We start from the raw sequence: 54,216 nt of genomic DNA, 5'->3' as shown, positions 1-54,216 counted from the left end.
AACTCGTAGGTCGTTCTATGGTACCAAGCCGATGAATCCTTTTTTTTTTTCTTTTCTGGCAGTCAGGGCTTGTGACATAGATGTGAATTCAATTAAATTATGAAGGCCCACTTCACCTAGAAGCAGCAGTAGTGGTAAAATTGATTACACATTTCTAGAAATTAGCGCAAAGCGCTAAGTTTCGAGCCAAAGCTTGACTTCAATTGTGAAATAGCAACATGCACCTCAAGTGACCCAATGTGGTTGATTAGTGGCTATGGTGTTGGGCTGCTAATTACGGGGTCGCGGGATCGAATCCCGGTCACGGCGGCCGCATTTCTATGGGGACGAAATGCGAAAACAACCGTGTGCTTAGATTTAGGAGCACGTTAAAGAACACCAGGTGGGCAAAATTATTTCGGAGCCGCCCCCTGAGGCATGCCTCATAATCAAATCGTGGTTTTCGCACGTAGAACACCATGATTCAAAAGTTTCACCTAAAGTGAATAAGGTAATAATTAGTGGAAATTTGTAACCTTAATTGTTATTAGCACGAAACCTTTCATGTCCACCGCTTCCATGAAGCTTCGTCTGCAAAAACTACCATTAGATCTCGAAGGCGACTTATAAGGAATTATAAGGAATTATAAGGAATTATATAAGGAAATTATATAAGGAAATATAAGGAATTATAAGGAATAAGGAATTTCCAGCGACTTATAAGGCATTCCTTGACATAGAACAATCGATTCTTTGACATTAGGTGCACCATAACGCAAAGAAACCAGGATAAGAAAACACAGGAATACACAACATAGGATGGGTGCCACGTATAAGTTGAAAGTATGGCGTCATTCTTTGTTTTCTTTGTAATGGTTCTACATGCATTTTACATGCAGTTCTACATAAATGAAACCACACGGTGCTTGATGGGAGGCGAATTTGATTTATTGGCCCCTAAATATCAATCAGCTTTATTTCTGCTACCAGCTGTGAGAGGTTCCTTGACTTCCACGGTTCAGCCTGCCCCCCCCCCCCCCCCTTTTTTTTTTTTTTTTTTTCCTTTCGCCTCACCACAAAGTGCACCTTTCTTTCCGGTTCATTGTCGAGTTTGCTGGGCAGCCGAAAGTTTCGGAGAAGTCAGGCATATTCGACATCGGAAGGTTGACTCTGGAAGAAAACAAGGTACATTTGTAATTACGTCGTTCCACTGCTTTCGAAACCGCGCTGCGTTGAAAATGTTTGCAAGATATTGCTTGTATGGACCGCCTTGAATATCGCACAAGAAAGTGTTACGTGTGTGAAAGAGCATAACCAGGAGTAGCGGACTTAATTGTCGAACTTCGTCACTCCACGGTCATGCAGTGTTAGATACGGACCCTTTTCCTGGCGTCACTCAAGTTCCCTGACCACATCCCATCGCCGTCGCATTCCAATCCTGGTGCGCAGGAGCGCCTCGGCCGTGATATCGGTCTCGTCAAACCGGCTGAGTATCCCCACCTCGCGCGCCGCCCGTCGAGCTTGTGGCTCCTACCCCCCCCCCCCCCCCCCCCCTCCTCCGCCCCTTGCTTGACTCTTCCCGAGAGTGCAACGGGAGGCTGGCACGGTTCCAGATAGTTGACCCTGGTCCCGAGCAAAGCTGTTGTGCAGCTCTGGAAGGTTGTTCAAGACAACCCGTCCTCTCCAACTGAGCGCTTCCAGGCAAGGAGGCTATGCCGGAGGCAAGTCAACCATAGGAGAACAGAGCCCTTGGAGAGTCCCCATTGGCCGGACATGACGCCACTGGCACGGGCTCTACAATTTTAGGCAAATGACGACACGTGAGCGGACTCGACGATTGGCTGAAAATGACGTGACCCCGAGAGACCGAAGGGGTTAAAAGCCAGAGAAAGATCGAGGAGAGAGACGTTCTTCTTGCCGCGGACCGCAGCGATCGATTTGCTGCCGGGCATCGATGACTTTAGTACTGTTCTTTACTTTGTGTTAATAGTGTAAATAATGTAAATAAACCTTCAGTTCTCAAAGTCCTCCTCAATGTCCCCCAACTCCCGCAACCAGCTGCAAGATACAATAGCAGCGTTTGGCCAGCTTTATTATTTGAAATTTTCTCGATAACGCAAAAATGACGTGAACACCATTTACAGTCAATATCTGATAGCCGCGTGAATAATAATAATAATACACTGCACTCCGCAGTAGAGCCAGGGAACTCGCGCTCATTTTTAGAGTTTCATAAGCTCTGGTAGCGCGCTGTGCGGAGCTGTTTCAAGTTCGCAACCACCAGGGGCGCTGGTTGAAAGGTGGAAACGTCCACCTTCCGGAAGTGCTGTGATTTAAAGCGGACGGAATTATTACGTGGTCAGCGGTCGACATAAGCAATTAAGAGTCGTTTGAAGTATTGGTGAAAGCAAAGCAGGGAAGAGATTGATAAAATTGGAGTTGTGGATTGGAGTCCTTGCAGGCATGGATAACTGTACCATATCACGATAGAGGTTTTAATGAAGACAGGAAGCATCAAGAAGAGTTAGCCAATGTTATAAACTGCAATGGGAATTCATGCCAAAATTTCTGCTTCTGGGGTTCTACGATTTGTCCGCAGATTTTATATCTTGTCAGTCACTCACTTCCTACTTAGAGGGCATGAATGGCACAGTCTCACTTTAGATGAAGTCTCGTGTTTTGATGAAAGAAATACGGGCAAGTCGGAGGTGCCCCACGTTAACGTCGGCCCCCGTAACAGTGCTTGGGTTTTGTTCCTTATGTGTCACTTTATCAAGAGTCGTTACAACTCTCGCCCTAAGCCTTCCTGAGGGACAAAATAAACTTGGAGCGTAGTATAGACCCTCGTTAACAACTTCCTTTGCCCGCAGATGACATATGCGCGCAGTTTAATACGCACAGTAGTATAAAAATAGCATTGAAGTAATTGGGGGTTTGTTCTGTTTTGTTGGTGCGAGCTGTAGCTGCTATCATGAGGAAATTGCGGACTGAGAAATGAGAAATGGGAACTCGTTCATCCAAATTCAATACTTTTACTCGTTGATTCTTATACTATTTCGTTCAATACTTACCTGTATTGACTCGGGCTGTGTGGATCGTATTGAATCAGCAACTTGAGGTACTCTGGACGGCTGACGCTGCACCATGCCTGTGGGAAAAAGGGGCATCACTATCAGTGTCATGCTCCTAAGCAAGAGGGGGCGATTATAGTTACTTCGCTAAGTGATCATTTACTTGTCAACATATTGTTGGTGGAGGTATGTACCATTGCGTTTGCGACGAAGAACAACTTCTTTCCTGAGAACTCTTCCAGGCCTTTCAAACGAGTGCCGTCGCTTTGACATTCCTCTTCCAGAAACTTCTTATACGCCTGCAAAAGGCAGGAAATTCTTTCATTGAAAGATGAACAGCGTAGGGTGGCGAAGGATACTTTGGAGCCGCCGCTGGCTTGCTGTTTAGGAAAATTACTACATGCCAAGAAATAAATTTAAAATCTGTGCTTAAACAGCGATATGATTGTGGGGAGCACTGTAGTGATGGGCTCCTGTTTAATTTTGACCACCTAGGATTCTCAACGCACGATACATTAGCGTTCTTGGCCGGTCCCTGCGGTGTGTGGCGCCAATGCTTGGATTGAAACCATGACCCTGAGTTCACCAGCGTGACGCTAAGCCATTGGGCTATTGCGCCGGGTATGCGCCAACCAGGGTTCCTGTTGCGTGAAAAGTTCATAAACCGGTCGTAATTTATTAGATACCGTGAGGCAATGTGTTCGATCCGGTGCTACATAAATCATATAACGACGGACAGGAGGAATAGTGCTAACCGGGTCCTGGCTTCGTGAAAGTGTTTCTCTTACAGCTTTCTTGTCAAGAGAACCTTCAACAATGTACTTTTGCTCATGTGGATAAACTATTCGATTTGATCAATGAAAATGCAGTCATGATATTCCAATTTTCATGTAGTTTCATTACAAACCTCGATTTGTAAATCCATGAGGCAGCTCGCGTGCACGTCATCGGAGACACGAACTCTAACGAAGACTGATACGGTTAGCAGCTGAGCATTTACAAAACTCAATTCCTTCTGCTAGGGCTACAGTAGATGGGAATCGTCGTCAGGTAGAGTAGCAGGAATGCTATTGCTTTATCAAATACAAATGACTGGTTTAAATGCCTACCGATGAAACCCTTATCAGTCGCGAAGTGCGGCTGCACTTAGGGCCATTCCAAACGTCAGTATGCAAGGTGTGAGACCGGGCTAGTGGGTAATCCATATTGATACGACCAGCGCAAAAAAAAATACACAAAATACCAAAATAGGCGACAAGGACAAGCGCTGTATGCAGTATTCAATATGCAATACTATGATCGAATTATGTTCATCGAATTCTCAGTAATGACCCAGGATTTGTTTATATATGGAATCGTCAGGCGTATAGGTACGGCTCACCTCGAATACCAAACGGAGGCCACCGTTGTCGGCAATGTTCTCGCCCAAAGTGTTTTTGGCATTGAGCTGCATTGAAGAAAGGCAGCAATCAGTTCGTAGTTCGGCTGCATTGAGGAGACGTTGCACGAGAGAGAACACGCGAAAAAGCTGTCTGTAGGGACAAAAAAATAATAATAAACGTGCGGGAAATACGCACGCGAATTCAACGACATCCCGCGTATACAAAACGTGGGGAGTGTTGCGCCCCTGTTTTTGGGTGTGTTCTGTGATCTATTCGGTACCACTCTTATGTTTTCTTTTGCTGCTGAGCAAGAAAAATAACGAATTAATACGCTGATGAAAGGCCTCTATGCACGGTCTTTGCTGCTCACTCAAGCTTTATAACTCATGAGAAAACCAGCATGCCATTTCTGCAATAAAATAAAATTGAGGTTGAGCAAGCGCAACACGAAATGATTGTTCGGACAATGCGAACCGCTTTTTAGTACCACTCCATGGACAAAGCACATTTCCCACCCATACCCAATGCATCCATACCCAATATACCAAATATGATCATATATTGTAATATTAGATACGTGGTATATGCGGTCGCAGACTTCTACCATAAGGGACGAAATTCAGCCTGTTTGTGTTAAGCAGGCAAGAAACAGCGCCGTTAACGGGGTATGCTCCATCGATTAAGGTGTGCCGTCTTAATTTAGGATAGAGAACCTGCGCGCACCATGTTTGTCTTGTGCGTACGTTGTTATTTTAAGTGTACCTTAAGATCATGCGCTCCCGAAATAAAATTGGTAACCTTTTTCTCAGATCGACAAAAAAATGACAACGCCACGAATAACCCAGATGTATCCAAGATATTCTTTTTCACTTACGTTGGGTTCATTGCCACCGAAAGTGATATGTGTCGTGGCTCTGAAGCGTGTTTAACAATCAAGTACAAAGTAGGAGCGTCTCACCGTCATGTTTGCTTTTTTGTCAGTGATATTTCCGTACTGGTACTCGAAACATTTCGCTCTGCTCTTGAACTCGGCGCTAGTACGATTTGACCACCACTCTTTCAAAGCGCCGTCCGCATCGAATTGACTTCCTGTCAAAGCACAGCCGGAAAAAAAAGACGAACGTCACAGAATTTATTGCCAAACATGTGTTATTTCTATTCTGGTAATTGTTGTCAAAGTTCTATTGTCACGCAACTTGCGCTCTCCATATTACGTCACTCGAAAGTTTCGAACGTCTTAGGCATTTCATGGAAAGCTTGGCCAGCAATTCCTGATGGATTAGTGCCAGTATGTTTCCGGCTGGTTCTAACATTTATGTGGTCACCTTGAGAGCGTTAGGGAATTATCGTGACGTGGTCAGGCGGAAAGCGCTGTCGTTCGATTCGATGACCGATGACCAGGCTTGTTGTGTCGCCATCACCAAGTAGGAACTTGGTTTAGAGGGAGAAATATCGCCGAATACAGTGTTTTGAGTTTATAATTCATAATCTCTTGCCTGAATGCGCACCGTCACATTTACAGCAGTATCTAAGAAGCATAATGTGGTATACTTTCAAGATAACCCTATGCATACTTTCATTTACAAAAGACGTGTCCTCTCTTGACTTTGAACTGGTCTTGCCCGTCTGCTGAGTCATTGGTACTGGTGGTTGCGTACGCTGTATTACCCTTGAACTACAGTATTTAGGGAATATCACAAGAAGCTTCTTATATGATTAATAAAAATCGGGCCCCTCAGTTCCCTTTCGTCTCAGTATAACTCAGACACTACTTTCATCGCTAAATTAAACCGAATATATTGTCACGAGCAATGGCAAAGACAAAGACGTTGTAGTGGGGCTGGGTGATCAGAGGCTCTCTTGTCGGACTGAAACCTGCTGGAACCTGTGCGCTCTGTGCAGTCTTGACTAGACAAGCGCTAGCTGTTTACTGTTAATTAAATACTCCCCGTAACGTCTTTTTGGTGGAGGTGCGGGGTATCGATCCTCGTACCTCTCGTCCAATATAAACCAAATCTGGGTTGGTTTCCGGTCTTGTAGTGCTTTGCGCACTGGCAAGTATCTGTTATTCGCACTGTTCTAGAGTAGACTTTATACTATGCACGAATGCAAATGCGACGCTCAAGCTGCGTGAGGATAATTTAAAAATGCTTTGGTCGCAGTAATTTTGGCAAACGTACATTGCGGGAAAGCTAGCTTGATACATACACGACTAGCTGTGTCGGTTCGTCCTTTCGTTATGACTTCATCGTGTCATCGCCTTTATGTTATTGTGGTCAGGCCACATTATCATCCTCGACTTCACCAGGTTTACCAGGTTTTACTTCAACCCTGTGTCGAAGTAAAACAAAAAAAAAAATTATTCCGAGTGATGGTGGGGGTGAGTCAGCTGATGTGAAATGCCCTAGTAGCTCAGTGGCTATGGCGTTCTGCTGCTAAGCACAAGGTCGCGGGTTCAATTCGCCACCGTGACGGCTGCATTTCGACGCGGGCGAAATTCAAAAACGCTCGTCGAATTTATATTGGGTTTCATGTTAAGAAATCCCAGGTGGACTAAATTAATCACAAGCCTTCTAAAACGGTATCTGTCATAGGCCTAGAGTTGCTTTGTGAGGTTCAAAATGAATGAATGAATGAATGACTGAATGAATGAATGAATGAATCAGTCAATGAATCAATCAATCAATCATGTCTCTGTGGTAGTGGGCAGTTCAGGTCAGAACGGTGCCATCTCGCCAACTTCGTACAATTCTAATGAACCACAGCACCATTGCGCAGCTGTACAGTTTGGAAATTTCGGCGGGGTATTGTGATCGACGCAACAGTGCATGAACTTCGAGGCCTGCAGCAGGCAACAATGTTGCGAATGAAGATGATGTGGTGTTTATTGCGATGTGGTGCTTATCGCACTGAAGTTGTTCTTGAGATGAATGAGGTTTGTATTGTGAGAACCTTCTGCTGTTCTTGTGTGAAACTGCAGGTCTTGAGGAATTTTTCAATGCTTTTGATTCTCTGTAAAATGTTCGTTCACAAAATTTCATTCATTCATGCTAATTGCGCAGAGCAACATATTCCACCAAGTTTTATTCTATACAAGTGCCTTAGTTTAAGTAGGCACTGCGTTTATTTGATCCCTTTACAAGAGTTCTTAGTGCACCCGAAGCCACCTAAGAATCAAGGTTGTCTTTTGATGTGCTCACCTGTATCGTCGAATCCGTGCGTCATTTCATGCCCAACAACCATGCCGATAGCTCCGAAGTTAAGGGAACTGCCGGTATGAATGAATGAGTTATACAAGAAATACTACTACTAATAAATTTTATATTTTAGTCGCTATAATAAATTGTCTGAACAAAAAAGAACAGGAATGGTGCCAGACATGCTGACGCACTTTCTTCAGGCGGTATGCGTTATTAAAACAGCAAAACGTACGCCATACTCATCCCCTACATTTTGCGAAATATGTAACAGTATGCTAGTAAAACGCTGACATAATTATTTGATCAACGGACACACGTTTTCAGGTTGTCACGATTAAATAATATGATGATTTCTGTGTATGCAATCATATAGGGCCTTATGAGCTGCCAAAGAACTACGAGCAAGCTACATCAGCGAATTCTACATGAAAAAGATGCATTGTTTGTCAGACTGCGACGAGATGCTAAGGAATTGCAAGAAAAGCCTGCGTCTTTATTGAGCTATTTACGAACATGTAGAAACAAGGGAGATTAGCATTAAAGATCAGCTATACGCATGACTCATATGAACACCCAAAAACGATTTGATGAGTGTATTGTAGAAAATTACCTACGATTCCGGATAATCATCCCACACATGGCACTTTCCGACTTCTTAATTAACGCTCACGCCAGCCTAATTTGCGAGATTTTGTTTCAGTATTGCCATTTCGTAGACATTTACAGTATCTTAGTGAAAAATCAAAACTCGAATATAATTCCTGAACGCACGGTAATTATTCGACGTTAATTTGGTGAGTTGTGTGAATTTGACACGAAAAACTGAAAAATAAAACCAACACCTAAATGCCTGTTGCTCTTACGCCAGCACATCTGTATGCTTCCTAAGATGTGGAGAGTTCATGGAATAAATGCGAAGTGCGCCTACCTAAACTAATCAAATGGAATAGTTACCTACGGAGTTGAAGAAGAAACTAAAAGGTGCAGTTGACTGACAATATTTTGCCTTTAATGGTTTATCTGATCACTTTGGTAGCAAAAAAAAATCAATTTACTGATAGAAGACAGGTAGCTCTCAAGGCACATTCACTTGTAACGAACATTGAAGCCAGTGCCAGTTTTCAGAAAAGTGCCGCCAAAGTAAGGCAGAATCTTTTGTTGCTCCACTTACTTTTTTTTTAAGTGACACACCTTCACAAGTAGTGCGGAACAAACTCAAATAGAACATCCATGTATTCCGTCATGAACTTAGGAAATTCATACATTCGAAAGGGTGACACTCTAAACATTCCTTCTGAGTGAATGTGATGGGTGCCCGTCACCTAGTTCGTACACGCTCTGGGACAAAGATGGTGCACGATTGAACTGACCAAACTGAAGACTATAAAATGATAGCTCACGCCCAATACATTTCATAAGTCGCTGTTACAGTGTCTGCATAAAACGGGCCGCCAGGCTTACATATAATTTCATTGTCCCATTTTTGACGCGGGAACTCAGGCGAAAACAAGAATGCAATATTTTGAAAGTTCACCAGCTTTTCGTAAATTTCAGTATGTATCCTAATGTCATTTGTTCGGAAGCTTTGTTATTTATTCAGCTATACATTTGGACTTTTCGTGCAAGCAACGTCGACCTTATTGAGTGATCTAGCTTCAGAAATATATTGTGGCGTCTGCAGCAGTTAGTTTTTATAAATTATTCTAGAATTTTGTTTTCTCTTAGGAAACTGGTGCCACTCTAGACGGTGCAGTTAGCTCCGTTGAATAATGCAACCATGCCCGCTTTAGAGAAATGGGAAAGTGAGAAGTAGCGAGGGTTTGGTGTAGAGTATAATTTTATGTAAGAGTTCTTTCGAAAGCTGTCCATTTGGCGCTTGAGACGGCAAGCAATTTCTTAGTTAATTGAGCTTGACTTGAAACAGTGCTCAAAATAGTCACAAACGGGTGCTTCTTTCAAGCTGTACCTACACGTATCCGGAATCACTGGGGCCCTATAAAAGGGGGCAAATTGCTAGAAAAAAAAATTCGGCCTTTGTCGGCAAAAGAATTACTTCGCATATTATAACAAACTGGCTTTTAATCGTGGTCACTGCTACCAAACTGTTTGGGCTTATGTCGAATGGCCCTTAACAGCTTACCGTGGAAGTCCATGTTCATAAAAGACGCCTTGAAGGATTGCCGAAGGGTACACTGTAGAAAGAACGGCGACATATTGGTTTCAAAAAGATAAACATTTCTCCTTAGCCGCCAACGTTTTAAGGTAAAAGAGGGCGATGGGTGGCGTACAATGCACAGGACGTAGAACAAGATGGGACCTCTGCAGAAAACCGGACCCCACACTAATCGCCACGATTCTCCCTCTCTCCAATAGTACGGCTCGCAACATATTATGGCAGCATCGGGCTTATGGGTTTTAGCTAACAAGGTTATGTTAAGGGAGAAACAATCCTTTTGTGGTTTCCCCCTAGACCCGTCATGTTCAGTTCATTTAGCAAAGCCATAGCTACCTCCTTTACTCTGATTAGAGCAACATCAGCTGTTTTAAAATTAATTACTGCATTCCCTACATAAAGTTCCCCTTCAAGGCAAAAAATGTTTCAAGAAAAAAATAATTTGACGTTGAAAACAGGTGTAATGCCGCTACTTGGATATCCACACGCGCGCCTATACTAACTCAAGACTAAAGGAACCCAGACAGAATGCATATCTGTATCCGGTCTGTTTCACCACCCTGTGTGTTCTTGCGCTATGTTTGCATCCAAGCCAACTCCTTTGCAGATATAATGGCAGTATGGTACAGGTATATACTACGATGGGTTGGTTCAAAATTTATCAACAGAATGCAAGTGTTATGTAGGTGCTTAAACTTAATTTGTCAATGAAAGTCGCTCGTTTCGAACTGAAGGCAAATTAGCAGCGAAGGGGAAACCGGCAGGAGAGCTAGTAGCTGCCACATTGAAAAGTCCGAAACTGTTCATGAAGCTCCGGACTGCTGATTTATTTATTTATGTATTTCAGTACCCTCAGGTACCAAGAGTGGGTGGGTGCATTGTGTTACTAAAATCGCAGTAATGTACGCATTTATACAAAAATATTAAACATTGTAGCTTATTCTAATAGGCGGTCAGCAACAAAGTCCCTGAATAATACGGTAAGTAACATTACTTACGCGTAAAATACCAAACTTATGAACAAATAGAAGCGCAGGGGCCGTTCTACTTCGGCAGCTGCTGCGTATGGCGCGACTGGGCGTGGCCACTCGGGCCCGATCTTGAAAGCGATCTGCGATGAGTACAGAGTCTAGGTGCACCACTGGCTGATAGTTCGCGATGAAACGAGAGACAGCACGAAGGTCAATCGCTCACTGCTGCTGCGGCTCTTTCTCACGCCAGCGTTTTGAGAGTGAGTGAGTGAATGAATGAATTGAGGGGTTTTGCGGGCCAAAACTACGATTTACTTGTGAGGCACGACGCAGTGGGGGACTCCGGATTAATTTTTACCACCAGGGGGATCTTAACGTGCCTCCAACGCGCGGGACACGGGCATTTTTGCATTCGCCCCCATCGAAATGCGGCCACCGCGGTCGGTATTTGATCCCGCGACCTCATGCTTAGTAGCGCAATACCACAGACCCTAAGCAACCGCGATGGGTTTGACAGCGAGTGTTCGCCAAGAGGAATAAAGTCACGTGTTGCGTTACTGAGACGGCAGCGTGGAGGCAAGTACAGCTAGCACATCCAGTGGCTTTCGGAGTCAGTGCGCGGAACGCATTTGATCGCTGCCGCAGGTGTATCTTTAGGTGGATATGGCGGGAGCTCTAGACATGTATGGAAGAGTCGACATGGCCGCCGCTCCGGATTCTGTATAGTCGTAGTCACGCCAACTATGTCTAGATGGTGGCGTACGTGGTATCATGCCGATGGGCGCAGGCGCCAAAATAAATACGCGTGGTGTTTTCCCAGCCGATGTTCCGTATGCATAACCACTCACACCACAGCAATAAGCTCGTGGTTGACTGCAGCCGATCAGCATGTATTGCAGAAGAATTAAGAGTTGGTCGAGGTAATAACGATTCATTTTTATACGACAGAGTGCACAAACGACAAATGACAAAAGCCTAGTTAACTAACGCTGAACTCGCAATGCAGTTTATTTCGGAGAAAGGATGGTACATACATAGACCACCTGACTAAAATGAGCATGTGCAGAACGATGATTCATCTTCCACGAAAGCTGAAAACAGCAACGAATACCATACGTAAACAGGTCACGTAACCTTAGGGAAGCGAATTCTTTTTCAGTGAGCGCAACAGAAGGCTCACTAACGCAAATATCTGCGCACTTTCTCATTTGGAAATACTCAGTTATTTCACGTCTTTATTCCAGTGGGAAAGCTGAACTGAAGAGTGAGAAAAATACCTAACCATTGTGAAAGCTGTCATTAAGTGCGAATGATTATCTTTATAAAGCGACAGGAGATGCTCTATTAGGCGAGCATTGAGTCACCGACCCGTTTGACGTATGAAAATTTTGCCTCAAGTTAACGGCAACAGCTTTGAATCTAACGAACTTTGAATTTTTTTTCAAAGCACTAACACACTTTCTTTCTGTCAATATTCTGATAGCCACATCATGTCAAAGTTGTTTCAGCTTGTTAGGAATATGTGCTCCATCCATTTAAACGGACAGGGCCGATTGTGCAGTCCAGCTTGGCAAAGTGTATAGTTTAGAAAGTAGGCGCGGGCAGAGTTGTGAGACGTGAGCGATTGGCTTCCTCTGAATCGCCGCACGAAGGACAGGAAGGGGTTGTGTCTAACAGTTTTCATCGTCGTTGTTCAGCCAGGAACCCTGCGCGAGTTTCGGTGAGCTGTGCGCTCGGCTTTTACGCTCTGTAGTATTGCGGCCGCATTTCGATGGGGACGAAATGCAGAAACGCCCGTGTCCCGTTCGTTGGGGGCACGTTAAAGATCCCCAGGTGGTCCAAATTAATCCGGAGGCCCCCACTACGGCGTGCCTCATAAACAAATCGTGGTTTTGGCACGTAAAACCTCAGAATTCAATTCAATTCAGTAGTATGGCTCAGTGCCAGGTTCTAGTTTGCTTGGTATGGTATGATACAGTTCTTGCGTGAGGTCTTTCGATGCCGTATTTCTGTGGTTGCCCAAGTTATTTAATTGGCTGATACTGCCCAATTATGTTGCTTTTTTTTGGAGCTTAAGGTTGTGGCAGAATCTCATTTCAAATGATGCAAGTTGCTGCATTCAGAATTGATATGGCCATAAGTGGTAGCTGTAGGTATATTCATCGGCTGATATTGCTTTGGTCATAATATTCAGAGATGCCCATGTATTGATTTTTACCTCGTCTTCAGAATTTCAAACAGGGACGAGACTGTCGCCCGTTACGGGCCGTTGGCTGTAAAAAAGCTTCCTGCAAGCCGCCAACGTCCTAGTTCGTTGTGCCAATGGTTCAAGCATGTCATCAAATTGGCTGTGTGTGCGAGCATGCCGCTTAAAGTGCTAGTCTTTTCCGTAGTGTGTGGCCCACCGAATATTGGGTGTACAAGCGTCGGGATAGGAGCCAAATTCGGCTTTTAAGACGATCTGATTTTTGTACTAGCGAGTACGCTTACACAATATATATATATATAATTTTTGTGGTGGGAGAAAGCATCAGAAGTTGGCGCGGCCAGCTCTACTGCAACCGTAGACCTCTATGGCCAACCTAAACCACCAATGAAGGTTACTGCCGCGTTCATAGAGTGGTTAGATTTCTAGGTGTTGAAAATAAAGATAGGCGTACCTTTTTTTCTATAAAGGATTCTGCTTAAGGTTTATAGCCGGTATGACATAGTTTGCGTTTCGTGTTTCTAAGGTAGTTGGCGAGAAAGCGAAAAAATGTAAACGCACCCATTTCGTTGGAACTTGGGCTGTAGAAAGCGTTCACAACTGCAGGACCAACAATCCACCTAAATGAAAAGAGGCAGTACAAGAGATGCACTGAATTTCTAAAAATTCGTCTTTCCGTGCATTAAGTACATTAACGTGGGTATATTTTAGGCGCAGTGGACTGCCGCACACAAAAAAGCAGCGCAACATTTTGTGGCCTAACGCTTGCCATTGTAATACCTGAGTGTACTTATGCAGAAGCCAAATGTGGCAGAACTGCCCGCCAAGTGCGACACATTCAGTCGTTTACTAATTCTCGGTGTTTCAATTGCTCTGATTGGCTCAAGACGTGTCTCACGCACAGGCATTATATTTTCTAGCTATATTTACTGAACCTGCTAAAGAAAGTTCTTGAAATTTGCAGCGATCATCCCTACCCGTCCTATGATGTTGCACTGCTAAGCACGAGGTCGCGGGATTGAATCCCTGCCGCGGCGGCCGCATTTCGATAGAGGCGACATGAAAAAACGCTCGTCTCCCGGGAATGGGGGTCACGTTAAAGATCCCCTGGTGATCAAAATTAATCCGGAGTGCCCCACTACGGCATGCCTTATAAACAAATCGCGTCTTTGACACGTAAAACCCCAGAATTCATTTAGAACGATCGTCTGATTTCCACCGATGAATGAAAGCCTTTTCCAGTGACCTACAATCAGCCTGTCTTGCGTGAATTGACTTCACACTATGCTTTGAGATTTCTTAATCTCATTCCACCCCTCTAGACTTTCTAGAGTCCTCGACTACATTTTACTTTTCATTGAACACATTGTGTTACTCTAATATTCTCCCAGTTGACAGCTCTCCGTATCAGATGACACGTCCAGCTCCGCCTGTTATTTTTACCTCCATTCAATGCACGACCTCGACTTCATGATAACTTATTGGCGCCCTCATTGAAATTGGGCTGTGAGGATGTTACCTTGCCTGCTTCCGTTTATCAGATATGGTATACACGCTTTTCATCCAAGCATTTTGTTTATGCCTACCTTTTATGTCCACCTAGTATAGTTACCTACCCCTGTAATTGATCCGGTCCTATCAATTTATGCCGTGCTTCTTGCCCCACTAATAATCTAAACGTATCTTGCTTATCTCTACTGCTGATAGGACAATACATCCACCCTTCTTTGAATAACAGCGATTATGGAAAGTAGACGTGTCCTACGGGTCTCACTGGGTATTCGCATTCCATTAGGATGTATTGAGTTGTCGCCGGATTTTTGCTGCAGCGAGCACATGCGTCATCTTGGTGCGAAAATTTGCTCCGGTGTGTTTTAGTCCTTAGGCAACCAGATCAAGCCTCTGAGGCAGTGCCTTTGTTATATAGTACAGATTTTTCCTTACTTCTTCCTTGCCATTCTTCTACCGTGTTCATTTTTGTTTCCCTTCCTCACTTTCAATTACCCCGCACTCGGTTGCCAGCTTGTTTGGTCTCGTCCTCCATCCTTTGTCCCCGCTTTTGAGGTATAGATAATTTTGTACTTTAGCCGCCCATTTATTTTTGTCGATGTTCCTGAGCCTTTCTCCAAAAATAATTTTGTTCTCGGCTTCTCTAACTTCAAAAGAGGCCCAGGCCATGTCACCCTGCACGGCCTCATCAGTGGTTTTATCATGCGCCCGCAAAGCCAACCGGCTGACCGATCTTTGGTTAACTTCCAACCCCGACATGATATCTAATTTTAAGCACGAGATTGCACCTGCGAACGTAAGCGCCGGCGCCATTACTCTTTTCCAGATTCCGCGCACCGGACCTCGTATTTGCTGTAGCTCCAAATTGCTGAAATGTTTCATTGGTGCTGCATTCCGCTTCTCTTTCATTTTAACTTTATCTTGCTGGGCGCTTGTGTAGGTCTTTCCTTCATGTATACGCCGAGGTATTTATATTGCTTGACTATGGGTTCGACTTGCTAAAGAATTGACACCACGTAATTACTTGTTTGTTCATTAAAAATCATAATTGCCGATTTCTTTGTGCTAAACTTAAGGCGTAACTAGATATTCGCAAGTGCCTGTAAATCTCTTGCATTGTCCGCTAGTAGTATTACGTCATCCGCACACATAATTTCGGGGACCTTCTGTTGCACCGTCTGTCCATTAGGCATGTAGGATAAATCAAACCCTAATTAACTGTTTTACAGTCCTATTTCCATGCCCTTAACATAAAGTGTCAACAACAATGGAAACAGAAGAAATCCTTGCTACAGTCCTTGATGAATATTCTCCACTTCCTTACATTTTCGGCCCTATAAAACTGTTTCCCATACAACTGCGATGTGTTTCAACTATTGAAACACAGATACTTTTGTAGGTCTCACAGAATAGCCTTACCATAGTGCAGTGTCTTGTTCGGTCGAGAGGGAGCCCAGCGAATAGGACTGCACAACCATACATTTCTCTATGACATATATTAAGAAGCTCAGGATGTAACCGAAAGTTTTCGTAAAATTCCTTAATGTGTACATATACTAGGTGGTTTTCAAAATTCGCGTCAGCCAGTAGTGTAATTTTACTGTAATAAGTAGATTGCACGACAAGGGGGACGTTAATTGCGTGAGAAATTTTAACAATGCTTAACACATTCTCAATCAGATTTTAAATAATTTCTCCAGGGAACACGTTAGAAATTATGAACCGTAGCCGGTGAGTTCACAACATCCGTGCCCTTGGGATGACGTTTTAGACTAGAGTACACAGCCATCGCAAACTGCGCGAGCCAGGAGTTGTGGTTCGAAAAGCCAGGTGCAAAGAAAACCGACACAAGGCGATCAAAAAGGACAGCACAAGCGAAGACTGGCAACTTAAAGGTTGCTCTATGACGAATACAAAGCCAGATGCATTTGTTGGCGATCTTTACTTCCGCCACAGTGCGACCTTTCAGTTGACCGTCGACGTTTGCATTGCTCGTTTCATTTCTATTGTGTCATGTTTTCTACGTCTACCATTTTAAGCATTAAAACTAGTACCGATTTTGATATAGGCACTACCAAAATTCCGGCGAAATGCACTGCCCTATTTGGACTTTAAACTCTAAACGCCTCGTAAAGTAGCACAAGACAAAGTTCCATCGCATAGTTTGGGCATGCAAATCTCCATGATATTGCCTACCGCAGAATTTTTGTTAAGTGAAAATGCCTCGCGAAAACAAAGGCCCCACTTCTAAAATTTCAGTATGTGATCAAAATAGATCAGGTAAAATTATAATTAGCTTTATTTTGCTAAGCACTAGTTCATTTCAATGTCTCGTGCAACTAATGTCCGCCCCTACGAGTAAACCAGCTCAAAGGAGTATGACGTTGTGTACCACAGGCGATCTTTAAAGATTATGTTAGGACTAAAAGATAGTATTCATTATCGCGCACGGTGCATGCTTATTCGACTGATCGCCAAGGGCGGTCCGAGAGGTACACTACCTGACCTGATTGAGATTTAGGTGCGGTAGAACTTTCACAATATTTTCGTTCATCTTTGTAATATTAGTGTTACTTGGTCACTTGGGTGTTACTGATGAGTGGAATCCACCATGCAAATGTGCCCAAAATAAAGAAATGCTACTTGGCATCCTTGCTTTCACGATGGCGGCTGCACTGATACGCCTACTCTACGGGACCCCATATTGTCAAACAAGTCTGACTAGAAGCACTTCCTCAACTACAGCGAAAAAATTTTCACTGCGCCACCTCTTGGCGGAAGAAGACACTTGGCTTCAAAAATGCACCGGCATAATTTCTGTACGACGACGAGATGCTTCGCACGTTAAGGCCGGTGAATTTGTTTAGTCGCCGTAAGCGACTAGGTACTAATGTTTGCTCAAGAGTCGTCACTCAAGAATCGTTGAAGCGCAGTGACCACTTGAGTCGACCGGTAGTGCTTTCATCCACTTTCTTGTATAGAGCTGCAGAGAGTGGTGGGACATTCTAGAAAATGGAGAGGAGTCTTTAGACAAGCGATTTCCCCTTATTCCACTTCTTTCCTAATTTTCTTTTTTCCTAATAGTCAGGCGGAAGTCCTATTCGCTCGATAAACTGACTCATTCATTCATTCATTCATTCATTCATTCATTCATTCATTCATTCATTCATTCATTCATTCATTCATTCATTCATTCATTCATTCACTCATACATTCACTCATTCATTCACTCATTCATTCGGGGCAGTAATTACCATGTCGAGAACGAACACATCAATATGTGTGCATCAAGGAGTCTTCTCGAAATCCGGCTTGATATTGTGACCGAGTTTTCTTAGGTGACATATTACAATGAAATTCCGCATGCGCAGGAATAGGAAAGAAAAAGTATCAGTTGATTTCTTACTCGGAATCTTTGTCGTATGGCATTCGCAGCTTCAACAAACTATCTTTCCCGCTGTTCACAGATACCAGGTACACTGCTTCCAAAAAGGAAGTATTAAGTGGCAGTTGCGGTACCTGCAGTAGTAAAAGATGTAACTCTATTTTCATGAACAGGCAAAGTAGTAGTAATAAGAACTGTTACTCACGCCTTGTGGCAACAATCTGGCTGTAAAAGGCTTGGACGACGTTTTAAGCATCACTTTATCTCTATGACATGAAGCCCCACAATGTTTGCATCTGGCGAATTTTTATGGGAGCCTCACGTTCTGAACACTTTTAGCTTGTCCGCATACGTATTAGCGTTTACACTAATTAATATCAGCACCAGCACTGTGGGACCAATTTTCAGCGTTATGTTCAACCAGGGTGCATGAAGTTGCTATATTGCAGGCTCCGTGAAACTTAGCAGGTTGCCTAAATATGCCAGAAACAAAGTAATTGTGCTTTTACAGTGAGTATGTTCATTTCCATTTGATAAGGAACAGCCGGAAACATAAAGTTGTACAGATACCGTACACTGTAACAATAAATGTGCGAAGCACTTAGCAGGCTTTTCTGCATCGTTCCGTGTTTCGCTAAGCGTTACCGCATGGACCAACGTGATTGTGTACAGTAGACGATTGTGTATCGTCGTACGCCAGACAACAGCCTCAAGACGACAGTGTGGACGAAAGTAGGATGTCGATAGCCTGACGAGTGATTTGCTGTATTTATGTGAGGAAACGTTGCAATCTATGCCTATCCCGAAGGCGCTATAAACAGAAGTGTAGCCGTAATAGATGAAGTTTAGCGCTAGGAGCGAATGCTGATAGCCCGATGGCTTCTAGCAGCACAAGAGGCAAGTCCAATGTATGTTGCTGGAATATATGGTGAAAGCTGGGCCACCTTGGCTTTATACATTGGATAACGCTGGCCCTACAGTCGATCTACATTGTAACTACATGCACTGCTGCTTGTGACGTGATGTAATGCGGTCTAGCAGGTATAACGAAGGTGAAGTAGAATGCGTGTCGGGAAAGCCGGAGTTGTCGACTAGTACTTCCTGTAAAAAAATTCCGCTAGTACTTTGAGGCATCACTGGAAACTAACACCCACCCACACAAAGAACCATGGTCTGCGAAAATGGACTTTAGATATGTGTTGCAACGGTGTATGACAGCTTGTAATGCTTCGCTAAGGCTTCGCGCTAAGCCATTATCCGCTCTATATGGGATCAGCGTTAATCAACGGGTGATATTTGTCGCAGAAGGTCTAGGAGAGCTGAAGCCGTTCATTGTCCTTCCCACTAACGTCGTAGCTACTGCACACAATCACATTTTGAAAGCAATTGTATACTTTATAACCTACATATTCAAGAATACTCCATCATGTAAAATGATCTATGGAAACTATAGTGTCCCTCGAAATAATCATATAGGGTTGCTGGTATGGAGCCTGTAGGGTATATGGCTGTGTTTATTGTGAAAATTTTCCGGTCCAATACGAGTATTTGAGAAAACAACGACCGTCGTATATGTAGAATCAAATAACAAATAACAAAACTAGAATGCGAAGTAGTATATAGAATGGTAATTTGAAAGCGCATAAAAACACGGACGCGAGTAGAAACGAAGACGAAGACAAGCGCTGATGACAGACCAACAAGCCCACATCGCCACTCTCGTTAATATATAAATATTACTTTCGGACCGTTAGATCCAATTTACATCATGTGATACTTATAATGACGTTCAAAATTAAACGTTAATTCTCACCAAGGAGCAATAAACGTTAGACCTCTTCGTCAAATGACTAAAGGATATTGAAGCTAAGTTAACTGTGATCTGCGTTTCTTAAAGAACTGGTACGCTGCGTAACAAGCGCAGCTCTCGAGTAGCATATTCATTCGCAACAGCGATTAATTGGAAAATTATTTCTGCCTGTAAACTGCAATAAGTGTTCTCTCTCGTATTTGTACACCAATGAATATTTGACATTGAATAGTTATTTCTCTAGCCGAGTGAATGGGATAGCAAATGCTGCTTAATTCGTACTCAAAATTTTGAATATTCGCACACCCCTAGTTAGTTTGAATGTTTGTGACATCCCTGCTATAGTTCTCGGAGTTACCTACTCGTCAGCCTGAGAACTTGCTTAAAGCACTATCGCTATGACAAGGTAATGAACATTCAACTCTTTCGGACCACCTGATGCAAGTGAAACTTGATTGACTTTCGTTTTTGAAGTTCAGAATTGCGCACTTACAAATCGGTAAAGTTCTTCAAGATACGTCATGTTGTTTAGCCAGTCGGGATATCCAATTTTCGCTCCCATTTTTGTGAGCTGAAAAAAAAAAGATTGAAGGCAAAAAGAGTGTTTAGCTAAACAGGAAAAGCCCCATGGGCACTGAAACCCCAAAACCCCGTAGCCAAATACTGTACCCGAAAAGACAGACGCTTACAGTAAGAATTCTGCACTACATGACAAAAGCATGATAGGGGGAGCCAAATTGTTATATTGCCAACTGGGTCAAACAGAACAAATGACGCAAATTTATCATTTCAAGACATACATAAAAAATATACTTAGTGTATGCTCTCGTAAGGACAACAAGAGGTCTCCTTTAGATGTTGAACTAGCTCTAGCCCATATGGATACTATTAGTGTTTTACTTCAACAAAGACAAGAAAATATTTCGTTACAGTAAACTGCTGACGATAACCGACACTGTGAAGACTTCTGAAAGGCGTAATTTAAACACACACGCAGACTCAGAGAGAGAGAGAGACAGAGAGAGAGAGACAGAGAGAGAGAGAGACAGAGAGAGAGAGACAGAGAGAGAGAGAGACAGAGAGAGAGAGAGACAGAGAGAGAGAGAGACAGAGAGAGAGAGACAGAGAGAGAGAGACAGAGAGAGAGAGACAGAGAGAGAGAGAGACAGAGAGAGAGACAGAGAGAGAGAGACAGAGAGAGAGAGACAGAGAGAGAGACATAGAGAGAGAGAGACATAGAGAGAGAGAGACATAGAGAGAGAGAGGAGCAGAGAGAGATGAACATAGACGCAGGGAAACTGAGAAACTCAGACGCAGAGAAACTGAGAGAAGACTTCTGAAAGGCGTAATTTAAACACACACGCAGACACAGAGAGAGAGACAGACAGACAGAGAGACAGAGAACTCAGACGCAGAGAAATATAGGCACAGAGAAATATTGGCACAACCTGCCGCGGTGGTTCAGTCAGCTAGAGGCGTTGCGCTGCTGAGCACGAGATTGTGGGCTCAAATCCGTGCCGCGGCGGCCGCATTTCTACGGAGGCGAAATGCAAGAACGCCCGTGTGCTTGCGTTGCAGTGCACGTTAAAGATCCCCAGGTGGTCAAAATTAATCCGGAGCCCTCCACTACGGCGTGCCTCATAATCAGAATTGGTTTTGCCACGTAAAACCCCACAAAAAAGAAATATAGGCACGGAGAAATATAGGGACGGGGAAACGTATAGGCACCGACAAAGAAAACAGGAAACTCGCTGGAAACCTGATATATACGAAATACAATGCACTTTGAGTTTATCAGCTCATTGCCAGTCCCACGTTTGTCGTGATGATTTCCGAACTGCTCCTCTCCTCCGTCCAAAGAGCGCATATCTGACAATCGCCTGAAAGCTGGCACTCCTAGGTTTACCTTTACGCGCAATGAGCACCACCTTTAAGATACATGAGAAACGCACATGTAGTATTGTTGGGTGTCATGACTGAATACGCATATTGCATTGAGAAACCGTACTCAAAGAGATGTGAAATACGTATTCATAAAACAATCTGTCAAATTTAACAAAATGCACTCTTAGTTATAAATAGAATAAACATCGAAATTAGGTGGTGAGCTGGATCCGGGTTCTGCCGACGCCGTTTAATTATACAGGGTGTTTCAGCGAACACTTTCAAAATTTATTTAAGGTTGCCTGTGGCAGATAGCCCAATTCTAGTTAATTAGCTGTTCTACTCGAAGAGGCGGACATTACTTGCACGAAAAATGAAAATGCATAATCGACCAATCAACAAAAATTCACTTATAAGTTTTTAACTAATTACCTGATGGTCCATATTGAAATTAGCAAATTGTAGCCGTGGAGTACGCAAGGCGGATCAACTTGGAATTCTCAGGATGACACCAGTTTCGAGATCATAATTCCCGAACTTTGCGGAGAAATGCATTGGCGTTCCAGTTAATTTTGGGCTTCAATGCATAAAGCGACGTTTTGTTAGGAAACTAACTGGAACGCCAATGCATTTCTCCGCAAAGTTCGGGAATTAATATCTCCAAACTGGTGGCATCCCGAGAATTCATTCCAAGTGGATCCGCCTTGCGAACTCCACGGCTACAATTTGTAAATTGCAATAAACCCTGAGGTAATTAGTTAAAAACTTAATTAGTAATTTTTTGTTACTTATTCGATTATGCATTTCAATTTCTTGTGCAAGTAATGTCCGCCTCTTCGAGTAGACCAGCTCATGAACTAGAATTGTGCTATCTGCCACAGGCAACCTTTAGGAATTTTTGAAAATATTCGCTCAAACACCCTGTATTATACCATATTTATATCTTAATTAAAACTTAATTCGACAATACGGGGAGGTCAGCAAAAAAGCACATTTCAATTTTATTTAAAACGAATAACTTCTTAGGTTTCGCGTGCCAAAACCGCGCTCTGACTATAAAGCACGCCGTAGTTCGGGACTCCGGGTTAATTTTTACCACCTGGAGTTCTTTAACGTGCACCCAACGAAAGGTGCATGGGCGTTTTTCTCTTTCGCCTCCATCAAAATGTGGCCGTCATGACCGGGATTCCATCCCGTGACCTCGTGCTTAGCAGCGCTATGCCAAAGTCACTAAGCAACCATGGCGGGTTTCATTTTATTTAAAGAGAAAAAAGACGGCACTGCACCTTTTCCTCTGCAGCGTTTCTTGTAGTATTATCCATCCACTCAATAGTTTGCAGCGTTTTATTAAACACCGACATGAGCCTTTTGGCAAGGTCTTCGACCTGAAAGAAAAAGTTTCCTGCATAAATGATGTTATGCTATGCCGCAATTGCAATGGGGGGGTTCTTGATGCCATTTCTAACTAATTGAAGATAAGAGGACTACCACGCTACCACTGTCGAACGTGACAGAGAACGCAGTTTCTCCAAATGCCTGTTGAGGTTTCTTTCTTCTACAATGTGTCAAATTGGAAGATGACATGTTGTAGCTTACTGCTTGAAAAGAAAAAAGAAGATGCACCTCTTATGGCATATTCGGGTGGTCGTGTTAGAGCGCTCTGGTAGCTCTACAAAGGTCAAGTAAAACAATTACTAAGCGTTACCGTTTACATAAGGGTTCCTCTGATAGCGAAGCAGGATCATCACTTCCATACCCGGTTATTATCGTGATACAGCTTTAAAGTTATTTTTCGCCACTTTTGTAGCACGGCCCGAGCGCTCTGAAACGACCACTCGAATATGCCGTTAGAGAATAAATCTGAAAATTTCTAGGTAATGAGTGCAAGGATACTTTTATACTAACAAAATAATTTTTACTTTTAAATATGAGCAATATTCGAACTAAAAACTAACTAAAATTGTGCCTGTATCATTGCGGCGAAGAACTCACATTTCTTGTGGTTAAAAAGAGTTAAATACTTTGAGATATATTGCCGGTGGTCCCAAATTTGCAACAGGAAAGCAGCGCGGATCGACAGTGGCGTTTGAATAAGTGATTAAGCGGCAAAATTTGTTTTAAATCAAAACTTCAAATCCTTTGCTATAACTTTCCTTGATGACTACCATGAAACAATTTTTTCTCGAGCTTCAGCATGCACAAGCTTGAATGTGCTTACCCTATTGAACAGAAATATCCGTATTAGCTCACGATTTCCGGATAGTCGCAGAAACCGACCGAAGTATAGTAGTTTAGATGTACCCGCAACATATTACAGTAACATGACTAGGATAAAACGGTTTTCAGGTACCGACAGTACATTGTGATAGGCCGCCAAAGGGTTGAAATGTAACAGGCGAACAGGATGGTGGTAGAGAGAGGCGACAAACGTTTGGCGCATTGTCCTGTATCACCACGCTGTAGAAACCACTTGTAACAATTTGTATCGCCGTGGGGTATAAGAGTGAAAACTCTTTGTATGCACAGCAGTGGAAACTTCCGTGTGGATTTTAATCGGGTGAGTTTTGTTTGCACTAACCATATTGGCGGATGTGGGCGCCCGCTCGAAAGTGTAGTTGAACTTGTCATTATGATTTATTTAAAACACGAAAATGCAAAGGGCTGGAATAATTGCGCTGGACGTTACCTCTCTCTTAGCTTCTTCGCTAAACTTGTGCTGCACGTACAGCTTGCCGATAATCTCTGGCATCGCAGCCTTCACGGAACCGATGCACAGTTCCCACCTTGGCTTTCGAACGCTAACTCCCGACTGGACTTTCACTAGCTCGAAGGTAGCATTCCTAAAAGATTCTGACGCTGCGGCCGCCCACCTGAGCATAACTTTCAGCCCAGCATAGTTGTACAACATGTCCCTGCAAAAAAGAAAAAAAGTGGAGCGTTATGTATTTTGTCAATACGTATGAAACATTTCAGTGGCTCTTATTCATTGACGGGAAGTGTCGAAAACACTGCACATATCTAGCGTAGGAAAATACTTTAGCTGCAATAATTGTGAATTCCGATCATCTCAGCAACAAGGTCTCGTTAACTACGGAAGTTCGTACGGGTGGTGACTTCGCGTCAGTATTAGATTCACTTAGAAATCTAGTCAACCACTCTCTTACACAACGTCACCGGCCCTTTTCAATATATCGTCGGATCACCACCATCATCATTCTGTATTTATGTCCACTGCTGAACAAAGGACTCTCCCTGCGATCTCCAATTACCCCTGTCTTGTGCTAGCTGATTCCAACTTGCACCTGCAAATTTTTTAGCTTAATCTCGCGGGATAATATGCCAGTAATGTTCATGATTATAACATTACTTTATTATTGCAATGATAAACACACGGGCACCCAAGTCGTGTTAACGCCACCACCACCACCAGGTTTGATATGCTATGCCTGCCGAGCCCGCTCTGCCCGTGCGGCCGAGCGCATACGCTGCCGGCGCCCCATGTGTTGATCAGGAGATTTGTTGGAGTGTGTTAGAACGAAGTGCGAGCAGTCGAGGACGAGCGGAGAAGGTGAGCGACTTGATGTATGCTCCCCTTCCGCAGGCCTAGTGTTGGAGATCACGTGGTCTGCAGTGTTTGGGAGGTGCGGCACAGTTTAAACGGGGAAGCGAGCGGCCGCGTTGAATGATGCCGTATTTTTGAAGCAATAACTTTAAGATACTGAGTGCAGTTTCCACCATCATAAGAGACTTTCTTCATGAATTGTCAACAAATCAAGGCATCGGAGGCAGCGTATGCTTTTCCGGAGTTCCTAATTCAGTCATAATGTTGTGTATTATGGCCGCTGTTTACAATATTTTATGTGAACAGTAATTATGTGCGAATATTTTTGGTGTGTGACCACTTCTATTGTTGTTCGCAAATTTTGTGTACGCGAATGTCCCTGTGCTTTTGTCACGATCGTTCTTTTTATGCGCATTATGAGCAGAACTATCGGGTCAGCGAAGAGGACTGGCAGGCGCCACACACCGGTACCAAGCACTCCCTAAATACTTCAAAAAACCCTTGGGAGCGCCTAAGGCAATTCTTATGATGTGTAAATGCGAGAGCAATACTTGTCGCTGAGTTTAGTGTTGCGGCAAGATGTTGCTGAGTTTAGTGCTGCTGCGTTACGTCTCCGAGAGTAATGTTTCTTTTTATGAGTTCGCAACAACGCAAGACGACAAAATGGCCATATTGCGTTCTCTCAGCTCAATTTTATTTGCGGAGTTTTGATTAGTGTTTCGCGCAAATTGCGTTGAGCGTTCTTTCTCGACACCACTTTTCAGCACGATGACAGTACTTTTCCGAGCGATGACAGTATTTTTCCGAGCGGCACCATGGTGTTGACAGTACATTTCTTGATCGGGTTGGTAGGCGAACGCCACCTCATACTCTGGGGGGTATGTCGTGGTCGTCATCCGACGGGTACCTGAAACACGTTGCACCTTATTCGTCATCGACGTCCATGAGCGGCGGCGACGGTGTCTGCGGATTCAAGTTGATCGATAGCAGCATCACCTTGTAAACGGAGTATTACGTCGATGCGTACTTCGTGCACTGTGCAGGGCATGTTCTCGAACGCCAAGTCGATTCCGGTGCCTCGCGATGTCGTGAACGTCGGCAAAAAACTGGTGCCTCCGGCCACGCTTTGCTGCTTCGCCTGATGGTGTAGATGCAAGCGATTCAACTTCGGACGATGAAGATTCCATATCGCCGACAGTGGCTCCACTCCTATCATGCGCCATCTAGTGAATCGGCCGCCAGGCAGATCCCAATCACGTGCGCAGCCTCGAGGATATTGATCACGCTCACCTGATGCAGCGGTGGCGCAATGCAACGGTGGCGCACTGCTACGGTTCCGCAATCGTTAGTGCGCTCGGATGCGGAACGGTAGCAGTGGTGGAGGGGCAGAGAATGAAACCCTCAACGTGGGCATTTCATTTTTTTTGTTAGAAGAAGATGAGGTAATTTGTGTGCTGTTTTTCTGCCACGGTTTTCTGACGACGGCGGGGTCGCACAATGAGCCATGTAATGCTCTCGCTTTAAAAATGCATTTGAAGGCCTCTTTTGTGCCACCCTCGGCAAGTGATAGCCTTAAGTTGTATGCTCCAAGATACAGATGCATTACCTCAGCTGGAAGCGACACACTAACATTTGCGACGCATGAACTACGTTTGTATGAAACGCGAAATTGACAAACTATGAAATTATAGTACCTGGTGCTCAGATATCTGGGATTGGATTTAGTGTTCGTTGTCTTCCATGCAGGTTATTGCTGTAAATGGTTGTTAAAGCCCAAACAGCATTCTATATCATCAACCAGAATATTTTGTTCACTTCAATTTCTGCTATAAAGAACGCATTCTTATGTAAAAACGGTGCTCGAGTAAAAAAAAAATATAGCAATATAGTCGGAACGGTTTGTAGTAGTATACGTTGGACTTTGTGGAGTTAAGCTTTCATGTTACTGAAAGAAAACGCAGTGAATTTCAGTGGTTATTAAAATTATTCCGCGAATAGCGTTAATTGTGCTAGTAAAAGTTCAACGAGACTGCATTTTAACGTGACAAACGAAAAACCCGTGAGGGTTATCTTTACTTACGGGTCGGCACATTCCAGGAAGTTATTTAATTTTGTATAATAATCCAGTGCATAGAGTTCAATAGTCTCGTTGTCAGCTAGCGTTATGTTTACCTCATTGAAGACTTTCTTGAGCAAAACGCGTATGGGTATCTGAAAGCAAAACAGAACAGCGTTGCCACAACTTTGAATGCCTGAAGGGTCGTGTTGTGTGGCTACGATGATCGCATATGCGATGTGCGATTTTTTTTTATCTGCCGTCTTGTATTCTTATGAAGCATCGTTATTTTCCGGCGCGCTAAGTTCATACTTCTTCTACATATAGAGAAGGCGTATATCGACTACAACTTGCATAAACGTAAATCTAATCGAACACATAATCCACATGGTTATTTAAAAAAAACCACTACAAGTCCTTTATGTTACAACTTTGACGACTTGAAGGCGAAAGCCCGAGCGCCACTAACTCAATGACATGACGAGCACTTTCTTGCTAAGTCATCTTCACTCCGAACCCATATTTGCAAGGTCAATTTTGCAAGTAATCTTTATTTTACCAAACGCGGACAGTCACTCAGCACCTCTTTTTGCTGAGTCAACATCACTCTTAACCCATATTGCGCAGTCATTTTTGCAAGTCATCCTTTATTCACTAAACTAGGACCGTGACTCTGCACTTTTTTGCTGAGTCATCATCACTGTGAACCACAATTTAGGAATTTTCGCAAGTCATCGTGTTTTTTTGCAAGTCACCCTTCCTTTCATTCACCAAACTTGAACCGTGACTCAGCACGTTTTGCTGAGTCACTCTCACTTACACCCTCAAATCTCACGCATATTTCTTTGCAAGTCACTCCGAAACTCCTTATACCCTTGATTCACTCTTAATTCACACCTTATTCACTCTTTGTTCACCCTATCACTGCTTGGTTCACCTTCATTCGCTCTTAATTCACTCTAATGTACTCAATTAGCTCACTCTATCTCATCTTTACCTTTCGTTTCACTCCTATCATCCAACTAAACCCCTTTCATTCACCATCAATTGACTCTTAATTCACCTCATTCACCTGTCTGTATACCCATTTTTATCATTATAATTAACATCAAAACTGTACACCCAATGTCGGTTCTTGGCCATTTTTCGGGTTTTCGACCCATTTTTCCGCTTTATCATGCTAATTATCGTAATTCAATGTTTATCAGGGTCATTTATATATCTTTATATTCCTAATTCAATTGCTTTTCGATTGATTTATATAGTTATGGCGTTTGTAATTACGTTAAGGAGTTATCGATTTTTGGACATAACTTTCCGATTTTTGGAACCACTTTTTCAAGGTCACCTCAAAACGAGACATATCAAACTTTCGCCTTAATTATAAATGCTCGTAACCACAAGCTGTATGGTGCTAAAATCTGTTGGTCAAATGAGCGGAACTACTTAACAGGTAGCTTCCACGTCGTAGTAGTAAGTTTCTACTAAGGAGGTCCCAATTCATTTTCTACTATGGGACCTCCTTCTGTATAACTCTCTCTGTAAAATCTTTTTGTGATATAATAAATTAATGAATTGATTGATTTATTTACCATGTCTTGCCTCACTGTGGGTAAATGGTATTTTTTTATGAAATTCTAGGTTTATGCTTTTTTTGTAGTTTTCACTTGGCAGTAGTTCTTGTTGCTGCCCTAATGTATGATTAGGAGTCGTAAAAAACAATGCTTACGTAAGTAAAATTATTATGCAGTTCTTCCATGGTGGTTCTATGATAAAGTTTATTGATGTCTCTCCTTTCTTCCGGAGGTGCAGTCAGCTGGAAACAAAAAGTTTGAGCTTTAAGCAGAGTGATGATAGCAAGCCTGCGCAATGTCGGGCCTATACTTCTATTCGGAAAGTAAAACCAAAATGCTTAATTAAGCCTAATTAATCGTTTATTCAGAAAACGTAGAACTTAAAAAAAGGAACAATTCACTCGCGCCTAAGTTTCTTTACGCCAGAAAATTGAGTGAAAGCTGCGAAGAGATGAACTGTGCGGTTCATAAACTGTCTAGCGAGACTGGTCGCTTTGAGCTTGACGTATGGAGCGGGCGTTTCAAATCCCATGACCGTTTTGAAAGACTAAGATCGGAAAGCACAGCAGTGCCAACCAATTTTTATTTCGTCTCGACGTCAATAAATTTTGAGAGCGCAATAAATATGGAAAAAATAGAAACTGACAAAGACTTGCGATATAACGCTATTGGTTTGTCATCACGTGTCGTGTAAGTTGTCGCCTTCATTGCGGTGCAGTGGCAACAAATGCACGCTCACACAAGTCGGTATTAATACGTTCTTAATACGTTCAGCGTGCTCGCTTAAGCGTATTAAGCGTGATGGCAACACAATGCTGATGGGTTTGGTGGCTTCAAAAAATCACTCGGCGGTTACGCATTCTCCCCAAGTCACTAGGAACTTCATCGCGTAGTTGCTTAAAGATTATAACAATATAACCCTATATTGTTATAACCTTATATGTTGGTATATGTTGGTTCTACCAGCTGAACATTTCAGCAGGCGTGCTCGCTATGCCTCTCTCAAATGTGCTGGCTAAAGGTTTTCTTATGGCTGTCATCTGGCAGAATAGCGCAAAAAAGCCAAATTTGAGCCGATGTTTTTTGAGTGCACAAGTTTAGGCAGGCATCCCGAGGAAAGTGAAGTGGAAATTTTTGAACCATTTGTCATCCGTGAAGTCGAGACACTTGTGTAAGCGAGCTTTTGATTCGCTACACTGCAATAAAGTGTACTATTCATTCAGCAGATCACACCGCGTACGTCGCGGCCGTATCTGTGGCTGTGAGAATAATCGAATCTTTCGAATCGCGAATCGAATATTGCTCAATTGATTCGGTCATAAAATAGTAACTATTCATTAATACAAATATTTTCCAGATAGTTTTCAAATGTTAAAAAGCCGGCAGATCCCACGCCCTGTGGGAATCGACGTTATGCAAAGCAGTGTGCGGGGAGCCTATCAAGTTAACGAAACGACCATGAGAGAACCAAGAGGTAGGCGGCTGTTTCATGACCTACATGACACGCATGTCATGACATTTACGTTATGAGTCCTCAGGTGTCCCTTGAACTACGCCTAAGAGACCTTAAGGTGAAAGCCTTAGTCATGCTCATGACTATGACTTCAACCACCAACCTTTATCCTTTTTATTCACTTAGTACCCACGTCCAAACCCATTTCAATGGTTTTTGAGTGTTATTCTTTTTTCGCTGGGTCATTGTTATTTTGGGTGGCTGTTTTATGGCCTATATGACAAGCATGTCATGGCCTATTATTTATGTTTGTCACAATCTTGTCATACTATGCGAATTTTGGTACATTCCAAGTTAACGAAACGGCCAAGAGAGCACCGAGACGTAGGCGGCTAGATAGATAGATGGATTGATTGATAGATAGATACTGTCAAAGTGGCAAATGTTCCCCAAGAAATGCTTCGCATTTAAAAAAACTGCGCCGTCAAGTATAAAACTGGAGCAAAACTGCAATGAATTTCCTCTCGGATACCATAGTACATATAAAACACGAAAAGTTACGCAGTGGCGACCGCTACGTCATTCTGAAATTTAGATATTTGCGGCTAAACCGCGATCATTACCTCTACCCTATGAGCTCTTAGCAGGCTGCTAAACTGCTTTTTTGCTTCTATGGATTCAATTGCCCTTTTAATAAGCAACACTTTATAACGTAAACTGTAATAATGTCTACTTGCTAATGCTGCGAATACACTAGGCTGTGAAAGTGTTTTTTAGTAATGGTGAAAACCACTGAATTATTGAGAAATTCTTCAAACAGTATTCGATATTCGATTGACTTTTAGCCCTATTCGATCGGTATTCGATTTTAATTACAAGCTTACTATACATACACTTCTATTACCATCGTAGGCTCTTTGTTTTTCTCCTATTGATTCTGCTCTCGAGACATGTTGACGTCAAAATGGAATAAAACTTGGTTGCTAGTCACCGCTGTCCTTGTTTATTGGCTTCGGCAGAGGCTAATTCTTAACTTCCATTGTCCTCAAGTATATGCAAAATATTTGTGGTCGTTTTGTGAATCAATTATTAAAGTAATGGTACTAGGCGCACATGAGTGTTTACGACTTGCAATGCACGGCGGTGACTGCGCATAATTCACAGGAACAAATGCACTCCGCTGAACTAATTCATTTCTTGTGAATTCCTGAATAATTAGAAGAACCATATATTCGTAAGTTGGGAGCCCGTATTGTACAAGACAATGCAAAACGACCCCGCCTCAAATATTGAGGTGGCCACTACTCTGTGTGGCACATTGCTTCTTTGCAGTCTTTCGTTGTTAACGCATGCGCAGATGATGGAACGGGTTTTCTACTCATTTGGAATAAGCCACTGCCTTCACTTTGATGATTCTTGGAAGTGATTTGCCACCAGCCTTAAGCTATCATTATGGAAGGCTCCTATGGCGGTTCCTATGCAACCTTCAGTCCGTGAGTACCTGCTCATCAGTGTGCCTTGTGAAAATAAGCTGAGCAACTATTGCATGCCTGCGAACACAAACAAGAATGAGCGGTTTACATTCAGCCTTCCACCATCATCATCAACCTATATTTTTGTCCACTGCAGGACGAAGGCCTCTCCCTGTGCTCTCCAATTACCCCTGTCTTGTGCTAACTGATTCAAACTTGCGCCTGCAAATTTCCTAACTTCATCACCCCCCTAGCTTTCTACCGTCCTCGACTGCGCTTCCCTTCTCTTGGTATCCATTCTGTGACTCTAATGGTCCACCGGTTATCCATCCTACGCATTGCATGGCCTGCCCAGCTCCATTTTTTCCGCTTAATGTCAACTATAATATCGGCTAACCTTGTTTGTTCTCTGATCCACACCGCTCTCTTTCTGTCTCTTAACGTTAGGCCTAACATTTTTCGCCCCATCACTCTTTGTGCGGTCCTTAACTTGTTCTCGAGCTTCTTTGTTAACCTCCAAGTTTCTGCCCCGTATGTTACCACCGGTAGAATGCAATGATTGCACACTTTTCTTTTCAACAACAGTGGTAAGCTCCCAGTCAGGATTTGGCAATGCCTGCCGTATGCACTTTAGCACAGTCACTTTAGCACATGCCAAAGAGGGTGAAGGCGAAAGTATGCGGCGCTCAAGTTACATTAATTAAACTACTTGACATTCTCATTCTAATGCTTTGTTACTTCTTATTTGCTTTTTCCTACAAAAGGTCGCGGATTCGAGTGCTTTAATTGACGTTACGTTAATTAACTGTGCCCTAAGTAAGCTCGCCCTAATTAACCCCGAAGTCGTGGGTTTGACTCCCACCAAAGGTCGTGGGTTCGAGTGTCTTAATTAAATATAATAATTAGCTGTGTCTTAATTAACTTTGCCTTAATGCCACAGGTGGTGGGTTCCACTCCCACATAAGCTCGAGGGTTCAACTCCCACCAAAGTTCATAGGTTCGATTGCCTGAATTAACTTAATTAACGCGATGACGACGGTGACCCGCGCGCGACTTTACAATTGCTAGTAGGTACAGCGGGGGCGTGGCACTGCGGGTCCCGTGACTTACGCTTGGAGGGACCGCCAGAGTTTGTGCGCAGGCGCGAGTACAAACGGGTGCGAGAGAGAATCTGGGGGCTTTTGCTCCTTGAATTCTGATTTGCCTCGGTACTATGGCAGAGAACTTTCTCTGGTCCTTTTGTATAACTGTGGCTGCTGTTAAGGGATCCATGCTATTACTAAATAAACGCATCACTGTTTTGGTGATCCACATATAATCTGATTATGAGGGAGGGTGCAGTCTACCTGACTGGAGCAGTATTTTTTATTTGGGGTGTTATGGAGCGCAGCGTAGCAATACCCCAACGACCGCCGCTTCGTGTCGGCGCCCGGCACCGCGGCTTCCGCCGCGGCACCGGGGCACAAACTAGAGCAGTATCCGCTTGCGCAGACAGAGGCACCTACAGGGTGCTAATTGTGTTTCAGCACGTAGAAGTGCTTTCGTTCACGCGAATCTCCTGAACGGTGCAGATGCACTGATAACCAATACACGAGCACGGAGTGCTTTGGAATTAGTTATCCGATTTCTCCTGAATCTCACAGGTTCAATGATCTTCTCGCGACTATCGCACGGTTTCCTATGTTAACGTTAGAACACAAAAAAGCAAAAAAAAAAACTCACCAGAAACATAGTAGGAGCACAAGAGCAAAATTTGTGCACGGCGCCGTCAACGCAAATGCACATGCCGGCTAGCCTAGGGACAAACGCATACAAAACGAACAAAGGAAGTTCTCCGCCGTAGTACCTAGGCAAAGTCAGATATGCAAGGAACAAAAGCCCCCAGCTTTTCTCTCTCGCACCCACTTTTACTCGCACCTGCGCACAAACTACTCGCCATCCCTCCAAAGACCGTCTCGTTCAAAAGCCTACATGTCGCACCACCACTACTGCACGGCTTTTCGCCGCTAGAACAAACACTAGAATGAAAAAGCGCGGGCGGCGTGGCCCAGACACTGCCCGACATTCAACGCGCCTTGTAAAAAGTCCCCAAACTTTTCGGTCCCTAGACACCTAGGAGCTGCGCTCAGCAAGTTGGCTTTGGCGCTGCGTTTCCACGAATGCCATGGCAACACGTGCTAAGCGGAAGTCACGGGACCCGCAGTGCCACGTCTCCGATGTACCTACTACCAATTGTAAAGTCGCGACTCGCGCACCATCAAAATTGTGGCGTGAGCGTTGCTTGCTTACTCATAGAAGATGACGACGGTGACCCGCACGCGATGACAAATGTGGTGTGAGTATTTGTATATAGGTAAGACATGATGCCGGGTTGGTGTAGCAAGTTAATTACTACAGCAAGTCGTCATTGTGTACGATTTCGCTTCGACGACGCGGTTTTCGCTCAAGGACGTTGAAGGTCGACTGAACGAAGAGACATAAGGCTTTCGCCTTAATAATCGGAATTAAATGGTTCGTGGCAGAAATGTGTCAGCTCCAAATGTTTTATTCCACTTTAGAGCTTAGGGAACTGCGCTTCGAAGTTTATTGAAATTACCTACCCCGTTAAACACAGTGAGCTATGCAAATAAGTTTGCATGTGTAAGGGGGTTGATCAAATTCTTACAACAATAGTGAAAATATGCTTACATTGGCTAGCTGTCCTTCAAAAGCCAGAAGCCGTTCGGAAAGCTCGGTGATATTGTCGTCGCTAAGGTTGGGCTTGATGAACTTCATGGCTACTTGAATGATAGTCTTGTAAGCAGCGACCATTGGTCTGCTGTAATTAGTAGTTTGATTGATCATCTGTTTTCTTCCCACCCAGGAGAAACCTATCTGGTCAAGCTGAAACGCCAAAAAATTTATTTAATAAGCGTGCTGTGTAGAGTTGCAAATGGCAGTAGGGTACTCGCGTTTTAAATTTTAATTAAAATACACTCCAAAGTATAACGTACTGGAATTCTTGACAGAAATCTTTCACAGTTTAAATTTTGCGACTACACCTCTAACCTAGAATAGTCTTATGATTTTTAAACCTCTTCTGCATATGCAGTTGTGCAGCATAAGGTTTAGTTATATTTAGTTATCTTTAGTTAGCTTTAGTTAGCTTTAGTTATCTATCCGCATTAGGGGCCACTTTGTATATGCCTGCTTGTTTCTTCTACAATCTTTGACCATGGTTGTAGTTACGTCATTACTGGCTCTCTAGTTCTACTTACTTTTCTTTATACTTTGCTTTAAGTTGTACGGTATGTCGAGGAAGCGCCCGACGAATGGTTGCTGCAACTGGTGTTAAAAATGTGGAGCAGGAAAGGGTTGTTTTATTACCCCTTTTGTCCCAACAGGCTGTTTAACTACTGCATATTGACTGGAGAAAGTGGACCCCGCCGCGGTAGTAGGTGAGTGACGGTTGATCAGCTGTCACCGCTGCCACCGCGGCTGTTACAAATGTTATAGAAACTTTCGTTTGCGTAGTAGAATTAATGCTTCTTTTTTTCTCTAATATTGATGTACCTGAATAACGTGAGTGCTAAGCTCGCGGATATCTCTTGAAACACCAAAGCTAAGGATGGATGACATTCCAGTCTTGATGATGACGTCCGTGATATTACTTGACCCTTCGCTGATATTTGCCTCTTGCCCAATTCTCGGCCAGTCACCAAGTCCTGAAGCGTTCAATATGTCGAACATCACATCGCGTTGATCGTCAAGATCTGGTACAGCTGGAAGGAGTGAGATAAGTTAGAAGAGATAATCCAGTGAATCTTTCAAAATTGGTTTTATAAGTGGAACTGCTAATGTGCATTGTAATTTGAGACCACAATGGCTCTGGTTTCTACACATTGTCCTACATACGCAATACCTCGACGGCATGGCGGCAGGCGCTTTGTGCGCCACCGGTGAGCACTGGGGTAGTTGCTGGGGAGCGAAATTAAGTCACAATGCATAACAAATACTTTCGCTTTTATTGTATAACATAAGGCAAGAGCTCGGTGTGGCCCAAACGCCCATCGGTGACGCAAGAAGCGCGGTTTGCCGTGTACTCAGAATATCACGTTTCAATCGCCAAACTCAGTAGAGCATATGTACTCGTGTACTACAGGAGCAGTTTCATATGTTATAAAAACCCATGATGAAGCTGTTAATTGTGGGTGATCAGGTCCTTGTCGGGCCCATGATGTTGCTTGCAGATTCATGGTCTGGCTCTTGTACGGGTTAATTTACGTGTTTGAAATAGGACTAACGTGGTAAACTTTAAAAGGAATAAAAGTTCTCGAAGCTTCTAATCGCGTAGAATGATGGAGTGCTCTACAAACATATAGTGCGCCTTTAAGCAGTTAAATAGCATTACCTACTCAAGAACATCGTGAAACGCACTTCAGGAAAAGCTCATGCACGGTTTGTGACATTGAGCCAGCACGCGACGATACCTCATATATGTGGTCAATGTTAAAAAAATCACCAGCCCTTCCCCTCTCGAGAAAATCGGGGTAAGCCGAAGCTTGTCGTGCGTGTACCTGGCCTACTGCTTTTCCTTCCCTTTCGTACTACATTTCCTTCCCTTTCGTTCAACTTTTCCTTCCGTTGCGTTGTGTGATTCTCTACTCGTCGATTATGTCACGTGTGTTCGATGTCTCGAATTTGCTCGGTGGCGTGATTAGGAGCATTCGCCCGCCTCTGCCGCTTGCGATTCCTCAAAATTAAATTGCTTCAAAACTAAATCTGTCCGTCACGTAAGACAATGAATGGCTCATATCCTCGTAAGCGTGGCCTCCCCATTACGACGACAGAATTTATTTGAAATTCTATGCTGGAATGATGAGTGGCAACGGAGCCACCTGTGGAAAAAGACAACGATGACGAACGCCGGAGCAGTGACACGAGCGCATGCCGGGCACGAGCACGAGCGCAACCCTAGGGACGCCAACCAGCCAGCTTCGGAAGAAGACGACGATGCTCGAGCCAGTGTTGATGATGACGCCGCGTACGCGTCAACCGACCCAGATAGAAGTGAGCCTATAAAGCTTAGCTTAAAATGCGAAAGACGGAACTTTCGTGTTAGGGAATGAACTGAAGATTGTGAAGGCACTCTGTAGATGAAGCCTGACATGCGAACTGTTCAATATCAAACTTGCAATTGAAGACTAAACAGTGAGCAGTTGTATACTGATGCGTGAACGTTTGAAGACAAATATACTGATGCGTGAACGTTTGAAGACAAAACTTAATTATTTTTAAAATTTTGTAGGATATGGAGATGAGTAAGTGAAATATTGTATACTGAATTTCCCAATTCCGGAGTGAGTGTTGAGTAGTTTAAGGCTCCCGCGTGAGCCGTTCAAGTTTTTTCGATACATGTGAGGGCTGAGTGCTTCAAAGAGGAAGAAAAAAAATCGTCGGCCCTTCCCCTACCGGAAAATGGGGGTAAGCGAAGCTTTTACTATGTGCACCTTGTGCTTGACGGTTATGTTTCTTGTGAGTAACATGACCAACGGAAAATCGGGTGATCTTCTCCGCGTTGGCGGAGTGCCGCATCTTCAGCGGCTCGCACCGTAGGATTGGCCCGTCGACGACCCGCCCTTTCACGGGTGATCTCCCGTACTCACTCGGCGAGAGCTGCCTGTTGTTCGGGAGTACGCACAATGTGTGGCCGTCCCTTCGGCTTTCCGAGACTGAACTGAACGCAAAACGAAGCGGGCGCACCACACACGAGAGCCTTCCCTTCCATTTTCCTCCATGGCGGAAGCGAAACGACTCCGAATGGCTGCGCATGTGGCGTGAGCGCACGCCTACGCTGCTGGCACCGGGCCTAATGAGTCACTCTGCGGCGCCGGCCAGCCGCCTCTGGAGCCGGAGTTTTAGCGTTACATCGCCGGCGCAGGCTAGTGCTACAAGTTTTGCTTGACAAAAAATTAAACGCTCTAGTTCAGTGTCTGGTTTATTCACATCTGGAAACCGGGGGGTAGGTGCTATAAATGCGTGAGGTCCAAATGTGCTTCGGTTTTTGGGGGGCTGCAAAGCCTAGAAAAGTCCTAAGGACTATCTTAAGCTGGATTGTGATGGTCTAGCTGCCGTCTTTTAAGAATAAAAAATTTGGCCATTCATAAGCAGTTTATGCGAAAATCTGTAGCTCCGTTGTATTTATTATCAAGGCATCAATAATTGGTGTCTCGACTCTACTATTTTCTAGTTTGGTATCCTTTACGCCGGTATCGTACATGCGCTGTCAGCACGTGCATTACATTTTGTACTTCGGAAGTGCGGTCGGCTAAATTATCTCTAGGAATTGTTTCGTTTCAGTTTATTTATTAATTTTATGATGTAAATAATCAATTCTAATCGCACTTACATGACACTTATCGCACTTATCCTCTTTTCATTGAAGGGGGCGGATATATCCCCCATAAATGACAAAAAAAAACCGTGTATGGATTGGGCCATTGTTGTGTTTCAGCACATAATCTCGCCTCTTCATCTCTTTCTCCAGCGAGACCGCCAGATTAATATCACTTTACCGTAACCAAAATACTATGTAAGAAATAAAGGGATTGAGAAAACTTCACTCACCTACACAGGAATTGTAGAAAAGAGCTGCCTTGTCTATTATAGTTTGGTTCTCGCCAACGAGGGTAAGGTTGTTTAAGAGGTCTAAACATAAAAAAACAAAAACATTTTTGATGTACACTAGCTGGCAGTGACTTATAGCCAAAGCACTTAAGACATGCAAAAAAAAAGTTGTCTTGAGACAGTTTACTTCTTTAAGCGACTGCTGAACTCTCTTAGTCGATGGGCTCGAAAAAGTGCTACATCACTCAAACGCCAGAAGGCGCATCTATCAAATCGTGGACGTTTGTTCTTCAACTTGTGTTGCAGTAAACTGCATGAGTTCACACCTTGTGGTGTGTCCCAAAAGTGAAGGGTCGACTCTGCATGTACAATTTGTTGAGCGTCTGGGAATTTGTGATTGGAAAACTGTAATAATTCCTCAAAAATTCGTATTGAACATTGACTGAACTATGACCCACCACCACCACAATTCGTCTAGTGCGAGGGAAAGGGCTTACCCACAGACATTAAGCTACCATCACCATCACTCTCCAACGTGAATAGAGCTCATCCACTTCTGACGAATTTGCTAATATCCGAACCAATCTACTATTTGCTTTATCAATAGCGGTACTGTTCCCTCAGCAGTTGACCCACCATGGTTGTTTAGTGGTTATGGTGTTTGGCTGTTAAGCGCGAGGTCGCGGGATGAAATCCTGACGACAGCGGCCGCATTTCGATGGGGGCGAAATACATAAAGCACTCGCGTACTTCTATTTAGGTTCACATTAAAGAACCCGAGATGGTCCAAGATGGTCCAAGCGATACGCAACACGAAGGTCACTTCTCTCGCTGCAGCTGAGGCGTTTGCGGACGCCAGAGTTTTGACAGCAAGTTTCCGCTGTCATCGAGTGTGATGTCTGTTTTCCTGTGCGCGATGCCACCATGCGTGTTAATTTAGTTAGGAACCGAATAGTTCGTTCGTATAGCTCATTCGTATAGCTGTCTAATTTGCTACCGCAAGCGATGCTCGCCTTTCGGTCGAAACTGTGCCTTTTTTTATCTTGCTCCTGATATTCGGTCTGATACCCGATGTTTCATGGGCCATGTGTTATATAAAACAATGAATAGGCAGACCCACGCACGTTGAGAATCGATTTTAATGGGAAACATTTGGCAGAAAGGTGGCCAAGCAGCATCGTTTCGGGCTCTGCATGGCGTTAGCAGAGCGACGAACACGTCTAATACAAGCGATTGTGTTTGACACGAGTGTGTGTGCGTGTGTGCGAATATATAAGCATGGTGAGGGCATGACGACTGCGCAGTATCTGAATAGTATAACTTCAGTTTCATATGCAATGTTTGTTGACGCAGCACACTGGCCACAGGCTATACCGATACGCACAAACCGAATCATGTAAACGGACAGTTTTAGAATGACACCTCCAAGAAGACTAAGAATATACATAACGCTTGTTGGGGGAAGAATATTGACGAAAGGTGCAGGCACTTAGAAGAACGAAACCTACCTGAATATACGATATTTAGGCATTCTCTAAATTTTGTCACTGTGGCAGAGGCCCATTCTGAAGAATTTCGCAAGAATGGGCCCATGCGCAGTAACACATACACATTTTCTGAAGATTGGGATAGTCCAAATATAAAGAAGTTTACTAAATCAGGAAAACCGTTGAATGCTACCCGCTAATACATTATGAAGTTTGTGGCCTTTAGTTACTCCTATAAGCCGACGTTCTATGTAAAGATTTTAGGTCCTAAGTTTTTATTACGTTGAACAGATGTACAGAGGTCAACACACTTGTCTAAAACACACTCCTGATGGCAAAAGCAGCTACCAGAGCTTGTGCTGGCCACCAAGTCGAGATAATTCAATGGAAACTAAATTTAGTCGCGCAACCTCACATACAGCCGATTTTGTGCCACATATGTCATCTTAAGATATCGTCAGCCCAATTCTGAGAACGTGGTTCGCGCGTTCTAGAGAAGTGTGTTGACCTCCCTACTTAGTCGATAAAGTTTAAACCGCACTAAATTATCCCACTAACCAAGAAACTCAGGGGTCGATCTCAATAATTTGTGTGCAGAAATATGAGCGGAGCTTGATTTCACACACTAAACAAACATTAACTGCGGAGTACTTGTGGCGGCATGTTCATGCAAATATTAAATAAAAACGGTTAATTGGTTTCTATGAGAAGATTGTGATGTTTCAACCGAACGTGTGCCAAGTGCTGCCTCACCTCGAAGAGTATCCCTCAGTTCATCACTTAGTATAGTGAAACTGTCCATCGTTGACTTGTCGTTCGGTACCGGGTGATTTTTGATCCATCCACCGCAGGCGTACGAGTAAAAATCTTCGCATGGGTCAACTGACGTGTTCAGCGACTCGTTGATCAGCTTGGCTGAGTGAGAAGTGAAGAACGAAGGCATCTGTTTGGACGGCTCTCGTAAAAGGCTTCTTCAGTATGCCTAGTTTTTCGTTTAAAAAAACTCAAACGTACTTTTCGTCAACAATATTTGTAGTAAAGGAAACCGTCTATGTGTCTTTTTTGCGTTTTATGTGTGTTTTGTGGCTTTGAGAGTTTAACGTAAACTGCAAGATTTTAGCCAGATGGACATAAAAGTCATTACATTGGTGGCGCCTAGCCAAGCAGGAAATCGGTTAATCGGTAGCCGGCCTTGTGATGAAGTGAAATCCCCTAGGAAGCCACAGAAGCGAGCTCCTATAATGTATTCTAGTGTTGAAGCACTCTCAGAGCGTATACATTCTGCGATAACTCGCGTTTAGGAGTTGCAGTTGAGGTATTCGGGGAAGAAGTTGAGAAGAGATGGAAGGGATTTGGGCAATTTCTGCAGACGGCAGCCGGATTTGATCTCCGGGCAAAAATTGATGTTTTTATTGAACTGCGATGATTGAGGGTTCTCATTAGAGCTTCGTGATACATTAGGTTGATGGCGTCTTTGCGTGTGTAGTCATTATCCGGACCACCATTATCACGTGAAAAAGCTTGTGAATGGTAAATCTACAAAAGTCTAGAAAGAACTGTATGTGATGTATCATCGTACCGCACTTCGAACACTACATGTCTGTCTTCTAATATACGCACTTCTCACAAGTGTTGTACCTGTGAACTAAAGGTGCACGTGTGCGCGACATCTTAATTGTAAGTTGACCGAACTTGTTACAGAGTAGTACTGCTGCAGGTGATGTAACATTAAGTAATGTTTGTGCGCAAAGAGTAAGATTGCGCTGACAACCGAGGATATCTTACCTCGTTGGATGCAGACGGGTGTGTCGCAGACAGGGTATTCTGAACAGAGAAGTCAGGCGCGAAGGCAAAAAAAAAAAGGAAGTTGGATCGAGAGATTAGTCGCAATGACATTTTCTTAGTCTATAATAACGTAAAACACGCAACTATACCTCTCACCAACTGAATGTGATGTCGACTAAGTTGTGGGCAATGTTTAATTAATCAGGCTGCGGAGTTCGTGAATGGAACCATCGCAATACTGGTTACTGTACTATGATATTTAAAATAAGCCGTATTGAGAAAAACGAGCTATTTTTAACACAACATTTCAGGTAATATTAATCTTGCGCTAGATATTCGTGTGATTAGGCCACGTAAGTGTTTATAAACAATGTATATCGTAATATTTATAGAAGAATACCTCCTGTTAGTGAACATTTTTGCGTACCTCGATAGAGAGCACACGAGATATTGCGCGTAATCTACGAGGCCTTTTCCACATCAGTGGCCCTCAAGCACATTCGGAATGAACAACTTGTGCTGCTTAAAGACAGAAGGTATGAATTTATTGGGTGATTTAAAAACAAATAGAAAACATGTTAAGTAGATACAAGATTTAAGCGCTGCGAAGATGCCTTCATCCCTATACTCGTACTCCTCCCTTCAGTGCGTTGAACGCTAGAGGGGAGAGGAGCCGTCACAGTCCCTTCATTGATTAAAATAACTAGTTGTTGGTGATTGGCGTCATGACAGTATGGTAGAAAGGCGGCGGAGGAGGCTATTGCAATTAATGGGAATTCAAAATCGCTTCCTGTTGAGATATTCGACGTCATAATTCACCTTTTTCCCGCTTACACGGTTCATCCCTTGACCCGTTGCACGGTACATTGTTGTTGTTTTCGTTGATGATGATGATGATTGTTTACTGGAATCTTAAAAACGTGCTGATGACAAATTGTCATGCACCTAGCCTGCTTAAGTTAACCAGGTCCAGTTACATGCGGCATGCAGCTGCTATAGTGCAACTTACGTGTCGGGCACCTTGCGTTTGCAGGCGCCTAAATTAGATGGCGCAACCATGCTGGCGGAGGCTCGGGATCGCGTTGATTGGGCACCTCATCTGAATCGCATCTCGTCGTCTACGCCTGCGCGCTTGTCTAGGGCGCGTTTATAGGCATTTTTTCCGCTACCTGATAGCAAGCGCTTGCGTGGCTCAGTGGTAGAGTATCTTATTCCCGCGCAGTGGCCTCGGGTTTGATCCCGGCGGGAACCGGGTACTTTTCTTTCGCATTTCCAGCGATAGCGGCTACGATCACCAGACACCCGGCGTAGGCGGCGACGGACACCATCTCGAACCGAAACGGCTATTGGAACGAGCCCATAACAGCTTATGCTGTAAAAGCGGATAGAGGACACCATACACTCGATTGTCATCTTTTGGCGCTGAGACAGATTTGCCTGTGCTCTGTTGAACGCCAGCGGACCGTTAGTTGTGAGTGGTCGGCGGCAAGAAGAAAAAAAAAAAACCGCCAGATCCCACGCCCTGTGGGAATCGATGTTATGCGAAGCAGTGTGCGGGGAGCCTACCAAGTTAACGAAACGACCATGAGAGCATCAAGACGTAGGCGGCTCTTTCAAGACCTACATGCCCTGCATGTCATGACATTCATGTCATGGGTCTGCACCTAGAGCTACACCTAAGAGAACTTAACGCAAAAGCCTTAGTCATGCTCATGGCTATTACTTCAACCAGCATCCATTAGTGTTTCCTTCACTTGGTACCCACGTCCGAACGCATTTCAGTGGTTTTTGAGTGTTAATCTTTTTTTCGCTGAGTGGTTGTCATGACCTCCATGACACGCATGTCATGATAATTATGTCACGACCTATCACTTATGTTCGTCATCACTCTTGTCATACTATGCCAATTTTGGTACCTACCGAGTTACCGAAACGACCATGAGAGCACCAAGACGCAGGCGGCTATTTCATGACCTACATGACACGCATGTCATGACATTCAAGTCATGACATATCATTTATGTTCGTGATATACTCTTGTCATAGTATGCCAATTTTGGTACATACCAATTTAACGAAACAACCATGACAGCACAAAGACGTAGGCGGCTAGTAGGTAGATAGGTAGAGAGATATATAATGTCAAAGTAGGAAATGTTCGCTAAGAAATGCTTCGCATTTAAAAGTAGCGACAGACGCTGAGCGCGCTGCACTGTTGAAAGAAGAAAAGCGGTTGAAGGCGGCAGCACCACAGGCAGCGAAAGACGCCATATGGTAGCCGTTTTATGCTTACATCTACTCCCGATAACCGGAGAGGCATCAATATTTTCCGCGCCTGTGGAAGAAATTGCCTGTGTTCTAACTGTGACTCGGTAAGGCCAAATCAAAACGCGTTATTTACGTGTTTTAATTTATGCTAATTTTTCGCACATGACGTGTCGCCACCTCCTCCCCATTGGCTGCGCCGTCACGTGCCAAAGAACGCTTGCACTAAGCCACACCTTTCGACGTGGCGTGTGCAATGGCGCATACACTAGGCATACCTTTCGTCAGCCATTAGCATGGTGCCGCCGTGGCTTCGGGGAGGCGTGCTCGTCCCGGGTTCGATTCCCACCCAGACCGAAATTTACAAAATTTTGTTTTCAAAGCCATTCACTTACTGCGTTTACAGGAACCTCCCTGATAAATATCACATCGGTCGGAGTATTTTTGACAAGTTCTTTTTTGCGCCGTTGGCCATATTTGATACCATCGCTCGTTGGCGACGCCAATTACGGCAGAGTGCCGCGTAATGGGGCAATTATTGCTTTCGCATTAAAAGTGCGCCAGCACTCCATCTGCCATGCTTCCTGATTGCAGAGACAGAGTTCGCCGGCTTCAACGGAGTGGTAGTAAACTTTTTCTTGGCGTATCGCGTTTTCAACTGTGATTATTTGGCCACTTACGCTTTTCCGATCACCATGTTTATAAACCTATTCACCCACAGAAATAAAGATTCGGTATTTTGCGCTTCATCCTTGCTTGTTGTAGTCGTCTATTTTTCCGCTGCAAAACCTTAGCGCAACACAATCATGTCGTAAAGTAGCTAGTCTTTAATTACGATTTTTTTATTTTTCAATTGGACATTTGAATGCTCGTGCAAGCAATCTCAGCCTTATCGAGTATTTCAGCTGAATAATTAGATTGGTGGTACGTGCCACAGGTGATTTTCTTTAATTATATTAATGTTGAAATCCCCTGGCCTAGTTGAATGTTTCTGTTGGAGAACACCTGCCATAATTGGGTACCATTCTACCGAGTAGCGTAGCATGGTATTTAGTCTGCATAGCGTCCGCTGGTGTCGTCAATGAACTCGTTCAGAAGTAATGACATGCTCTTTTCTCCTCACAAGGCTCTGTACAGGAGCAATAACGCCTTGTATTTTACTTTTGACCTTTAGTATGATTAATCCCAATCAGTCCAGTTATCATAAAAAGCTTGACTTCACTGACCGCTATGCGCCGCTGCATGAAGGCTGCGAGATTATTTGTATTCACAGGCTCTTTACGATATGCGCAGCAAGTTTCCGAATGCAATGGTAATGCAATGCCAATCATATGCGCACAACTGAATACAATGTTCTTCAATGCTCTAAGAATTTCTTGCTATGAAGGTTTTACGCTTGCCCAGGGCCGATATTTTGTAGCGATGCCTTTCCGGTGCTAATGCCTTTTCGCACTTATCACGCTTTGTCAGTGGTCAGAGCGACGATCCGCTCACGTTATCAACGGGATCAGCCGGCAGTGAGCGGTGGATGATAAGACTAGTATAGAATAAGTCGCAAGGCATCGCTACAAAATACCGGCCCTGATACACTCAAAAGAGAACAAATATTGTTACCTTGGGCAAAGGGCATTGAAATAAATAGTTAAACTTGCCCGAAATTGCTTGCTGCATAGTGTGTTAGATTAACGCACCCTGTTGCACCCAATAAAACACACTGTATAGCCATTTCGGGCTAGTTTAACTATTTCTTTCAATGACCTTTGCTTAAGGTAACGTTATTTGTTTCATTTTAAGTGTATCAGGGTAAGCGTAAAACCTTCAGGGCGAGAAATTAATAGAGTATGGAAGAACATCTTGTTCAGTTGTGCGCATACGAATGGCATTGCATTAGCATTGCATTCAAAAATTTGCTGCGCATATCGTAAAGAGATCGTGAATACAAATCATGGCGCAGCTTTAATGCGGCAGCGCGTAGGTGTCAGTCAACCATTTGACGGTGACTGGACTGACCTGGATGAATCATACTAAAGGTCAAAAGTAAAATAAAAGGCGTTATGGCTACCGTACAGAGCCTTGTAAGGAGAAAAGAGCATGCCACTACTGTTTGCACAAGTTAATTGCCAAGACAGGCAGGAAGACAGGCTTTCTACGAAAGCACAGTATTATGTACGCGGTATTAGGGACGCAGTGGTCACAGTGCATGTCAGAAACGATGCAATGCTGAAGTAGTCAATACAAGGGCATATTAGTTCAGCCCACTGGACATGCAAAGGATACGTTTTCACAGACAGTGAAATCAACACAATACTTTCCCTTAAGACACTGAATATAAGGTTCTTTGTGGTAACACATTATGCTGAGTTGAGTTTTACGTAGATTGTTGAAGTGAAAACGTTGCTGGTGTTTGGAATGTGTATAATATGTTTCGGTCTAGGTATATGTCACAGCGATGATCAGAACTGATGTGCCCGTTTAATGCGTGCGACAATGCAGAAAAAGTTTTTTTTTGCGTGAAGAACGAATGATGAAGAACGAAAACATAGGAACATGAAACCTACCCTTTTCTTCGTTGTCTATTGGCACGGATAGCGCAAAACAGGCCGATGTTAATAAGCATGCTATCAGCACCAGATTTACTGCTTTCATAGCGGTTTCTAATATGAAAAGAGAAAAAAAAACGGTTTCATGGAGGTGATCACAGGGCTACACAATGGTTTCCATGGTACGCTATTCTCAACCATAATATTTTACGAGGGATGATGCATTCGTTAAATAATTCGTTGCGCTTATTTTCTATTTCAGTTTACTTTTGGTTTTGTAAGGTGTCTCAAAAGCTACAGTAGAGAAAGAAGCTTCCATCACGGCAAGTCGTTATTTCACGTTTGCAGCAACAACAACAACAACAACGTTTGCACGTCGTGTCACCGTAAGCGTTGCTGCCAGCAAGTATACACCATTGCGCTTATAGAACATGCTATTTATAAAGTCGCATCACCTGTCAGGCTAAATTTCAATGTGAATGGTTATTCTATGTAAAACGTAAGACAACTTACAGGATCGGACGATAGTCTGCACCTGCAGACTTGGAAGCCTGTGCAGTCTGCTAAACGCTGTTGAAGTTTCAAGGTTTGCAGTGTCTAGACGCTAGCTTATTCAGGCGTTGTACACGTATTGCTTGACCGGTGATTCGTTCCTACAATCACCTATCAGGCAAGAGTCTGTCTTTGTCTTTTATCGCTGCGTTGACAGCAGCTCCTACGTATGCTGGCACTTGTTGACGTAATGCCGTGACCGAGGGCCTTTTCAGTGCTTGACTCGTTCTAAATAAGAGGACAGCTTGTGGGGGGCTTTCTAGGAATATGGTGGTTTCCTAGTGCGCACTTCGGCTGAAGCCTCTTAGGCTGCATTAACATGTTATGCAAACAATGTTTAGTCATGGGTAATGACGTACAATTACGGCACATTCGGTAAACAATGAAATTTCGATTCCTATCGTTTGACCTATCCACACACAGAATCTTTTGATGGTATACATAAGGTGTTCTACGTAACCTTTTTTTTTCATTTTTCATTTTCATTTATTTTTGCCCTCGGGGCCTTTCGGCATTAGAGGGGGTTGGGCACGTCCGCCACACAACGCGGTCCACAAAATATAAATGCGTGCATATGACATGAACACAATACCAACAAAAAGAAATCATAACACAACAGTAATGTAGGTGGTCGTAGTACAAACAAAACACAAACAACTAATACAAATTTAAGGTTAGCTGTTTAATTCAGGTGTAATGATATTAATTATGGTATGTATAAAGTGGCAATAGCAATACAAATAAATCATACCACAACAGTATTGGAGAGGGTATTAATACAATGTAACACAAGTATCTATCTAATTCAGGAGCTATGAGGTGGGCTATGGTATGTTTAAACTGGCAATACAAATATTACGTAACACAACAGTAATGGAGATAGATATGACACTAGTATAACACAAATAAAATAACTAATACATGCGTAAAGTGAAATATCTAATTTAAGCGGAAAGAGGTAATGACATGTATATAGTCACACTGATCCATGATACTAGCAATATTATGACGCAGCTCATTCCATTCTCTGCAAGTTTTAGGATGAAATGAGTTCGAACAGGTAATAGTTGTACAATGGGGAACAAAAACTTTGCGTGCATGATAGATGCGACGTGGTATTAATGTAGCAGGAGTGATAAAGAGAGATGGAACAGAGTGAGACGTGATATCTTGCGGCAGTTAATGAGTAATGCAAGATTAAGGCAAGATTTTGTGAGCGTTACACTCGCTGTAGGATTATAGTTACGTTGAAAGAATCTAGCGGAGCGATTTTGAACGGTTTCAGTTTCGTTGGCAAGATTTGTGTCACAAGGCTCCCATGTGAACAAGGCATATCCTAAATGAGGTCCGATGTTGGTGGTGCAGAGTAATTTTTTATTGCGATATCAATTATATGGACACTCCAAGCGCATGTTTGCGTCACCGTCGTCGTCGTTGTCGCCGTCGTCAACGCCGTGAGGTTCTGTATAAGAACCAACGGCGATTAAATCTTCGCCGCGTGCGATAAGTGGTTCTTGAGGGAAAGGGAAAGGTTGGCGCTATCTTCTGCAGCCCTTGAGGGAGCACGGCTCAGCGCCAAAGTGCCGTACGCTGTGTGTGCGAGTGAAAGCGTGCGAGGGTGAGCCGGCAGCCGCAGCTTAATCTCGCGCACGCGAGAGAGGAACGCGGCCGGAAGCGCGCGGTCTTTTGCGCGAGGCATGGGGAGGAGGCGACGGAGACGAGGGGGGGGGAGGGAGGCGTTCTGCGCCCGCGGCTGCTCCGATGGGGATCCGAAGCGATCTCCGATGGGGACAAAGTGCATGCGCCGAGTGCGGGTAGCTTCATATGCGCTGTGCTTTCGACGTTTAGATCGCGTTGAAGTGAAAGACTGTGCGGAGGTAAATTTGCTCGCTGCCGCTGGCACGCTTTCTCACTCCAGCGTTTTGACGAGTTTCCACGGTCATCTAGCGAGATGTGCTCATGTTTACCTGTGCGCGCGTGACACCAGCTTGTTTATTTACTTAGAAAGAAAATATTTACAACATTATACAACTATCCTTCGTATAGCTGTCTACTAATTTGCTATCGCAATCGATGCTTCACCTTTCGGGTGAAACTGCGACTTTTTTAATTCTATCAGGGAAGGTAAAAATTTATTCTGATGTAACCAAGATTGCGGTTAACTTTTGCATTGAATGAAAGTGCATGTAATTTCCAGGTTAAACCTGAGGTGATATGTACGCCTAAATATTTTTGCGACGTTTCAGCATCAAGAACCCTGTTACCAATGAGATAATTACATTAGGTGGGGAAAGGCGTGATACGCTCATTATTTTACAATTTGACATGTTCATGTTTTCTGCCTGGCACCAATTATAGATGTTATCAAGATCAGTTTGCAGTCGTGCACTGTCGTTATGGGATGTTATTTACCGGCAAGTGACGCAATCATCGACGAAAAGACACATTTCAGATGAAATACTAGTAGGAAGATCGTTAATGTAATTTAGAAATAGTAAGGGACGAAGAACTGAACCTAGTGGGACACCTGAGCGCACATGCACTGCAGGAGAGTTAATGCCATTAGCAGACACAACTACGGTGAGAATGGTTTGTAAGGAAAATGTTAATCTAACTAGGTACGTTTGGATCAATGTTCAGAAAGCTTAATTTGTAAAGTAGAAGAGTAGAAGAAGAGTAGAAGAGAAATTTATCAAAGGCTTTAGGAAAATCGAGAAACATGCCGTCAGTTATTGACCTTGAATCAAGAGCCGCGTTAATATCGTTAGTGAACGCTAGTAGCTGAGTTTCACATGACAAGAACTTACAGAATTCCATGATTGTGGGGGTGAAGAAATTGTTGCTTTCTAGAAAAGTTGTCAGATGCGAATAAAAATATGCTCTCTAATTTTGCAGGCTATAGACGTGAGAGAAATGGGGCGATAGTTATTTGGATCACGTGCTGAGGCGGATTTGTGAACACGAATAACTTTTCCAATCAGCCAGTCACCCGAAAGGGAGCCATCCCAGGGGTTATTGCGAAAATATGCACTCCAAAGTTATGGAAGAGCACTCTGTTGTGTTTTTCAGAAACTTAGCGGTAATGCCATCACTTCCACATGATGAATTTTTCAGTTTTTTGATGATCGACCGGATGCCATTAGCACTCATACAGGCTGGGTCCTATCAAGGGAAAATTATGTTGTTAAAAAAAAAAAGGTAAATTAGGATTGTTAGTGGTAGCCGTGAATGCTTTACAGAAACATTCATTCAATAACAATACGCTCTGCTCTTCCTGAAAAACTTCTCCTTGTGCGTTCATTAATGATATTGTCCAAGACTGGTTACTCCTGACCGTGTTCCGGAACCGTGCAGGGTTACATTTAGCATTGCTGGAAGAGCTTTAATAAAGAAGTAGAACTTGCATGATTTTGATTTGCTCCGGTAATTATAATTTGCTCTTTCGTAAGCCGTCCAACGTGAAACGGTCTCATGTGGCCTAGCAGCACGATGCAATCTTTTCATGCGATTTAACCGGTCTGTTAAGATAGGAATTGTGCAAGGGTGTTATGCTGTCCGAGAGAACCTTTCTTAAAGGAATAAAACCTGTCTGTTAGCTCGTGAACTTTGTTTTTAAATGAAAACCAATTGCTTTGTACCGTACTGCCAAAGATGATTGGGAAGAAATACTTCTCAGAATGAGGACAGCTCATTGTTAATAGAGAGAAAGTCTCCTTTGTTGTAATCCCTAATATATTTACATTTATTACGTGAACGTGGCATTTGGAACGCCAATGAAAATTGAATAATATCGGGATCGCTTAGGTCTGGGACGGCCGTTATAGTAGTGACAAGGTCAGGTGATGACTAGAGACCGGATTTTAGGCAAATGCCTTTTTTGTTCCTTGCGCCCCACTTTGATATATGAGCATGAATTAGAGGTTAAGAAGGGCTTTTATAGTGTTTTTATAGTGCTTATAAATGCATATTTTGGCGTTTGTGCCTAAACGCCTATAAATGCCTCTAAATTCCTATTTGCAACATCGGCGCCTATATGAACACTATTTACCCTCAAGTTTCGCTTTCGAGTACAGTTAGAGATCGTTATTCAGGCTACCGGGCAACATTGACTGTTCGGAACTCTATGGGGTTCAACCTAGTCATTTAGTTCAACCAACTCCCGGAAAACAACTGCTAGCATCATTGAAATGAGACGCGCCGGTCAGCATACGCCGACGCGCTGACATTGCGCGGACGGTTGGCGAATGCGAAACCGCGGAGAGCCGTCAGGGGAAAGGAGAGTGACGAGCAAAAGAAGAAAGAAAAATGTGATGTGCACGCGGCTTTCGTTTTGCTTGTAATTTACTTTTTAAGGTGTTCACCACCGTCGGGCGTTCCTTCTCAGCGTACAAGATCATTCTCAGTGACAAGAGGCACAATTTTGAATCAGAAAATCTGGAGATGGTGGTAGTTTGCTATTGTTTCCCAGTCTTCACAGTGATTCTTCGAGTACGTTCCGCGTGCTCTCCAAACATATTTCTTCAAACACGTGCACTTCAAATGGGCGGAAGTGTATTTGGCAGTGTTGGGCCGTCTGGCCTGTACAATTCGGGTAATGTCATTGTATATGAGAAAATTGCGAAGAGTTGTACCTAACAGTCCTCATGTAAGAACATCCTAATTTCTTAATAAATAGTAGTGTCTCCTGTATTTGTTATTTGTCTGTTTTTGTAGTGTCTTAATTTATTTGCGTCAGGCAGACATAAAGTATCGTTTTTTTAAATCAGTATTCCCAGCTTTCAAGTATTCTTTTTTATGCCTGTTTCACTATATGCGACGCTCGAGTACAGTGGCCATTGAACATGAATATGAGCAGTGTGCTTATTGAATGAAGCCAATTGATCGTCTTTAGTCCAGCAGTTTTATGGGACAATTACACGGCTATGTTGAACTGTTCGCGCCTTTGTGCCATAATAGACAATAACATTTCTTGTTTTCCTATCGTAGATATAGGCCGCGCACGTCTTCGTTTGAAATTATTTCATTTATGTGAAAATTTATTGTGCCTATATTTACGACGTTGGAGGCCTAAAACGTTGTTTTGCCTGCCTATTTTTGGTGCCTAAAACGCGCTTTTTAAATGCCTCAAGATCCGGCCTCTAGTGATGACTTTAGAACAATATGAAGGAGTGATGATGATGTAGCGGTAACTCGAGCTCAGGACTTTAGTAATTGGAAAAGCCCAATATCGGAGCAAGAATTCACGAGGCAGTCTGGTGAGTTGGAGGTGGTCTGAAGATGCCACTGCAGTGTAAGGACATGGTAGTGACCACAAAATATTAGGGAAAATAAAATCTCCCAGTAGTAAGATTGGCACATATCGGAATTTTACAGTAACCTGGTTGAAACAGTCAAATAGGCTTACAACCATTTTTTGAAGCAGCAGGTCGTAGGTAACACACATACACAACTATTTTCTTAAATGTTGTGGTAATACAGCAGCACACTATCCCTAAATCTGTTATAATTGGAACTAAGTAACACTCAATTTGGTCACTAACCGCAATTAACACTCCGCCGCCACATCGCTCAGATCTATCATGTCCAAATACATTGTATTTTTTCTGGCATTTGAACAGTTCACAATCAAGCACAATATCTGACAGCCATGTTTCTGTTAAGGCTATAATATCAGCATTAGCACCACCAACTAAAGAATATACGTTTAGGTGAAGGTGTTAGTGCTACACAAGAAGGCTAGGTTATAACATTGAATGAGTGCGTCACCCGTTAGATCACTAGCTAGTAGCTATGATCCGTGTGCGACCCGAGCGAACAAAGCGTTTAGGCACACCACCGGGATCGCCCGCATCTACTAACGCCCCTATTTCAGAGTTACTAACCTTGTCCTATGTCTAGTGCTCACCGCTCGCGAAGAGCGTCTTGTAGCGCACATTCAAGGGGAATTGAAGTGCTTTACCGAATTTGACGAGATGTTTTCCTGCTTCACGGTTGGCTGCGCATAAATCCTGGCTCATAGACACATTAGTGCTTTTCAATGAAGTGCGTTTCGCAAACACCATTTCCCTTGTTTCGTACGCTGAAAATTTTGCGATCAATGGGCGGTTCTTTCCAACAACATATTTTACAATTCTCGTGGCCAGGAGCGACGTTCTCTGGCGTCTGAAGAAACACTTAGTTTGCTCGGGATTATTTCTAGCACTTTTTTCTTCGGCGATTCCATAAAACACAAGATTATCTCTGCGAGCGCGGTCTTCAGTGTGACCGATACGCTCTTGTAGTGGTTCAGTTTGTTGTTCTTTGTTTAAGATGCAGTGCACGTTAAAGAAGCCCAGGTGGTCAAAATTAATCCGGAGCCCTTCACTACGGCATTCCTCGTAATCAGAACGGGTTTTGGCACGTAATACCCCAGAAAGAAGAAGAAAAATTAGGTGAAAGAGAAATCAAGCATGATTACTTAATGAAGCGCCGATCTTGAAGAAACCGATTTCCAATTGTTTGAATTCAACCTAGCGTTTTTGGCGTAACCTTTGAGACAATAAACTTTAGTGCAGCTTTCAGAGCATGCATTGTCATCGCAAAAGCACTGTAAGGTTTGTAGGTCATACTAGCATCCGACAAGCTTATCCTGAGCGCCGATGCTGCCCATATCTTGATACATTTTCTAAGCTGTTTGCGAACTACACCCTCTCAACTTAGACGACCCTTTTCGCGGCGCTCCATGGGTGCTGCCATGTTTGAATTGACGCGTTTGATTGCTTGCCTCAGCCGCCTCCGTTGCCTCCGCGTTTCAACCTAGCGTTTCGACGCATTGGCGGTGTAACCTCCGGCTTGAGACTTTCGTGGTCGGTGTCCGTTTTAATTGTTGTCACGGTGACTTTGTGGACGACAAACTAGAGGGCATTAGCTTTCAGAGAGCGAGCAGCGTATACGGTGCTTTTACTAAAAGCGGGCTAGAAATGTATACCAAGCTGTCCCAACTTCCCGCTTCTGAATTAAAGCGGGATCAGTGTGCTCTTCGTTATTTATTTGCAAACATTTTAAACCAGCGGCTTGTCATTTCTGAATCAGTAAAGTTCCTCGGTTCCTAGGAGCAGCCACTATCTGTTTATTTTCAGCGTAATCGCTCACAGGTGTGCTCTGCTGCGATAGATTTGTTCTTGCTGCGCACAAAGCTTGGAATATAAATGTTCTGGAATTTGCGGTAGCTCGTAGCAAGGACGTATTATTGCTAGTCCTATCGCTTACTCTGTGGACCGTCACGAAACGTTCAGCTTCCAACATTCGTGTCTTG

The 54,216-nt window shown here is 43.5% G+C and overlaps 1 protein-coding gene across 2 annotated transcripts; it reads right to left on the bottom strand.

The window, feature by feature from the left end:
* Nucleotides 1–949: 949 nt before the first annotated feature.
* On the bottom strand, nucleotides 950–47,041 carry LOC119432500 (neprilysin-1-like). Of its 2 annotated transcripts, XM_037699668.2 has the most exons (21): nucleotides 46,884–47,041; nucleotides 46,389–46,484; nucleotides 41,566–41,604; nucleotides 40,534–40,695; nucleotides 38,294–38,374; nucleotides 35,240–35,448; nucleotides 34,376–34,570; nucleotides 28,918–29,004; nucleotides 27,213–27,343; nucleotides 24,257–24,482; nucleotides 22,857–22,955; nucleotides 20,180–20,257; nucleotides 17,898–18,010; nucleotides 13,544–13,602; nucleotides 9,773–9,824; nucleotides 7,633–7,700; nucleotides 5,391–5,521; nucleotides 4,432–4,497; nucleotides 3,245–3,349; nucleotides 3,051–3,127; nucleotides 952–1,149 (listed from the first exon to the last, which is right to left on the bottom strand). In XM_037699668.2, the coding sequence occupies exons 2-21, from the start codon at nucleotides 46,474–46,476 to the stop codon at nucleotides 1,050–1,052; spliced, it is 2,166 nt and encodes a 721-aa protein (XP_037555596.1). In that variant the 5' UTR covers nucleotides 46,477–46,484; nucleotides 46,884–47,041; the 3' UTR covers nucleotides 952–1,049. The 2 variants fall into 2 exon arrangements, with proteins under 2 accessions (XP_049514804.1, XP_037555596.1); XM_049658847.1 differs by lacking the exon at nucleotides 38,294–38,374 and having other exon boundaries at nucleotides 950–1,149.
* Nucleotides 47,042–54,216: the final 7,175 nt, after the last annotated feature.

The sequence above is a fragment of the Dermacentor silvarum genome, chromosome 11, assembly GCF_013339745.2.
Source record: "Dermacentor silvarum isolate Dsil-2018 chromosome 11, BIME_Dsil_1.4, whole genome shotgun sequence".
Taxonomy (NCBI): Eukaryota; Metazoa; Arthropoda; class Arachnida; order Ixodida; family Ixodidae; genus Dermacentor; species Dermacentor silvarum.
The sequence above is the reverse complement of the archived record's forward strand: the minus strand, read 5'-3'. Positions and strand labels throughout refer to the sequence as shown.

Bases quoted from the DNA above. Each gene is read 5' to 3' on its own strand.
- LOC119432500 (XM_037699668.2), bottom strand. From the start codon at position 46,476: ATGAAAGCAGTAAATCTGGTGCTGATAGCATGCTTATTAACATCGGCC. The intron at 40,696-41,565 runs GTAAGATATCCT...CTTCTCACTCAG, and splicing joins ACCCGTCTGCATCCAACGAG to CCAAGCTGATCAACGAGTCG. The intron at 29,005-34,375 runs GTAAGCATATTT...TTTTGTTTCCAG, and splicing joins TTGAAGGACAGCTAGCCAAT to CTGACTGCACCTCCGGAAGA.